The sequence below is a fragment of the Hirsutella rhossiliensis genome (genome assembly GCF_020360975.1).
Source record: "Hirsutella rhossiliensis strain HR02 chromosome Unknown scaffold00008, whole genome shotgun sequence".
Lineage (NCBI taxonomy): Eukaryota > Fungi > Ascomycota > Sordariomycetes > Hypocreales > Ophiocordycipitaceae > Hirsutella > Hirsutella rhossiliensis.
This window is the reverse complement of record NW_025408674.1, coordinates 3213347-3285435: the sequence shown is the minus strand read 5'-3', so window position 1 is coordinate 3285435 and position 72089 is coordinate 3213347. Positions and strand designations below refer to the sequence as shown.

The following is a 72089-nucleotide window of genomic DNA, read 5'->3' as shown; positions in this document are numbered from 1 at the left end:
GGATAATAGAATATAAGGTATAGTAAGTAGCCTTAATTTTAATCCTAAAAGTAATAGAGTAGAAAGTTATTAATATCCTTAAAATTAAACTAGAAATAAGAGTCCTTAAAAAAATAGGCCTTATAAGAACCCCTTTTTCCTAGTAGTAAAGAAAGATAAAGGACTACGCTTAATTAATTCCTATATATATATAAATACCGTTATAATAAGAGATATAAACCTACTACTAAATATAAATAAGTTTAGCGACTACTTCTTAATATATAAGATCCTTTCCCTCCTAGACCTTTTTTTAGGCTATAATTAGATCCCTCTTAATATTAAAAGCTATAACTTAACGATATTCGCGATACTTATTAGCCTCTTATATATATATATACTCCCTTAAGAGGCTATAAACTTAGTTAGCTAATTTATAAGAATAATATAAAGAATCCTATAAGACCTTATACCGAATATCTATAGGAATTTCCTTAATAATATAGGTATTAAGGGGCCTAATATAACGTATAATAATAAAAAGGTAGCGGTTTAGAGAAATAAAGAAGATAGAGAAGAAAAGAGGAAGAAGAGGAATAAAAAGAGTAAAAAGGGGAAGAAAAAGGTAGAGATTAAATAGCTCCTTAATTAATAACCGGTAAAAGAAGCTATTTAAGCGTAACCCCTAAATACGCTTAAGACCTTACTACTATAAAGGCTAGCTAAAGTAACTAATAACCGCGCGCTTTAACGACTATTTATTCCTCTTACGATACCCTCCTTCTTCCTTCCTTCTTCTTCCTTCTATATATATATATATATACTCTATACGCTTCCTTACTTATAATAATCCCTTCTATTAATATAACTCTTATATATATATATATATAACCCTCTTAGCCTCTTAGCTTTATAACTTAAAACTACTTACCTTAACTATTTAATCTTAACTTCTCTTTCTCTTTTACTTACTCTACCCTTTCCTAAGATATAGTAGCGAACCTAAATAGTATCCTAGGCCTAGCTATAGACCTTCTTAAGAATACTACTATTTTCTTTAGTATACTACTATTTAAAAGTAAGAGCTCTATTTTACTTACTTACTATAGTAAAGTTAAAATAGAAGGTAGTAAAGGGCGCTTTTACGCCGACGATAAGGAAACGTTTATAGACTAAGACTAATAAAACGTTTATAAGTAGAAGCAACCTCTTTAGTATATTTATAAAGATCGTTAGTACTTAATACTAAGGGGCCCTATTAAACGGTAGGATATTACCCTTAAAAACGCTCGGATAATATATAAGGGCGTTAAAAAGATAAACGGATTTACTAGGAATAAGGCTTACTATTATAACTATAGTTAGTAGGCTATAGGAGAGCCAGCTATATTTATATAATAAGGCGGCTTAGAATAATAGTTAGGATAAGAAGTTACTTAAGCTTAGCTTACCTAGAGCGTATATAAGCTAAGTAAGCTTTATATAGATAGATTACTACTTAGGAGTATAGCTTATAAGTAAGCTATAGTAAGCTATAAAGGGGATTATAGCTAGGACCGTAATCTAAGGATAGTCTCTATAAGTATATATAGCTACTTACTTTTACTCCTTTAAATAGATAGCTCTCTAGCTTTTAATATAGATCTTTATTACGATTCTATCTTTATTTTTAATTACTTAGTTATAGTCTATAGTCTATAACCTCCGACTTATTACTAATATAATATACTTATTATTACTTAGACTACGCCTTTTTATATCTATTAATATAAACCCCTTAATAGGTTTATCCCTTAGGAATAATATTAGTCGTTATATATTAAAAGCTTTTATTTAGTATAATACCGCGTTACTTTAAGTAATATCGTAACTATTAATATACTTATATAGTAAACTAAATTAACTAACTCTAAAGCTACTATATTGCCCTAGGATATAATACGCGAGATTATTACCTTTTAATATAAGGTATAGTTACTTAAGAATAAAGGAAGTAATAAATAAGTTAAGGACCTTAGAGAAATAGTTAAACTAAAATAGCTAGGACTATTTAATAGTACTTATAGTATACTTTAAGACTTTCTTACTTAACTTAAGGCCTATTATTAGTTTTACCTTACTAAACTCTTAGACTTAGTCGAAAAGGTACTTTATATAAGAAATTATTTATCTAGAATAGTACTTACTTAGTTTAGACTTATTATAAAGGATTTTCTTAATAACTAACTAGCGTTATAAGATAATAAGATAGATAAAGTCTTTACTAGTTTCTAAGGATTTAAAGAAGCTATTATAAAGATATTTAAAAGAACTAATAAAGAATAAAAAGCTAAATAGAAACTTTAAGAACTTTAATAAAGGATCTTAATATTAAATTATACTATAAAGTTCTATTAAGTTACCTTAAAACTTAATTAAGACGATAAACCTCTTATATTATAATTCTATAATAAGCTTAAAGAAGAAGTTAAGGATAAACTTTATAAAGAAAATCGACTTAATAACCTCTTAAACTATATTACTATAGTAGTATAAATTAATAATAGATAGTATATATAATACTAAGAAAAGAAATAAGGAAGAGGAAACTAAAACCCTTCTTATAAGAATAACTTTAACTAATATACTAACTATAAAAAGAAGCGCAAAACTCTTATTACCTATATTTATATAACTAACTTAAGTAAGATAGATTTAGATATAATATAAAAAAGTAAAGGAAAGTATTTTAACTATAAGAAACTTAGATATTACTTTAAGGAATATAGATAACCTTATAAGGAGAAGAAAACCTACTAAGTACTAGCCTTAAAATGTAAGAAATACCTAAACGCTATTAATAAATAGGAACTAAAGTATAAACTCTTTAGTTAGATTATATATTATAATAATAAATATATAGTATACTTAAGCGATAAGAACGGTATTAAATAGTTCTTAAAGCTATTAAAAAAGACCCTTATAATAATATAATAAAGGGATCCTAAAATATAAAAATAAGTTAAATTTATAGAACTAAGATACCTTTATCTTAAAAGAGTCTTTTAAAACTAAATTAAGAAGAACGGTAAATAATTCTAGAAAATATATAAAATAAAAATTAATAATAATAATAAGTAGTCTATAAATAATATAATAAAGAAGATATAGATATAGCCCTTATATTTATAAAACTTAAATAATAACTTAAAAAGGACTAATAAAGTATTAATAATATAAGCTTTAAAAAATAAGAAATACTTAAAGAAATAAAAGATAAGAATAAACTTATATAACTACCCTTACTATTAAGGGAAAATACTATAATTAAAGAATACGCTCTATACTTTAAAGAATTTAAAGAAATACTTAAAATTAAAACCTAATAAATACCTTAAATTCTTATATAAAACTAAGAAGCTATATTAATTTAATATTAACTAGTACTATAAGGAGGAGACTATACTATAGCTATTACTATAGTTAATACCTTTATAGCTCTATAATAAGAATAGTAACTATAAGGAGAATTTAAAGACGATTTATAAATACTACTTACTTATAAGTACTATAAGTATAAATATTATATATTTACTTAGATTATATAATATACTTTTAAATAAAGGTATAGTATAATACCTTCTTAGTTAAGTTTAAGGGATAAGTACTTTTAAAACCCTACCTAAGTATAAAACTAAACTACTAGAAAATTAATTAACGCTACCTAAACGACTAAGTTATATTATTAAAACATAATTATAGTATACTACTTAAATACCGCGATAATTATAGTTTATTAATAAGATATCTTTTAAAGATATATAAAATCTATAAATACGCTAAAATAAAGGTATAGTATAACGCTACTTACTTTAAGGTATCTAAACCCTTAATCTTTTAAAGACTTATATAATAAGTTAAATATAATAAAAAAGATTATAACGAATATATATACTTAAACTATAGAGTTTATAAATATAAAAAAGTATAAGTATAGTATAAATAATATAATAGTATACTAAAATATTATTAGTAATATATATAAACGCTATAAGCTATATTTAACTAAGGAAGAATCGATATAAAAATAATATATATAAAATAAAAAGATATAAAACGAAAACTTAACCTTTAGTATAAGAATAAATAAAATTATAAAGTATAGTATATAATTAATTATAAAGTAGTATAATATAAACGATATAGCGTTAAGAAATAAGAAATCTTTAATTAGCTATAAGAAATTAGTCTCTTAAGCCCTAATATAATACTATACGATAAAAATATAAAGAAATAATATTAATAATAAATTAAAGAAAAATACCTAAATAAAATAAATAAGAACTAAGTAAAAAATAAGGTATGCTATCTATAAAAGGGCTATAAACTAATATAATATAATAAGATCTAAGGACCTTATATATAGTAATAGTAAGCTATAGTAATTAAATAGTATTAGATATTTAAATCGCGGGATATTATATATATATACTTTTAGACTATAGCGCGATAGGGTTTTATATTTTACCTAGAGTTATTAATTATTACTAACTTATATAGAGATATAAGAAAGATCTATATAAACTTATAAATATTAAAGGAGAGGCCTTTAACTATAATAATAGAATTATTAATATAAAGATTAATTACCTTAATATTAATATCTAAGGCTATAATAAATAAGTTAACTTTAATATTATAGATATTAAAGAATATAACCTTATTATTATTATTATTAAGATTATACTAGGGACCTAGCTAGAGGTATCTAGAACTTTAATATTAAATAGGAGGGAAAAACTAAAGTACTTAAGGGAAAACCCTCCCCTCTTTTAGTATAGGTCCGCCTTAAACGAGGTCGTGGTAGTAGTACGTAGGAAATTTATACCGGCTACCGCGGGCTCCTCCCGCGAAATCGCGTCTTAGCGCGGGCCCTCTTAGGCTATAGCCGCTACTATCCTAAGCGGCCACGGCCCGGGCTCGCTAGCCCGGGCCTAGGGTTATAGGCAGTAGTCTCTCTCCGGGGGCCTAACTCGCGGGCGCCTCTATTTACCCTAGCTCCCGCGTCGTAGCTACGTAGCCGCGGTTACGTTAGCTTATCGGTCCGTTAGTTAGTAGGGCAGGTAATGTCCGGTTGCCGGGCTAGGCGCTAGTATAGGTCGCTCTTAGGTAGGGCCGGCTAATCGAAATTTAGTTAGCCGGCTCTATTAATCGTAAATCGGTTCCTATCCGGCTACGCGACTTCCTAATTAGGGGCGCGGCGGCCTATATTTACCCTCTATCTCGTAGTTACTAATTACGCGCGCCTAGCTCGCGCCTATATATACCTGCCCTCCCCCCCCGGTTCCGTACGTGCCTCCTCCTATCCTTCTATTATCTATCTCTTTTATAGGCCTAACTACTACCTCGCCCGCTTTATTTCTATAACTCTAGGTCTCCTTAATACTATATTTAGTTCGCTCGTCGTCGTGTCGTAATATCTAACTAGGAAGCCGACTTAGGTAGTAGCGGCTCGCTTTCTCTAAAACCCCCTCCTTATAAGAAAGTCGCTATAATAGTAGGATCGGAGCGCTCTATCCCGTATTTTATATATATTAGGCGTCTTATTAGTAAGCTTACCTATAAGTCCTTCGCTAGCTATTAGAACTAGTCTTATATATATTAATCTTAGCTTTATCTTAGGTTAGTCCTACCTTTAGTATTTTTACTAACTTTAATAGCTATAAAGGCTAAAGTATATATCGCTTACGCTAACTCTAACTAGTCTTATTACCGAGTAAGTAACCCCTTCCCGCTATAGTACTATCTAAGTTTAGTACTAATCTAAGTTCTAGATTACCTCTAAAGGTAAGGAGGCCGCTAGTACCCTCTACTAAGTATAGTCCGAGGTTAATAGCCCTTCCCTTATTAAGGGTTCGGTATAGGAGCGCTTTTATCGTGCTACTCTAGAAACTTATATTTACGCTAGTTAGAAGGCCCCTACCGCTAAGGGCAAGGGCGCGTTAAGCGAGTCTGCCCTTAGTCTAGCTATAGTCGCTAAGAATATAGAGATACTCGCGTTAGCTTTTACCCGTTTTATAGACAATACCTACTATATATATAAGTCCCTAAAGAAGCACTTAGGTAAGTTTAGCGACGCTATTAAGACCTTAGCCTAGGTCGGGCCTAAGTCGCTCTTAGTCGCCTAGAAGACTCTTATAGCGGTTAACGATCTCGCCGATTACTTCTATCTTATTACTAGCGACGGCCTTAACGTAGAGGATAGCGGCTTTAATCTTACTAGTCTTACTAGGCCTATTCCGACCTTAATCCCTATTAATAAGGGGAAGGGCAAAGGTAAGGGTAAAGCGGTAGCCGCGTCTAAGGCCCTATCTAAGGCTAAGGCTAAGGTATCTATGCCCGCGGCCGTCGCGGAGCTAGCTCGGGAGCTAACCGCGTCTCCCTCTAACGCCGAGCTATAGCCTAGTAGTTCTCTTAGCGCCGAGCCCGCCCTAAAGCGTCCCCGTCTTACGTCGCCTACTAATCCTACTAACGCTCCCGACTTTATCTAGTAATATCTTTATAGCCGTCGCGGTTCGGTCTTAGCCGAGATTATTACTAGTCTTAACCTCGATTAGATCTATAGTTATAGTATAGGCCGTAGCGAACGCCTCTATGCCGCCGCCGGTATAGGTCCTACCTTAGTATAGACCCCGGTCGTTACTCTATCTCGTAAGCTAGCCGTCTAGACTAGCTCTAGTTCGGGTTCGGGGTCGGGTCTATTCGGTTATCGTTAGGGTTCTCGTAGCGGTAGTAGTCCCCGCACTCCTCGTAAGCCTTAGGTTACTCCCTCCTATACTTTACGTGCTACCCTAGGGGGGTCTCGTCGTTCCTACCGCGATAACGAGGCGGACGTTACTACCGACGAGCTAGGCTAGGGTCGTAGTTTAAGGGGGGCTAGTTATCGGCTCCGTCTTAGTTTAGTTCTAGGTCGGGTCTTATTTAGTTATAGTCTTTCGGTAGTAGGTCTTATTCTATAGCTATTAAGGTCGGTTTAGTTAGGTTATATTAATTCTATTCGGTCTATAGTTTAATCGGCGAGGTTTACGCCTAGTCTAGGTCTAGTTTAGTCGAAGCTATAGTCCTATAATCGTAAGTCCTCTCCTTTTCCGGGTCGTCCTAGTAGGGGAGGTAGTTAGCTAAGGTAGTCCTAGTCGGGGCCGCTCCGTCCCTAGCGCGACCCCGGTTCTATTATCCGGTATATCTACGTATAGCCTCTAAGCTAGGTCGAACTAGCGGAGCCTGCCTAAGCGGAGGAACTATTACGCTAGCGGCGCCGTAGTCCTTTTCCCTTAGAGGCCCGCTCTTACGTTACCTATGTCCTAGGCCCGTATTAGGAGGGACTCCCTCGCCTCTACCGTTAGTAGATAGTCGATTATCGTATAGTAGATAGTATCCTATCTTTATCCGTAGGTATATATTAGCGAAACTACGCCGGGAACCCGTCGGTCGAAGAGGAAGTTATTAAGCCCGATCTTTCCCGTGCGTATCTAGGTAATTGCCGTGCTAATATACTTAGGGAGGCCCTCGTAACGGTCTAGCGTTGTCGCTTTATCGAACCGAGGCGGGAAGTCGGCGGGGTAGAGGGTGGTCCGGTATTATCGGATCGCGTCTTCCCTAGCGTTCTATTAGGCGGCTAAATATAACCTTATATTAAGGCTTTTATAACTATAAGAGAGCAACCTACTAATTAACTAAAAAACTAGCTAGCTATATTAAAACGAAGATATAAGTTTCTAGGACTAGTAGATTTAGGAGAAAGTAAAGTTTTATAATAATTTAGCTACTAAATAGGATAAAAGGGATAACTATTTAAGTAAATTATTATAGGCTTTAATAATAAGAACGAAAATAGTAACCGAACTAGCGGATATAATAAAATCGACTAATAAGACCTATATACTAACTAATACGGCTATATAACTTAGTATCTAATATAAATAGAATAAAGGATATAATATAAAGATCTAAAGAGTTATTACTACTTTAAGGAAAGACCTTAAATAAATTAACTAAGAGCTTAAGTTAAAAGAAACTAGCTCTTAAAAGAAAGAATAAAGCCTATAAAATAGAATAAAGAATATCCCTTAGGAATACTAGAAATATAATAAACTCTTTAAAGAAGAACTTAAGATAAGGTTACCTAAATATAGCTAATAGGACTATAAAATTTATCTTAAGGATAAAATAACGCTAACGTTTTATAAGATCTATAACTTAAATAAAAAGTAACTATAAACGCTATACGACTACTTTAACGGGGGCATCTATACCCTAAGGAATATATAGCCCGCGTAGCAGAGTCTTTAGTAGGGTCCTTAGCAGGGTCCTTAGTAGGATCCTTAGTAGGATCCTTAGCAGAGTCTCTAGCTAGCCCTCTTCTTAATTAGATGATCCCTTGGCCCCTGTTTATCTAAGGAAGAAGGAGGGAAAATTTAGTCTATAAAAGAGGTCTCTTTTCCTCCTTAGCTAGCAGACAGTATTAGCATTATTATCTTCTTCTTTTATTATTAGTATCGATATCTTCTTCTATATCCTCTTTTACTAATATACCTTTTTAGCCCTCTTTGCCTTTGCCTTACCCTGCCTAGTGCTTTCTCGTTTCCTTCGTTCCCCTTAGACCCCCTCGTCCTTCGGTATCTAGCTGCTGCTATTGCCGTTAGCGTGGGTATGTCTTTAGGTGTGTGCCGCAGCCACCGTCAAAACTGGTCTCTAGGGCGTGAAGCTTCTGTTTCCCTTTCCCTTTGTCTCTCTCTCTCTATCTCTCGAGAAGAGGAAGAAGATGCGAAAAGGGTAGAGCTAAACGAACTGCGCCGGTGCTGCCGCACCTTTCCCGTCGAGATAAGCGCTAGGCAGGGAAAGATTTCACCGTTTTTTTTCTTTTTCCCTAGCCGTTGGCCCAGCCGTTGGCCCAGCCGTTGGCCCAGCCGTTGGCCCAGACCATGGCCCCTGCCCCTGTCCCCTGCCCTAGCCGGAGTCTCTTGCACTAGACGGAACTTTCTTTTTTCAACGAACCGAACTTTCCTCCCCGGCAAGCTCTATCTACGGCAGCTGCTTTAGTTGCAGACGGGGACGTCTGGTCTTTGTTGTGGAGGGAAGACACCTGCGCAAGCAGCAGCAGCGGACATTTTCTGGTTTTTCTTTCTCTGCTAATACGACAACTTCTTCAGCAGCTTCCACGGGACCAACAGCTCTTCGGGACCAATAGCTCTACGGGACTGGCAGTCTCTATAGTCCGACAGCTTCCTTAGCTACAGTCTCGACAGCACCTTCGGCCACAGCCCGATAGCTTCCTTGGCTACAGTCTCCACAGCCCGCTAGCTTCCTTGGCTACGGTCTCGACAGCCCCTCGGCTACGGTCTTTTGCAAGCTCTTTCTGCAGCAGTCTTCTTTGGCAGTCTTCTTCTTCGGCAGTCTCTTCTTTCGGCAATCTTCGATAATTTCCTCGGCAGCGCCTCTAGCACGGCAGTCTTCGCCTCTAGCACGGCAGAATTCTTCGTCTAGCACGGCAGCTTCCTTTGATTTTATTCCTTCTCGCACGATCAGATGGTCCTAACGGCTCCTTCGGCACCAATAGCCCGGACCAACAGCTCCCTTTAGCACCAACGGCCCGGACCAACGGCTCCCCTTGGCACCTATTCTAACTATCCGATTACGCACCCAGAGACTGCAGGCACCTCTCTTTTGCCTTATTTCCCCCCCCTTTTAGTAGATTTCCCGGCAGACGTGCCGACAGACAACCTTTTCCGTCCCGGTAGACGATTTCTTCCTTGGCAGACGTGCCGACAGACAACCTTTTCCGTCCTGGTAGACGATTTCTTCCTCAGCAGACGTTCCGGCAGACAACCTTTTCTGTCCCGGCAGGCGATTTCCTCTTTGGCAGACGTTCCGGCAGACAACCTTTTCCGTCCCGGCAGGCGATTTCCCCGGTAAACTTCCTTTATAGCAGACGGACCTTTCCCTAAGCAGACAGCTTCTTCCTCGATGGACCTTTTTCCTTAGCAGACGACTTTCGCGATAGACGACCTTTCCGACAGCAATAATAGCACGCAAGAGATCCTTCCTTCCGCCCTTTCCCGGCACGGTCCGCAGCAGCCGACGCGGCAGGCACCTTTAAGCAGTCTTAACGAAAGTGTGAAAAATCCCACCTTTTTAAAATACCTAAAATAAATAAGATAAGAATAGCAATCTCCGGTATTCTCCTCCTAGGCATAGGTATTTGCCTAGGTAAAGCTGGCTAGACGCAAAAGTCGCCGGGGGAAAAGAGGGTATAATTTTTGAATTTTGAATGATTTTTCCGGGTATTTCTCTAGAGACTTTTTCCCCTTTTCCTTTAAGATTTCTTTCCTCTGCCTTCCTCGTTAGCTTCTTCTTTCCTTTGCCTATAAGGATCTCTTTTTCTTCTTCTATTACTATTTCTTACCGTTGGTCTCTGGTTGGCCTATTCCTTGGCCCGCTGCTTGGTCTATTCCTTGGTCTCTTGTTGCTTACCTGCTTGCCTGCTTGCCTGCTTGCCTGCTTGCCTGCTTGTCTGTTTCTTTATTCCTTGGCTGTTGCCTGCTTGCTTACCTAGCAGACGAGGGCGTCTGTTCTTTGTTATGGAGGAGTTTAACGGGGGCATCTATACCCCAAGGAACACATAGCCCGCGCAGCAGAGTCTTTGGCAGGGTCCTTGGCAGAGTCCTTGGCAGGATCCTTGGCAGGGTCCTTAGCAGGGTCTCTGGCTAGCCCTCTTCTTAATTAGATGATCCCTTGGCCCCTATTCGTGTAGGGAAGAAGGAGGGAAAATTTAGTCTATAAAAGAGGTCTCTTTTCCTCCTTAGCTAGCAGACAGTATTAGCATTATTATCTTCTTCTTTTATTATTAGTATCGATATCTTCTTCTATATCCTCTTTTACTAATATACCTTTTTAGCCCTCTTTGCCTTTGCCTTACCCTACCTAGTGCTTTCTCGTTTCCTTCGTTCCCCTTAGACCCCCTCGTCCTTCGGTATCTAGCTGCTGCTATTGCCGTTAGCGTGGGTATGTCTTTAGGTATGTGCCGCAGCTACCGTTAAACTACCTTAACGAGAATCTATAAAAGGGATATATATAAATATTAATATCTAAAGTAAGCTACCTAATTATATTTATTTTAAAGAAAAATAATAAGCTATAACTAGTTATTAACTATAGATACTTAAACGATATTATAATAAAGGACTAAATACTATTACTACTTATATCGGAACTATAAGATTAACTATATAGTAAAAATTAGTTTATAGCCCTCGATCTTAAAGGCGCTTATAACTTAATATATATAAAAAAGGGATATAAATAGATAATAGCTTTTAGAACGAAATTTGAACTATTTAAATATTTAGTAATACTATTTAGACTTATAAATATACTAGCTACCTTTTAATAGATAATTAATAATATCCTATATAAATACTTAGATATCTTTATAGTAGTATACTTAGATAATATCTTAATCTTCTTAGATACCTTAAAAGAATATAAGGAATATATTTATAAGGTACTCCGCGTACTTTAAAATATAAAGTTACTAGTTAAACTAAAGAAAAGTAAGTTCTATATATAGGAAGTAGATTTCCTTAGATATACGATCTTACTAAGAGAGATATAAATATAATAAGATAAGATTAACTTAGTTAAAGAATAGCTAACTTTAAAGAACGTTAAGGATATATAAAGTTTCCTAGGATTTATAAATTACTATTAACGATTTATTAAAGATTTTAAAAAGATTATAGTATAACTATATAACTTAATAAAGAAGGAAAAAGAATTTATATAGGATAATAAAAGAAGACTATAACTAATTATATTTTACTTAAAAAAGCTATATAGTATAGAACTTAATTACCTTATCTATAATAAAGAATTCCTTATAATTATTTAAGCTTTTAAGGAATTTTAATACTACCTTCTTAAAAGTAAGTATAAAGTTAAGGTTTATATAGATTATAAAAATATCTTATACTTTATAATAATATAATAGTTAAATAGATAATAGTTCTAATAAGCTAAATATTTATTAGAATTCGACTATAAAATAATCTATAAAAAAGGAATAGAAAATAGTTAAGCTAATACCTTTAGTTAATAAAGTAACTACGATATAAGAGCACCTATAGTAAAAGGATAGCTCTTAAAAATCAATAAAAATAAGAACTACTAGCAATAATAGCTAAATATAATATTTAAAGTAATATATAGATACTAAGGAATCTAAAGAATAATAAAATAGATTAAACGATAATATAACTTCTTATAGCTTAAAGAAGTAGTATAATAAGTTATTAAAAAATATAAACTTTATATATAAAGTAAAGCTAAACGATATAAACTATATAGAGAATTATAACCGCTACTAATACTAAGGAAACTATAAGATTTAATAGCTTTTAACTATATTATAAAGCTATTACTATTAAAAGAACCTATAACTAATATTAAGTATAATAGTATATTTATTATTACTAATAAATTAATAAAGTATAGATACTTTTTACTATATAAAGAAGTAAGTAATATAAAAGAGCTAGTATATATATTCCTATAAATAATTATTAGTAATTATAGACTACTAAATAAGATTATCTTTAATAAAGGAAGTATATTAATAGCTAAATTTTAGTAAGCTCTTATAGTATAATTAAGAACGAAATATAAGCTTAGTATAGCTTATTACCTATAGATAAATAGATAAATAGAACGACTTAATTAAACGCTTAAATAATATTTATAATACTATATTAGCTATAAATAAAATAATTAAGTTAAATAGCTACTAATAGCGTAACTAGCTTATAATAGCTTAGTTATAGAAATAACTAAGCTCTTACTAGTATACGCTAATTATAAATATAACCTAAAAGTATTTAAGGTTACTTAATAAGGCCTATAAGTAAAACGAGTAATACTATAAGTAGATTAGCTATAAAAATTATATAAAGAAATATAATAAGAACTTTAATTTATTAGAAAACGAATATCTACTTACTATAATCGGAAAAGATTATAGGGACTAATCTTTTAAGAAAAAGATATAGTTTACTTTATATAATAGAATATTAAAATAAAACGACTAAGTAATAAATTAGCTTTTAAGAAACTTAGACTATTTAAGGTTAAGAAAACTATTTTAAAAGTTAACTATAAACTTTCGCCACTAATAATAATATAGATATACCTAATATTTTATATCTTATTATTAAAACTAGTACTATAAAACGCTAAACTATAGGATAAAATCGAAGTTAATAATAATTAAGAATATAAAGCTAAATTAATACTAAATATAAGAAAATAAGGTTAGTAATAAGAATACCTTATTAAGTAAAAGGGATATAAACTAGAAGAAAATACCTAGGAACTACTTAAGTACTTAACCTACTATAGTTCTTTACTTTAATAGTTCTACTAGTAAAATCTACCTTAAGTATTATAAAATCGCTTAATAAACTAATAGTATTTTAATTATATTAAATCTACCTATAGACTAAATATCGACTACCGCTTTAGATTCTTAGCGCTTAGCCTTATTAAGGTTATCTAAGGAATAAAGGCCCTAATAGACTATCTTAGTACCCTTTATCTTTAGCTAGCGCTTTTAATAGTAAAGCCGCGCTAAATAAGCTAAGGCTTTATTTAGGTCGGCTTAAGCTTTTAATATTCGCTCCTTAGTAATTTCTTCTTTTTTATTTAATTAATCGGACTCTAGATTTATTTAGGATACTAGGAAATATATTAGCTATAAATAATAAGTAGGATAATAAAGTTACCTATAGGAGCTAATCGCTACGCCTAATATATTATAGGAACGACCCCGCTATATATATTTAGTATACTTAAAAGATTTCTTTAGTATTTTATAGCGGAAGCCGCGTAATAAAAAGAAAGAATATAGTATAACGTCGAAACTAAGATAATTAATAGACTTAGCTAAATAAATACGCTTAAGGGTCTTATAAGAATAATCCTTCGATATATAACTAAATATACTATTAGTAGTATATCCTAAGGGATAGAAAGGACGAATAAGGAATATATATACGCGCGATAAGGGTATATTTATATATAGAGGTTAAGGTAGTAGTAGGTCTTATAGATAAGATTAAAAAGAGGGGAGATATTATATTATAACTATAGTTAGCGGGCTATAAGAGAGCCGGCTACGTTTATATAATAAGGCGGCTTAAAATAATAGTTAGGATAAGAGGTTACTTAGGCTTAGCTTACCTAAAGCGTATATAAGCTAAGTAAGCCTTATATAGATAGATTACTACTTAGGAGTATAGCTTATAAGTAAGCTATAGTAAGCTATAAAGGGAATTATAGCTAGGACCGTAATCTAAGGATAGTCTCTATAAGTATATATAGCTACCTACTTTTACTCCTTTAGATAGATAGCTTTCTAGCTTTTAATATAGATCTTTATTATAATTCTATCTTTAATTTTAATTACCTAGTTATAGTCTATAGTCCTCTAACTTATTACTAACGTAATATACTTATTATTACTTAGACTACGCCCTATTATATCTATTAATATAAACCCCTTAATAGGTTTATACCTTAGGAATAATACTAGTTATTATACCTACTAAGAAGAGTATATCGTTAATAGATATAACTTTCTCTATAAAGCTATCGATAAACGATAGGCTATAAGCTTTAGCCTTAGCGCGATAATTAAGATCTTAATAAAAGGTATTAAGAACGCGGTATACCCCTTACCTTACCTACTATTAGTTTATATTAACTACTAAGGGGAACCTATTAAAGATATAAAAGATAGATATATAAAGTACTATAAATACTTAAACGATAAGGAGTATTTAATTAAGTTTACTGCTCTTACTTTTAACCTTAGTCGCTTTATATATAAATAAAGGTATATAACTAAAGTTATTAACTTTTTAGTAAGACTAGATAAAGGGGGACTTTACTAAGGAGCGTTCCTTTAAGACTATAGGGAAAGAAACTTAGTCGTTTTTAATACTTAGAAAGAGGGACGGTATACTAAACTCTATATATTCCTATAAGTATAGCGGTAGTTTCTTTATATCCTCTAAGTTCTTTATAACTTTACCTATATACTAGTCCCTTATACTACTTAGTAAGAAGGGTAGGAATATAGCTACTTAGCCTTAATAATAATCTAATACTAGGTTAAAAGTATAGTTAAGCTACGCCTTAAGATAATTAAGTAGCGATACTTAAAGGTTAAAGTAATTCTAAAGTAAAGATATAGAGTAATATAAGAAGCCCTATAAATAGATAAAATCTTATACTAAGACTAGTATTTCTTTAAGCTAGATAAGAGGATAAGTATAAAAGGCTATATTAATAGGCTAATATATAAAATCTAAGCTATCGCAGCGAATAAACTTAATTATATATAAGCGATATTATAGGGTAGCGGAGTTTCCTAGTAGTTTAATAGTAGGGTTAAATAACTATAAAGGATACTATCTAATTAAGGTTTAATAAGTTTTAGTAAAGTCTTTCCTATAAGGATTCCTAGGTATAAATAGATTTACTAATATAACTATATTTTTCTAAGAGATTAAGAAGAATAAGACCCTTAGGAAGTCCTAGAAGTAGTTAACCTTTAAGATAGGCCTAGTAAATAGAAACTATTACTTTTAAAAGATATAGAACTAGCTTATATAGTAAGGAAAGTAAGAATAGAGCTAACTATACTAGCTACCTTTATAAAGTAACCTAACCTAATCGCTTAAGCTATATACGGTTTCTTTATAAAACTCCTCCTTAAAAAGACCCCTAACTATTTAATCGCGCTAATAAGAATCGAGAATAAGCTTATACCTTCGTTACCTTAAGCGTTAACTAAATTAAGCTCCTTATTTAAACTAAGTAGCCTTTCCCTAAGTAACCTTAAGATAGGATCCCTACCCTAGAGTCTATAAAAGAGAAAGCTAAGCGCCCTTACTAGTCCTTTTATCTATATAGAAATAATACCTTTATTTTCCCCCTTAAATATATAGCTAATTAAGCCTACTCCTTACTTACTACTAATAACTCCTTTAAATATATAAAGGAGTAAAAGACTTATAACTATACCCCCGCCGATAACTTAATAAGAAGCTAGTAGGGAAGAAAGGTAGATAGCGCGGCTACTAACTTACCTTAGGACTTTAAAATTACTAGGCGCTCGGTTAATTACCTTAAGGCTAAAGACTCTAGTAATGCTTATAGCACGCCCTATTACTCCTTAGAAATAAAGTATAGTAATAGCCTCTTTAACTATAGTCCCTATAAGGTTTATACTTATCACGAAAAAGATATAGCCGCCTATTAGATATAAGCGATAGCGTTAATTAACGCATATAGAGTACGCGACACACCCCCTTAGGGATATCGGGTTAATTCGTCCCGGGATACCTAGATATCCTAGACTACAGCGGGAATTTTTATATAGGCAGGCCCTATGCTAAAACCGCGCTCAATTGCGCTGGCGGGACTCGAACCACGGGCCTTCGGGTAATGCGCGCTAGGCTAGCCAGAAGAAGTGCGTGCGCAGTCACCGGGAAGTTCCTGGAGGGGTAACCCCTCCGCCCGGGCTCATAACTGTCACGAAAAAGATGTGGCCGCCTGTTAGATATAAGCGACAGCGTTAATTAACGCATATAGAGTACGCGACAATACTAGGCTTTAAACCCTCCTAAGTTAAAGGAGTTAAAAACCTAGGAATATATTAAAACTACCGCTAAGATATTAACGACTATAATTCTATATATTTCTATAGGACTACTAGCAACGCGATAATAATTAGTTTATAAGACTCTATAGCTTATTTAATCTAGCTATACTTAAAGCTATAGACTAGTAAAAACGCTAACTACTTTATTTCCTTAATACCCCTAAGAATAATAAGCGCGAATACTTAGGAGCGTATATAAGGGGTAGTAGATAATTATCTAAAAAAGGAAGTATATAAGTAAAGATAGGAAAGAGCTAAATAAGTAGCTTATAGGTAAAGGGAGGAATAAATAATATAAAGGGAAAGGATTATAATAAAGGAGAAAAGTTCCGTCGATAGTTTATTTACTTACTTATATACTTAAGAAGAGAGCCTTACCTATTATTATCGCGCCCTTTCTATTAGTATCTTAGGTTAGAAAGTCGCTAAGAAAGAGTTTAATAGGTAAGATTATACCCTTATAGATATTAGCTTATTAAAGGGATAAGACCCTTAGTACTCCCTATCTAACTTCCTTCTAAGTATACTTAAAGGCTTTATAAAGACCTTAATTATTTAATAAGGTATCTTCCTTAATTATAGTTAATTTAAATTTTTATTTTTCCCTTTTAAAGTAAAGGTTACTAGTTACGCGACTTTAGTAAAGATAAAGAGGTATATAGTAAAGAAATCTCTAAGACTTATATTAATAACCTAAGACCCTTAGAGCTATATATAGGATAGATAATTAAATAATTACGTAATATAAGGGAATACGTATTACGGTACGATTAGTTAGGTAGTAGAGATAGCTAGAGGTACTACGCTATATATATTATATTCTCCTCGTCGTAAAACTAAAGCTTATAAGAAGAGGGATTTCTCCTCTTCTATCGGAATAGCGAGTAGTCTATAATATACGAGCGGGGTAGACACGATTCCCTGCCGATACCCTACCGATATATTAGTACTACGTACCTAAGTGCTTTATTAGCCTATACCTCCTAGTAGCGCTCTTATAAGAAGAGACCCCTAGGTAGTAGCTTTTAAAGCTCGAGACCTCGATAGCTCCTTTAAGGGGCTATATAACTAACCGTATTAAGAAGACCTATACGGTATACCTAGGAGCCGTTTCTACTAGGAACCTATTAGCTTCTTTATAGCTAGCTAAGTAGGAAGAAATCCTTAAAGAAGCTAACTAATACTTCCTAATAAAAGCTCTTTCCGGCTAGTAGCTATAGGATATATCTCTACTAATAAAGCCTATTAGTAATAGTTACTCGACTATCTTTCGAGAAGCTAGCTAGGAACTAGACGAAGAGGCTACTAAAGTATAATAGTAAGCAGTCTTATTCCTTTATAGCTAGCACTTAACCTAGACGGTTTAACCTGCTGCCCCTATAGCTGCTATAGCCCCTATAGCTGCGGTTACCGCTGCTGCTACTGCGGCTGTTACCCCTCTAGCTCCTCCTCCCTCGAGAGCCTTAACGCCGTTATTAACTATAGCTACGGCCCCGGCCCCGGCTCCGCCTTCTACTCCGGGCCCGGCCCCGACAGTCCGTTCGGCCCGACTAGTCCCCTAATAGACCTTTTAGTCCGTTAGTCGAAAAATCAGGGAACTAGTCAAAATCGAACCTCGTTAAAATTAGCAATAAGGGGTAAAAAGGGGGGGTTTTTAAGCAGACCTTCTAGATCGGGATAAGGATTCCTCGAAGAAATAAAAGACTAGATAATAAAATAGCTACCTAGCCTATAAATCCCTAGGCTATTAATTATTATAATACTAGTAGGTCTTTGAGAAAAACCGACCTAAAGGATTTAACCCTTTAAAGAGGCTATAAGAAACGATATAATAGTCTCTTAAGGAGGACCCCTTATTATAGAAGATAGATAAGATTCGGGTTACTAAGAAATAGTAACTAACGCTGCTGCCCTTATTTAAGCCGTAAATTTAAGAAAAAATCGTTATTATAGTAAATCCGGCCTTTATCTTCCCTACGGATTAATAAGGCTAAGACTAACCGTTAAAGCCCTCCGATTATCCCCTACGAAAATTAGCTATCCTCGACTCCGGTGCTTCCCTTAATATCTATAATATACTCTTACGATTCCGGTCCTTTAAGAAGGCACGGAGGGAATACCTTATTACCGGGGAATTAACTATATAGATAGAGGGATATAGAAGGGTGAATTTTACGATAAAATTACCTAACGGGTCTATATAAATTCTTCGACGAAAAAGGGTAGCTTTTTACCCTCGATTTTTAAGGAGCCTAATTTCCTTCTACCTTCTTCGAGAGGAAGGAATCTTCTAGGATACGACTACTAAGCCTACGAGGCTAGTCTAAAAGAATTAGACGATTAGGGGTAGGTATAAAGAGGGGCGTTAGATAGAGGAAAGAAGGATAATTAAGGTAATATAATAATTACTCCCCTACCGTAATTACTGCCCCCGTAAGAATTAAACATCTCTGCCCTGCCTATCCGACCCCTTACTTCTAATTTTACCTTCGTGTATTTTATATATACTTCTTATATCTCTCTTTGCGAGAGTTATAGCATTATAGCGATAGTAGCTTATCGTTATATAGCCCGAAGGCTGTTCCGTTATATAGCCCGGGGGCCGTTTCTGCCCCGCTATAAGGGGGGACTATTAGAGCTAGCCGGTTAGGGCTAGCGGTAGAGCAGCTAGATCAGCTAGGGGGGGGGGAGCGGGATTTAAACCCACGACCTCGTAAAAGAAGCGGGTCTTCTAGGCGCTTCTACTATTACGCCATCCCCTACTCTTTCCTTTAAATTACACCGAAAAACGCTACTAATTAAGGTAGGGATACTCTTCTAGCCCGAACGCGAGTCCGCCTTAATTTTTTTTAAAGCTCTTATAGATCAGGGCCTAAGACCCATAAAAGTTAGCTAAATAGCGTAACGAGTTAGACGGTTAATCCCCCCCTAACTTAAAAGTTTAATCCTTAGAACTACGCGTCTCTAAGCACAGTGCAAGCAGCTGATCAATGAAGGCTGATTCCCCTTGTTCCCTTATCATAATAGCAGTAGATTCACCTACTGCAATCGTAGAGAAGCAATTTTCAAGTTGGACGGAACTGTCCTTTGCATCGCGATGCAGAGCTTGGTCAATGTCAATTTTAACGTCCTCTCCATGTCGGCTGCCCATAGCAGCAGTGCCATCTGGTATCTAAATGTTTTTAAAACGGTCAGCTAGCAAGTCTTGCGGCAGTTGCTACATAACTCACCTCCTGAACATCAACCATAATCTGTTGGGATACCATAATGCCACCAAAAAGCTGCTTGTCCTGGCCTTGGGGAGTAGCATCCACGGTCTGCGTCGTAGGCGACGTACGAATAGCAGGCGATGAAATGCTTGCGGAATGGCCCTTATGGCATTCATCGAAGCTGATCCTATCACTGAAGTTGCGTGGCGGGCTATGGCTGAAGGCGGCCGTCGACAACTGCTCTTGACTCCTTGCCGACAGCTGCAGACTGACACCCCGGCTATGGCCACGGTCAACTCGAATCTTCTGTATCCAAGCATGGGCACGGCGTGAGGATGGTCTGCCCGGATTCTTGTAGAAATTTGCCGAAGGGATATTGTGCAGGATGGACGACAGCTCACGGTGCACCAGGTGGGAGAATTCGACATGGTGAGGCGAGTCTCCGTAGACCAGCTGCTGCACCCGGAAGAAACTCAGTGGAATAAACTCGCAATGTGGGAGGCACATCATCGTGTGAATGGGAAGAACCATTCGGAATGTTATAAGAGAGCAGGCCGTTGGCCCGGCACTTCCCTCGCGAGAAGAACAAGGGGCCTCGATGACTTGGGACATGAGGGTGGCCTGACTGAACGCCACATCGTCTAGGGACTGTCGAAGAGTCGATATTGCATCTCGTACATGGCAGGCAAACCTGGCTTGACGGGGAGAAAGGCCACCGTCGCTGCTGAGCTTGCCGACGATGGCCGATGGAGTAAGGCCCCGAAGGCGGGTGATGAACTCTACCTGCCACGGCTCGAGCCGTTCCAGGGGTAACGCAGCGGTAGGAAGAAGGTTCTTGGCCTCTTTTTGGACAAGGACATCAAATCCGCAGTGGTCGAGCCTTGCTCGAATTGCAAATATCCCGAGATGAACCCCGGGAATTAGGGTGGCGCCCCTTTTGCGATTTGACGACATGCTGTTCAAACTCGATGCAAAATCAGGATTCATGATTTGCATGCTAGACCGGATGCTGCCAACCACATGGCGCACCTCTGCAAATCGATAACCGGCCGCTTCCAGCTTGTCCAAGTCTCTCCTGGAGCTGATGTGGCGGACAAGGAACATGAGACAGCCACGGCCGTATTGTTGATGCATTGGGGCGAGCCCCTTTTCAGCCAGACCTTCAAGTATTGATTTGTCTCTGAACCCCCTTTGCAGCTGAGGGGAACGCCCGGGTGTTGCGGAGTCAAGCTGGGACGAGGAGGCGTGATTCGTATTGTTGCCTGTGGCGAAAATTTCTTCCCATAATGTGCCAGCATGGACGAGAACATCCTTCATTTTGTAAGCCAAGGCGAGAGCGGCGAGGCTAAAAAGTTCACAAATAAGATGGTCGTAGTGCCGCACCAACGACCCGTCCTCCTCCACGAGCTTGACTCGCATCCTGCTGTTGTACCTGTCTTGCGACAGGTGGCCGATATGATTTGCCATCTTATCGGTCAGGGCCGCGACGCTGGTCCAGTTTCGAGACGCACGGTACATCCAGTGAAAGAGCGGATGAGTAGTATCAAATACTTCGTTATGCGACTGCCACGGCAACGGTTAGTACTGGAGCGGCAGTCTTCGACTCGGGTCGGGCCCATCGCCACTCACTCTTGATACGAAGGTGTCTGTGACCACTTCGCTGGGAAGAAAGCCTTCCTGGTTCACCATTATCCTGCCTTCCTCATCGAAAACGGCTGCAGCCAGCACGACCTGCTGTGACTTGCTGGCATAGTCTCTCCTGATCCAACCGGAATAGATGCCGCTTATGGTCATGACGGCACAGGCGGCAACAGACTGTTACAGGTTAGGTGACGGATACGGGATGCCATTTCAGCTTTCGACGGGGCCAAGTCTTACCAAGCAGATCACCATGATCAACGTCTCACGCCGAGACATGCCTTCCTTGACGGAATGTACCTGAAGCAGCCGGTAGCTGGTGCCGACGGCGGCGCACCAGTGCATTCCAGAGACAGCTCCGGCAAGGACCATGGCGCATCCGACTCTCTTCCACCAGACGACTTTCCACGCCGTCTCAAAGACAAAGAAAAGAGCCAAGGCCGCGGTACTGGCAGACACAGCAATGAGGGCTGCGCCAACAACATAGCCAATTTGGTAGGAGGTTTGATAGTTGCTTATGGACGCATCGGCCAAATAGTGCATGCCGCAGATGGCACCGCCAGATAAGAGGCCCGCGAGGCCTATCCGCCACCAGCGGATTCGACCATTGACGCTGACGGCCAGAAAGGCGAGGAGGAGCACGAAAATGGGAACAAGTAATGACAAGACGGTCATGCCCGTAGAGTAGGCGATTTGGAGATCTTCGCGGCCGTCAAGGATGTAAATCGCTCTATTTCCAATGAAATGCTATGATGGTGGGAAGCCGCAGAGGTCAGTTCAGTTGCGACATATCGATAGCACTATAGGGAGACCACCTCGGACTTCGTCAACTCGGGGTCGCTCACCATGGACCAGATTGCGATGCCTCCCATGGAAATGGCAGCACCGACCAATAGCAACCTAATCCACCCTGATCAGCCGCCACGAACGGATTAATGGACACCCCGTGAGACTTACAGGTTGTGAAGGCCCCTGTGAGAAGTGCGCCGGCGCATCAATTCCAGTGTCGAGCCCGTACCGATGAGACTGATTGCGTAGCTGAGACAAACAAAGCCAGGGCGGAATGAGAGCGGCACCAGTCGGCCGGAATACTTCGCGAACAGTTCCTGAGTTGACGACATGTTTGCGTTAGCCGTGCGAGATGATTGACGTACACGTCGCCACGGGGAGAAACAGCAGTAGAGCTACTCGTCACATTTATCTTGACTTGAAAAACACGACGGTGTGTCCATTGCAGATTGGGATCAATAGTACTAGTCTCCTGGCAGGATTCGACGCACGGTTTATAACAAAGGAGGGCGGACCAAGCGGCTGGAGAGGCAGCGCTACGTGCTTTAGTCCATCCGAATAATCGGTAACTCAAAGCCCGGCCCCATCACACGTGCGGTGAGCGGAATGGAGAAAACGTCCAGGGGAAGCCGTTTGCCAATTATATCAACTCGTGGTTTGGCTGGGACCGAATCGGGAATGCCCGGCAACGCGAGGTATATAGCGAGGAGACATAATACTCCGCGCGGAGGGAACCCGAAGGTTCGGACTTGGGAGTGTCAATGCGGCAAACAGCGTGCTCTCGAGGGCGGCAGCTTCATTACGCTGAAATAAGCACAACCAGTCTTGAAGGGTCCCAGCCCGGTTGGTACTGCTAGGTGTCCTCTCAGCTTGGTCAATAGTGCCAGAGCGGAGCAGTCCATGGCATGCTGGACTGGATGCAAGCCCCTCTTCCCGTTGCTTTTCCCCAAGCTAGCTGTGTGTACGTACACGTATCATCATGGATGATAGACTCGTCTAGCATCTGATACAACGTGAATTCGGCTGATGATGCGGCATAATCGGATTGTCGACCAGCTGTTGGCTCTTCTTCGAAATCGAGGCCGCGATGTAAGCTATATAGACCGTGCGGCGTGAGTGTGCATGTGAGCGTCCGCGCCCGCCACCTGTGAGGTCCGCTCAACGGTGAGAAAACCGGAATCGCTGTGTTGATAGCCAGGGCGACTTTGCTTATCTTATGTCTCACCTAGCTGCTCTGCTGTCAGTAGAGCGGCACAGAGATGAGCAAGCCACGTGGAAGGGGGCCGAGACCTTGAACCCATGCCAATGCGCCGGCCGCTCCCCTGCCAGCTTGCTTAATAAACTGATCAAGGGTCCAAGCGCTCCACCCCCGTTGCGGGATAAACGGGCTCGGGGGAATATTGACGGATCACAAGTGGCTCCCCCAGCGACCTCGGCTTGGATCCTGCCTGCGTTAGCGGATGAGGGAGCTGTGCCATTTCTTCTCGTTTTGCTTTTAACTTGACTCGGTCGTGCCAGCATACCCATGTTGCTTGCGCCTTGATGCATACACCCAGGATGCTACACGGCCGATTAATCAACAGAGTCATGCGGGGGAAGAAAAACACGCCCTGTCGACGCCGGTGATGACCGCTGCCCCCCCCCGCATGAGAGCCAACGGCTATGTTAAAGCCTTTGTTCACATAGTGCCGTTTCGACGAACCACTGACCAGCGACGCCGCTTCTCGCGCACTCACCAGTTGACGATGGGATTTTAGTATCAACACACAGACCGCACGGACGCCACTCCCCTCGTGTTGCCGTCTTTGTTGTTTCTTACCTGTCAAGTATTGGTTCTTCGACCGGGGCCATGTACGTTTCCTACACGTGAGAACCAGCGCGAGATCTCGCCATAGGTAGGTGACCGTCAGATCTACCTAGGCTGAAAAGGATACCATTGGTTCAACACGCTAGGCGGCCCAGAGTTGTCTGCTCGTGTTGCCAATTAGAAGGTTTCGAGGCCTGGCCTGCTCAGGAGTTTACCCTCGGCTGCGGCGTCTTCGTACATAAAGGCGTCAGCGCGACTTGCCTGAACTCAAGCCACCAGGTACAGAAGGTGGCCTCTTGACTCCGTCACCTGCAGTGCTTCGGGCGCAGCATCAACCTTTTGACTGCTTTTCGTTGGCTGTGTTCGTCTTCGAGAAACGTTCTGGGCTTTCACAAAAGGAAAGAAGCTGCCGCCCGCAGAGCACAGGCAAGAGGCGTCAGACCAACACCATCGTCGATGCAAGATGCGCATCTTGTTTCTCTGCACGGCGCACAACTCGCTTTCGCAGCGGCTGTCTCTAGCCCTGTCCCGGGACCACTCGGTGACTGTTGAATATGCACTCTCAGAGGCGATAATGGTAGAGGCAGTTGACCTGGTCAAGCCGCACCTCGTCATCTGCCCCTTTCTCACCACCAGAGTGCCACAGCAGGTCTACAACCACTACCTGACCTTGATCATGCACCCCGGGCCGCCGGGCGACGCGGGCCCTAGCGCGCTGGACTGGCTCCTAATGGGAGACGACGGGAATGAGACGGACAGCGATAGATTGCTCCTCAATGACGCCTTCAATGCGTCTGGACGCAGCTATTGGGGCGTGACTGTTCTCCAAGCAGTCAAGGAGTTTGACGCTGGGCCAGTTTGGGCCTTTGACCAATTCCCAATCAACATCAATGAGCCGGGCTTGACCAAGTCGAGCCTGTATCGAGGGCCGATCACCCAAGCAGCCGTGTCCGCAGTTATTACCGCCATCGGGAGGATTGAGGCTGCTGCGAGACTCAAAGCCACGATTCTTGGCGAACCGCTGTCGCCGCCACACTCGCCCGCATGCGATGGAGGATCCTTGTCACTGCACCACAGCCTCTATACAAACCTCATCGCCAATCAAGCATTCGGCCGGCTTTGCGTGTCCTCGACCCAACCCTTCAAAGGTGGCCAAACCCATCGACGCCCGCTTCTCAAAGCAAGTCAGCGAGAATTCGACCCGCAGCGACACAGTGCCGCCGAGATTTCCCGCAGGTTGCGGAGCAGCGACTCCCAACCCGGATGCCTGAGTACGATATTTGGTCCCAGGCTCTACCTGTATGGCGGAATCGTGGAAGACGTCACGTTTTCACTCGCAGCGAATGGAATCTTGCCTGGGAGTATCGTTGCCTGCCGTGACGAAGCGGTCTGCATTGCATCTTGCGATGGAAAGGGCGTCTGGGTCACACACGTACGGCGTGTCAAGACCAAGTCCGATGCTGCTCTGTGGCCCAAGGTTCCTGCCGTCTCGGGCCTCACGGGGCTTGGCTGTTCTACCGAGCCAGTCATGCATCCAGATTGGCTTCTCTCGCACTCCCCGCCAACATTTGGCACACGTTGGTGTCAAGCACGACACGGCACGCACCAAGAAATTTGGGTCGACTTTGTGTGCGAAAGCATGGGAGTGGTGGCCTACGTTCATTTCGACTTTTACAACGGCGCCATGAGCACCAAGCAGTGCAGGCGGCTGTCCGCGGCTCTCGACCACGTCCTGTCGGGCTCTCAGCGTCCGAGCAGCAGACGGCTGGCTGCTCTAGTACTAATGGGCGGCCGGTCATATTTTAGCAACGGAATCCATCTCAATGTAATCGAGGCGGCGGCCGACCCGGCGCAAGAATCCTGGCATAACATCAATGCCATCAACGACATTGTTGAATGCATACTGTGTCAGTTTCCCGGGCGCGGCATCGCAACCCTGGCTGCGATCCGGGGGAACTGTGCGGCCGGCGGCGTTGCACTCGCAACTGCTTGTGACACCGTCTTGGCTGGTGAGAACGTCGTCCTAAACCCGGCGTACCGCGCCTTGGGCTTGCACGGATCCGAGTTCCACAGTCTCAGCTACCCTGCTCGTTGCGGCGCAGATGGAGCCGCCCATGTTCTGCGATCGATGACCCCGCTTAGCGCTGTCGATGCCTCGCGACTGGGACTCGTCGACCATGTGCTCGCCGGATCAGACACAGTTCTCGACGCTGCGATCCGAGACCGTGTTCAAGCTCTGTTGTCTTCAAGCCGAGAGCTCGCCTCTTGGAAACAGAACGTCGATGTCTCTCCTGCCGCTCTTGTCCAGATTCGCGCAACAGAGCTCGCGCAGATGGCCATGGACTTTTGGAGTGCGCGCTCCCTGCGATACCACCAACGGCGCCACGACTTTGTGTGCAAAACGAGGTCTTGCTCTACACCCCTGCGATTCGCAAGTCATCGGCGGAGCCCAGGAATGCTTGATGAGGAGGAAGACGATCGATTTGACTCGGTCCAATTTTTCGAACAAAAGGCAAGGCAAGGAGTGATTCGAGACTTGTCGGTGCAGATGGCGAGATTGATCAATGACTTCTCGCAAATGGGCTTTGATGAGACGCACCGATGGGCTCACGGCAGCGCTACGCCCGCCACAACTCTAAAAAGCTTGGTGAACAGCCCTCCACTCGATAAATCGGATGAATCCGGGCAAGGCGCCGAGAGATATTCCTCGGAGCCTAGTTTTCCATGCTACTATTCTGTATAATCCATCAGGTTACCAGAAGTGTGTTGAATTTAATCCCGGGAACGAGCCCTCCACGGCAGACATGTCAGTAACGGAAAGACCCTCCGTATCACAAATCCATATGTGGACACTTTTGACATATGACTCTTCGTTGGGCACTGGTACTGGGGATGCCGGGGATGCAAGTTCATCCGCGAGCGGGCGCCAATGTGTCAAATTGCAATAACACTTTCTAAATACCTAGTCCGTCGGGGGCTGGAAAAAGCGCGGCGGCGTCTCGCGGTTAGCGTTGACCCAGGTCAATGTAAGGGGTGTATTATCGCGTATTTAATCTCACTTCAAAATCGACAACTCAACGTTCAAACATAAAACATATACACAAGAAGCCACACTAGACCGGAACGGACTTCGTCATCGCAGTGTGAAAGGTCGACGTCAACTCGCCAATGGTTCTTCCGTCTCTCGGCAAGGTATGTCCCTTGCCGTGGTCGAAGAGTTCGGCCGAATCCTTGTCGCACATGTCATAGAGAGCCATGGCACCGTGAATATACGGGTCCTTGCAACCGACGATATGGCACGTGGGGATGTCGATTATATTCTCGCATTCGTCTGCAAGCAAAGGCTTTACCTTGTCTCCCATGAGGTACACGGGAGGCCAACCGGCGAAGAAGACTCCACACTGTTGCTGCGTAAGTGATCGACCAACAGGTGGTTGTAGGTCGGTTTCGGAAGGCAGACGTACCTTAATTCTCCTGGGAGTCCCGTTTTCCTCCCACCTGCGTCTTTCTTCCAGAATCAAGGTGGCGGCGGCCATTGCCCCTTCCGAGTACCCCAAGATGCCCTGTGTCTCGTCAGCCAAGGTTCGTAATGACGGGCGTTTAGGAAATACCTCAATCTCGGGGTCCGAGTTGATCACTTTCAAGAGTTGATCAATCATGTTCCGGACAGCGTCGCCGGTGTAAATCTCCTCGTCCTTGAACAAGTGGCGAATGGTATCTTCGGGCGCAGAAGCTACGGGAAAGTCGCGAAGCTTCTCGGCGAACCCGTTAAGGGCTTCAGCGCCATCATATCCCACAAACTTGTACAATGGAGATGGCCCAAAGTACTCGGTAAACCCCTTGGGCGGGTCAGCTTGATGGAAACCGTCAATCCAACGGAATCGACCCGGAGTTGACTTTTCCACTTCTTGGACAAATGGCGCGAGCTGAATTTGAAAATTCTGGGTTCAAGTCAGTAGGTGGCCTTAGGGTTTGATTAAGAAGTCCAGCAATTCATACCGCGGCGCTGCCGTAGGAGCCATGCAGACAAAGGAATTTCATTGTTGTTGGTGATTGTACCCTTGGAGTACGCGATTTGGGGAGTTGGAGTTCAAAGAGCAGAAGTAGCAGAGCAGAGTCGTACTGGGCTTACTAGAATCGCTGGCAAAGATGCAGAATGATTGACCAACGTGATCCTTAGAAGTAATTTAAAAAGCTTTAGCTCGCTTGGGCAATGGATTCTACAACGTACCAGGAGAGCAATCTCGAGCTTACTTCAACCGATTTGCCCGAGAGCGGATATCGCTCAGCCCTAAATGTGGTTTGAATAGAGTTTAGCATCGCTGCAAACAGAACAGCAAGACATCCCGCAATCGGCCGTAAACATGTACTATACAGTGCGCGAAACTAATTTCCAAGACGTCTGTTGACAAAACGGTGCGCATTCAGTCAGAGCCCGTGAACGCTCTGGGTCGTAAGCCACTTCTGCGTAGCCATTTCGGCGTCCATTGACATCTCATCTTGTTGTTGTTGTTGTTGTGTATTTTGCGTCCAGCGGCTCAGGCCGCTCAGGTCTCCGCGAGGGAGCACAGGACGTGCTGAGCTAGTTACAGAGAAGTGTCCCGAATGAGTTCCCTCGAAAAAAACCACTGTCCATCTAAATGCACCCAGCGCTCGTAGTTCGCTACCCGTGAACAACCCCTTCTGTCCCTATCCAGCATTTCATCGGCTCGATGGCGCTCGTGTCAAGCCTCGTACCCGTCAGCGGGATGTCAAGGCAAAGTGTCGGTGGTCGCCACCCCCAAAGAATGGGTCAACCCTTGGTTTTGTCCGGTCAGAATTCTCTCGCTCGCAGCCAAAACTGCTGCCGCAGTCCACGCTCCAGTAACCAAGCCGTGGAAATGACTGGGAGCGGCGGCAGGAAAAACTCTTGGAGGATCAGAGGCTGGCTTTGCAGCTTGCCCTCAGGGAGAAAAACCTCCGCAACCGGCCACCGTTGTTTAGAAGGGCGGGCCAATACCCATAGCTCCTTGGTTCCGAAGAGAGCCATGAGGTCCGAGTGGACATGTTGTCGAGACCGGCTTCGCAGAGGAATATGAACTCTCCTAAGGTCTTCCTCTGTGCTGTTAGGGTCACGATGGACCCCGCAGCAAAAGCGCGGTCGGGTGGCCTGTAGATCCTGTCCCGGCTAACGAGCCACTAACAGCTCCGCGGGGTGAAGAATTTTTACAGGGGAGAGTTGTTGACATCTCATCGAGACCTCACCGGACCGTCTTCAGGGTAAGCTCGGAGAGAGTGGCTTACAACACGAAAAGGCAATCTCCGGGTGGGTCGAGAAGTACGGAATATTCGTCCGAAATGCTCAGCTATCGTACAGTGTTGAACTTGAAATCCCCACCTCGGCCGCCAAGGTGAAAAAAAGGTTGCATGATGATGATTGCAATTTTACCGACGGATGGGGCCGGACCAACGGGCACCTTTCCTTCTACGTGGATAGGTACGCCGCGTAGATCGCCGCCTTCACGTGCCAATGCCGCTGTCCTGAGCGTATGGGGGCTTTCTATGGTTGTCTTTATTGGTGCCACCTGGCCATCGAAGGCGTTGGGAGACGCAAAGTGGCCAGACATCCAGCTCCCGATCCAATCGTGTCGATGACGGGCGCGGATTAGTGTCTCTAGTTGTAATGTACCTTGTAGGTCAGCTTGTCCAGAGGAATCGGCGGGCAAGGGGCCGGCGTAGAGTGGATATGACCCTGACCTGGACATGCCTCCACAGCTAGAGCGCGTGGCAAACATCCGTACCTAGATGCCGGCCCCAGGCTTGGACATTTTCAGGACTCGTTCCAGGGTAGGATAATGGATGCAAACGGCACCACACGATCGGTCCCACGCGACATGCCTCTCAAAAGAGAACGGGAGGGAAGGGGGGGCGGAGTAGGGGCTGCCGGCATAGAGAAACATAGGGCCATCGAGATACTCAGGCTCTGGTTGGGGCGGCTTGCTGTGGGACGCTCTGGCGAATGCTTGGTTCTCCAAAGCTAAACTAGCAGAAGATCCAGCGTCGCATCCAGCGGCAGAGATCTGTATACCGGCGCCAAAATTCTTCATTCACTTCGGGCCGATTGTGTGCGTTTTAGCGCCACAATAGGCAGAGTCGGTGGAATCAACTTCAACTCAAGACGGTGTCGCGGACGAGTAGGCGCTAGAGATGCATGCAGAAGTTTTGCAACATTTATACAATAAAAATGCGTTTCCATTGTATGCGTAGTGGTTGGTTGGCAGGTGAGGCGTTGCGGCGTGGCCACACGATGTATGCAAAATGTGAGACGAGAGATAAATTTCGAGAAAAAAACGTGCAGAGACACGACTGCTTTGACGAAGACAGTCGGTTGATGTGTCATGTGGATCTACCAAGTCAGCCGATAAAATTAGACGGTTGAGCATCAGCGGCGGATGCGCCAGCCGCCTTCGACGATCGTGAATGGCAACTTCCGGAGTGATGTTGACGACTCCGAAGGACTGGTGCAAGGCCAGTGTTGTGCATTCCAAGCAGGCTGGCCGGTCCAGGCCTCCCGGGTACTGTCGATGGATGCTAACGTGCTTGCTGGGGCACTTTCAGGGCAGTCAGAAAGTTTTACAGAAGCGATTGATAGAAAATCTATGATTTTGAAAACCATTCAGGTCGAAGCATCGCGGTAGGGTTGATGGGGAGCGGCAACAAGGTACCTGATCAAGTCAACCATCTTACTGGTCAGCCGGATCCCTGGACCATGATTCGTCCCCCGATAGGAGCCACCTCCAGCCCAGCGTTCCGGCAATCTATCAATCTACCCGAGAGGCGGCCCCCACCTCTCCCTCCACTTGGCAACCTGCGAGCTTCCATGGCCTCCATGTGAGGAACGCCGGTTGCTTGGCCAGGTCAGAGGAGCAGCCAGGAGTTGAGCAGCCATCATTCGCAAAGGTCTCAAACAAGGGCACAAAGAAACAAGATGGTGTGCAGCTCCACTGTTTTCAGTCTGCCGCCCTGGACGATCCCAAGGTTGTACACGCTGCGACTAGCCGCACTGGGTATTGATCTTAGACACCTGCATTCCAGAGCGACGGCGCACTCTCCCAGCGCTGATGCAGCTGCCGCTCGACGGATGCGAATGCATGGGAGTGCAAACGAGACAAGGGACGACGGCCTTCGTTCCGAAGCCACTAACGTCTCGACGTGTTCCTGTCGAACTCCCGGCAACGGTAATCGGTCCTTCTTCAGCTCGACCTGTTCGGAACTCGGCGGACGTTCGCGGCAGAGTTCGCCAGGTATTAGGCGCCCCAGATAAAGAGTAAAAAAGGCGTCTCGGACGGCTCGTGGAAATCTAGTCCAAGATATGACGGCTCCTTTGGCCCACGGGGAATAACGTTTGATCGTAGCAACACCTCACTGCCTCCATACACAACAACGCCAGCTTCTCCTTTACCATTTGCATTGCCCTTTCCTCTTGACGGCGTCGCCACCATCGCCGACGGCCACCATGGTCTCCGACAATGGGCGAAAGCCGGCCCCTCTGGCCATAGTCGGCATGTCATGCCGGCTGCCAGGCGGTATCTCAACGTTGGATGAATTTTGGACCATGTTGTCCCGGGCTCGCTCGGGTTGGGGAGAGATCCCCAAAGACAGGTTCACGGCGGACGCCTACTATCATCCCAATCCACAGAAGAAAGGCTGCTTCAACACCCTAGGAGGATATTTTCTGGAACAAGACCCCGCCAAATTCGATGCCCCATTCTTCAACATCACTCGCCAAGAGGCCACGTCCATGGGTGCGTTGAGCTCCCGTCACTTGGGAGACTGTTTCTAACAGCCATCCTAGATCCTCAGCAACGCATGCTCCTCGAGTGCTCATACGAGGCACTTGAAAACGCCGGTATTCCCAAGGATGCTATTGCAGGCAGCAACATGGGCGTCTTTGTCGGCGGCGTGCCGTCCGATTATCAGTTTGGCGCCTTCCGTGATTTGCATACGGTCCCCATGTTCGACGTCACGGGCAACCATCAATCTATACTATCAGGCCGCATCTCACATTACTTTGACCTGCGCGGCCCCTGCTTCTCTCTAGACACAGCGTGTTCGTCAGGCCTTTTCGCCCTGCACCAAGCGGTCCAGAGCATCCGCGCCGGCGAGTGTGACTCCGCCATTGTTGGTGCTTGCCATTTGCATCTACAACCGGACAGGTGGATTACCATGTCTATGTCGGGGTACGTCTAGTCCACACACGTCGACTCGACGCCTTCTGACGCTCTCGCAGCCTTTTCTCGGAACAAGGTAAGACATACGCCTTCGACCACCGAGGCAAGTCCGGATTTGCCCGTGGTGAAGGCGTAGGATGTCTTATCATCAAGCCCCTCGACAAGGCCATCAGAGACAACGACAACATCAAATCGATTATTGTCCACACGGGTGTCAATCAAGACGGAAAGACAGTTGGTGAGCTGTACACTCGGTTCCCAACCCAGGTTGTTACTTACATGCACCGCTAGGTCTTTCGACGCCAAGCGGCGAGGCGCAAGAGCAGCTGATCCGCGATGTGTACGCCAAGGCCGACATCAACCTGGAGGATGTCGGTTTCGTCGAGGCCCACGGAACAGGTACGAAGATTGGCGACCCGATCGAAGCTAGGGCCATCTATAATGTATTTGGTGAGGGCTGCACCGAAGGACAGCCACTTAACATCGGGTCAGTCAAGACCAATGTTGGGCATCTCGAGAATGCAAGTGGTATCATCTCTGTCATCAAGGCGGCCATGATGCTCGAAAGGGGCTTCATCCTGCCCAATGTAAACTTTGAAAAGGCCAACGAGAATATCCCGCTAGATGAGTGGAACTTGAAGGTTAGTGGCTCGGCAGCAGAAACTTCTTCTACACAACGGCGACGCTTACCTTAACTCAAGGTTCCCACCTCTCTGAGGTCCTGGCCTGGACATAAGAAGTATATCAGCATCAACAATTTCGGCTTTGGTGGCTCCAATGCCCACTGCGTGTTGCAGCGGCCGGCTCTCGACTTCGACTCCGTCGTGCAAGAAAGGTCCGACGGGGTGCACAAACTCTTCGTTCTTTCAGGCCACAGCGAGGAGTCGGCTAAAGCCAGAGCGAAGCAATTGGGTATCTATGCCGAGCAGCATCCCGAAGTCTTTCAGAAACGTCTGGTTAGGGATCTCGCATATACGCTTGGTGAGCGCCGGGCGCATATGCCCTGGCGGATTGCCTTGACCGCCTCGTGCTGTAACGAGGTGGTCCAAGCCTTGAATGACGTCGACACGAAGCCTATCCGTTGCTCTAGGCCGCCTAAAATAGCGTTTGTCTTCACGGGACAGGGAGCTCAGTGGTATGCCATGGGTCGAGAACTCATGGATTCACATCCAGTGTTCGCCGACACCATGCGCGCCGCCGACGACTGTCTCCGGCGGCTCGGTGCCGACTTCTCGCTCCTCGAGGAGCTCGGCAAGGAGAAAGAACATACACAAGTCAACAAGGCCCATCTGAGCCAGCCAGCCTGTACCGCCATCCAACTGGGTCTTGTACGACTGTTCTCTTCATGGGGCATCGAGCCTGAGGCAGTCGTTGGCCATTCAAGCGGAGAGATTGGCGCCGCTTTCGCCGCCGGTGTAATCTCCCTCGACGCCGCCATGACCACCGCCTACCAAAGAGGCCAGGTCACTCTCAAGATGAAAGCCGAGCACCCCGAGCTCTGCGGATCCATGCTTGCCGTGGGTGCAAGCCCGGCAGAGGTGCGAAAGATGATTAAGACGATATCTCTGCAGGGTGCTGCTGTCGCGTGCGAGAACTCTCCTGGCTCCACCACGGTGTCGGGCAACGTCGATGCGATCGAACAGCTGGCGGCCGAGCTAGAAAGCCGTAAGATCTTTAGCCGCAAGCTGCTTGTCGATGTTGCGTACCACTCCTCCCATATGGAGATGGTCGCCAAAGATTATCACCGAGCCATTGAGGGAGTTACGGCGAGCGACGGCAGCAAAGTTGCTTTCTTCTCCTCGCTCCATGGAAAAGCTCTCGAGAGGTCATCCATGCTTTGCGCAGAGTACTGGACCGACAATCTGGTCAAGCCCGTCCTGTTTTCACCGGCACTGGAGGCTCTCTGCGCTGAAGCGAAGCCATCTGTCTTGGTTGAGATAGGTCCTCACGCGGCTCTCGAGGGCCCAATCAAGCAGATTCTCAGGGAGATGGGCCAGCAGGCAACCAGCATCAAGTATTGCCCAAGCCTGGTGCGGAATCAGAACGCCACTACAGCTGCCCTTAAGACGGCCGGTAGCCTCTTCGTTATGGGTCAATCGCTGGATTTTGACAAGATCAACAACGCAGCAGGCGAACATGACTTGCCCAAGCTCGTTGACGACTTTGCCCCCTACCCTTGGACGCACGAGCGATACTGGATCGAGCCGCGCCAGAGTCTGGAAACGCGCATCAAGCCCTTTGGTAGACACGATATTCTTGGGCTGCTTACTACTGGCTCGACTGACCATGAACACACCTGGCGAAATGTGATTACTACGGACGATATCCCCTGGCTAAGGGAGCACAAGATGCAAACCCTTACAACGTTTCCTCTTGCCGGCTACCTGTCTATGGCCGTCGAAGCTGCGGCCCAGCGTGCATCGCTTCGTCGCATCCCGTTTGAGCGGTTCTGCATGAGAGAAGTCCAGGCGACTGCGGCCCTGATTATGAACGATGGCGACGAATATGAGATGACAGTGACCCTGCGCCGGTACGCCGAAGGCACTCGCTCGTATTCCAACGAATGGGATGAGTTCCAAATCTCGTCCTGGGCACCGGGAAGGGGCTGGATCGAACATTGCCGCGGCCTAATTGCCGTGCGAAAGCCGTCTTTCAACCCCATCAGCTCTCTTGCGCAGGCCGAGAGCGGCAAACGCCGGCGTCGGGCCACGGAGCGTTGCAACGACGCCGTGACCCTGGGTTCGTTTTATGCCGAACTCGACAGCAAGGGGGCGAGCTATGGTCCCTTATTCCAGATCAAGGATAAGACGGGTATACAGTGCTGCGATGAGTACTCGCATTCCGATGTCGCAGTTCCGAACACCGCCACGACCATGCCCTACGACCACGAGACGCCTTACGTCTTACCACCTGCCCTGTTGGACTTGTTTTTCCAGCATTCCTTTGCCATTCTCGGAGCTGGTCGCCATGGCATGCCCAGCCTCTACATGCCCAACGCAATCAAGCACCTTGAATTCAGTAAAGAGCTACCTAACAAGGTTGGCGACGTATTACACGTCGTTTGCGAGGGCCACCCGAACACAAGGCACGTGATGCCGGTCGACTTCTCCATTGACGCCTGGCAGTCGCAGAGCTCGGCTCAGCCGATTCTCAGCATACGCGGCTTCACCATGACGCCGGTTCGTGATGAGAGCGTTGAGGAGGCGGTGCCGCCATCGGTTTGCTACAAGCTCCAGTGGGAGGATCTCGGCAGAGTCCAGAAGGCTCAGGCGAACAGTAGCAGCCAGAATGGCCATAACCACGAAATAAATAGTGTCGATGGACATGCTAACGGCTCTAATGGCGTCAAGGGACATGTCAACGGTGTTAACGGCGCAAACGGGCATGCCAACGGCGTCAACGGTCACGCGAATGGCAGCAGCGCTTTGGAGGCAGACTTCACGGCACCCGTTGTCATCGTCTCGGATAAGACCGAGAATGATCCCATGGTCCGATCACTCATGGACCTTCTCCTCTTGAAAACAGGAGCGTCTCCTACCGTTTGTGCCCTTGACAAGCTCGTGGCTTCGGACAAGATTTGCATCGCCCTCTACGAGCTCGACAGTCCATTCATTGCCGGCATCAACGCCAAGGATTTCGACAGGCTGCAACGCCTTATCCTGACGGCTTCTGCAGTGCTTTGGGTCGGAAGTGGCACCTCAAAAAATGCCTTGCACCCAGACAAGGCTCTGTCGCAAGGCCTGCTTCGCACTGTTCGATCAGAGACAGGCAAGCTGGCAGCGACTCTTGACCTTGATCCTGCTTCTCAGCTGGACAACAGCGCTCGCTGCGAGCTCATTATCCAGGCTCTCAAGAAGGTTATAGAGTCGGAGCACGAGGACGGGCCCAGCGACTTCGAGTTTGCCGAGGAACAGGGCAAGCTGGCCGTCCCTCGCGTAGTCGAGGACCCTGACATGAACCAGCTCATCCACCGTCAGACACAGCCTTCAGGGCCATATCTCCAGCCGTTTGAGCAAGAGAACCGCCGCCTGGAGATTGCCATTGGGACCTATGGTGCACTTGATTCGCTTTACTTCCGTGACGAGGTTGAACAACCGTTAGGCGATGATGACATCGAAATTAAGATCGCAGCCACCGGCATGAACTTCAAGGATGTTGTCATCACCATGGGACAGGTTGGCAGTCCCTATCTGGGTGTCGAGTGCAGCGGCACCGTCGCTAGGGTTGGCGCCAAGGTGACGTCCCTCTCTGTCGGTGCCCGAGTCTGCGCCATGTCGCGTGGCGCCTACGGGACCTACACGAGATGCAAAGCTACTAGCGCTGCCGAAATGCCGCAGCACATGACTATGGAGGAAGGCGCCTCGATTCCCGTCGTCTATAGCACAGCCTACTACGGCCTCGTTGACATTGCTCACCTAGAATCTGGCGAAAAGATTCTCATCCATGCCGCCTCTGGTGGCGTCGGTCAAGCAGCTATCCAGCTAGCGCAGATGATCGGGGCTGAGATTTTTGCAACAGTTGGAAGCCCTAACAAGAAGCAACTCATTATGGAGAAGTATGGGGTCCCGGAAGACCACATCTTCTACAGCCGCGACTCAACGTTTGGGGCCGCCATCCGCGAAGCAACTGGTGGGGAGGGTGTTAATGTGGTTATCAACTCCTTGGCCGGCGAGCTCCTAAGGGAGTCATGGGAATCCTTGGCACACTTTGGTCGCTTTATTGAAATCGGCAAGCGAGACATCACCTCTAACACCAGATTGGACATGGGCCAATTTGAGCACAACGTCACCTTTAGCTCGGTCGATCTGACGCTTGTTGCTGCCGAACGACCCCAGGTAATGGGCCGCGTTCTCAACGCCGTCATGAAACTACTCGGTAGCAAGCAAATATCCGCCATTGAACCAATCACCGTCTTGGGCATCTCGGGGATTGAGTCCGCCATGCGCACCCTGCAGAGTGGCAAGTCCACCGGAAAGATAATTATTGCCCCTCGTGTTGGAGAACAGGTCAAGGTAAGACATCTCTCCGGCCGCCAGGTCTCACTCGCCATGTTAACCGGAAGTTATAGGTTACTCATCGCCGGGCTTCCGGGTTCTTAAAGCAGAATGCGACGTACATCATCATTGGCGGCACCGGTGGTCTGGGCCGGTCCATGACCAAGTGGATGGTCCACCATGGTGCGAGACACATCGTACTCCTGTCCCGAAATGGTCGTATGACTGCGGAACTGGATTGCCTGTCCCAAAAATGCAGTCAATTAGGGGCCACCATCCACGTCAAGTCATGCGACGTTGTCAAGGAAGCCAGCGTGAAGGCGGTCGTCGAGTGGGCCAAGGCATTGCCTCCTATTCAGGGCGTTGTTCACGCCGCCATGGTACTCCGAGACGTCTTGTTTGAGAAGATGACCTTTGATGACTACAACCAAGTTGTCGAAGCGAAATTGTCAGGCACCTGGAATTTCCATCGCGCTCTGACTGGTCAAAAACTCGACTTCTTCATTGTCCTGTCCTCGGTGGCCGGCATTGTCGGCAACAGGGGCCAGGCCGCCTATGCCGCTGCAAACACTTTTCTGGATGCATTTGTTCAGCACAGGACAAAGCAGGGCCTTCCGGCGACGACGATCGACCTAACAGCAGTCGAAGGAGTCGGGTATTTAGCGGAGAACTCGGCGCGTCAGAGCCAGATTCTTCAGACACTGGCTGGAAGCACCTTTGGAGAGACACAAGTCCTCGCCTTAGTGGAGGCCGGCATCTGCGGACAAATCTCTCAGTTCTCTAACAACCAAGTCATTACGGGCTTGAACTTCAATGGCACCTCGTTGCCCTTCTACGCCGATGATGCTAAGTTTGCTCATCTCCGTGACGCCCTGCTCGCGGAGAACCAAAGTTCCGAAGGGGACGAGGGCTCGCAATCCGCGTCCGCCCAGGAGGAGATGACCCGGGCGGCTACGTACGAGCAGGCAGTTGAAGGTGCTACGAACAGAATCCGGGATAAGCTCTGCGCCATCCTGATGCTCCAACCGGGCGATATAGACTCGGGCAGCTCCGTCAAGTCTTACGGCTTGGACTCGTTAAACGCTATTGAGCTTCGCAACTGGATAGGAAAAGAGTACTTGGCACATTTACAGGTCCTTGAGCTACTTACTGCGGGGACGATTGGGGACCTTGCTGCGCTGGTCTTAAAGAAGACGAAGATTAAGCACGCAGAGAAGGCGGCCTAGCCTTTCTAGACTAAGGCGAGAAGCGTTCTTAAAGTTCTTACTAAGGTCGGGCTAAAGCACCTATATAAGACAAAGAAACTAGCGGTGAATTTTCTAATGTTTAATAATATAAAGCGTCTCGCTAAATATTAAGGGCTTAATATATATTTCTATAAAACTTTATTATATATAAAGCTAGATAGTAAAAGGGTAGGATAAATCTAGTAGATTAACTATTTTAAGAGTTAAATAAAACTTATAATTAAGTATTGAATTTAATCTTTATATAAATAACTATAAGAAGAAAAAGAAAAGAAAATATAAGCTTTATACCTACTAATATAATAGATATTTAAATATATACTAGACTTAATATTTTATTTAAAGAACTATAAGCTACTAACTATATCTTAATTAATATAGTTTTTTTAATAGTACCTTTCTTAATACTATTAAGTATTTCTTTATAAAGAGAAATATAATATAAAGTAGGGTATACTTTTCTTATATATCTTCTTTTTATTTATAAAGCTATTTAGTAAGATTTTAGTTAATACTATTATATAATAACTTTTACTAATTTTATTATAGTACTTATAAAGAGTATAAATATATAATTTAGCTCTTATTATATTCCCTAGGCTTTAAAACCTATTATATAGTATATAACTTTATTTAATAGTTCCTTTATAATAATAATACTATTATTATTAAGCGGTTAGCTTATATAAGTAAGATATTAATAGGATCTCCCTTATAACCTAAGTTCTTTTTATATATAATTATAGCTTATAATAAGCTTTTACTAGTATAAGGCTATATTATAAGGGCTTTTACCTTATATAAGTCTAGACTAAAGTCTAGGCTAAGCCTATATATAAGTAGCTTCTATACTTATATAGGGTAAGCCTATACTTTTCTTCCTTTTCTCCCTTATAGATTATTAACCTTCTTTTAATAAACCGTACTTAAGCCTATACCTTTACTTACTTTATAATAGTATAATCTAACCCTCGTAGTATAGTAGTTATATACCTAGGAAGCCTACTAGCTATAACGCTAGAGTTAGTTCGAATCTAGCCGGGGGCACGATTAAGTTTTAGTAGGACTAATAGACTACGCTAACCTACTTATTAATTAGCTAATTAGCGCTTCTAAAAGCGCCTATAAATATACTAGTAGTCTAGCCCCGCTATAAGTAGGCCGGCCTAGACCTTGCCTACCCGGACCTAGCGATAAATTTATTAGGACCTCCCCTTAACCCCGGTCCGGGCCCCCCGACCGGGAAAATAAAAACCTAGGGCCGATACTAGTAACTTAATAGGTACGGCGCGAAGCCGGTGCGATAACCTAACCACCGGCCCGGCTAAAGGCTAGTATTAATAAAAAATAGCCCGCTAAGCCTTATAGCGGAAAAATAAGGTAGAGCCTAGGAAGATATCGTTATAGGATAAGGTTAAAGATAATTATATAATTAACTATTAACTATTAACTAAAAACGCTTATATTACTAATTAACGCTATATACCCTACGTATATAAAGGAGTTACTTTCTAAGGTTACTTTATAGCGGGGCTAATATAATTCTAACTAACTATAACGATACCTAAGATAGCTAGCGTAAGATTCCTATATATTATAACCGCGACCTAGTATAAGGGCGGACTAGCTATAAAAGAGGGGAGGGTTTTCTTTTAAGTACTTTAGTTTTTCCCTCTTATTTAACGCCGAAGTTCTAGATACCTTTAGATAGGTTACTAGTTTAATCTTAATAATAATAATATCTTAAGTATAGCTAGAAGTATCTTAGTTCCGCTAGTATTTATATTAAAAGGAGGTTAGTTATACTAGTATTCTTAAGATATCTTAGCTAGTATTTTAAGCTAGCTTTATTCCTTTAATTTTAGATTATATAATAACCGGTAACTTATTTAATATATAATAGTATAAAAAATAATAAGTAATATTAGTTTATAAGATATAATTTTATCTATAATTAATATACTACTTATTAGCTTATATAATCGGGAGAGTATATATAGCTACTTTATTTATAGTAGGAAAATACTATTCTTTATAGCCTCCCTTAAAAAGTAGATTTATATACTCTTTACTAATTTATTTATAGTAGTATATATATAGGGTAAAACCTTTAATAGGAAAACTACTCTTATACCTAAATAGGATATATAAAAACCTATTCTTTCTTAGGAAAAGAAAATCCTTAGGTATATACTAGTAGAAAAACCTATAGTAGGAAAAATCTATAGTTATAGTAATTATTTATAGGATAACCTTATATAAGGTAAAACCTATTATTACTAGGAAAATCCTTATAGATAAAAACCTAGTAAATATTTCTCTAGGAAACTTAATAAAAGGAAAAACCTAGTAAGGGAAAGATATAGAAAGTATAAGAAATATTTAAAACCCCCTTTTAATTACTTAGGGACTTATTTTAAAGATAGACCGTCTTTAAATATATAAAGTAATTTAGGTCCTAAAATCTTAGTAAAAATACTAGCTATAGTATCTTTTAATTTAATATAAAAAACTCTAATTTCCCCTTCTCTTATACTAATTTTAATATAATAATAAGCTAATCTTATATACTTAGACCTTTTATAAAATTCCGGATTTTCTACTAATTTAATAGTAGTAGTATTATCTATTAAAATTCTTATAAAGAGAGATATAAGAAGTATATAAAAATATATAAAGGTGAAATTAAAAGTAAGGGGTCGGATAGGTAGGGCAGAGATATATAATTCTTATAGGGGTAGTAATTAAGGTAGGGGAGTAATTATTATATTACCTTAATTATCCTTCTTTCCTTTATCTAACGCCCCTCTTTATACCTATCTACTATCTTAATTAATAAAGAAGATCCTACTTAAAGAAGCTATTAATATCCTCTTAACTACTAAGCTTTTTACTAGGGTTTCCCCTCCTTTCTAGCTATTACCGGTATATCCGTCTTATTTTTCGCTACCTCTATAAGAAGCTATTGCTACTATCTACTTCCCCTCTTACCCCTACCCTCCTCTCTATACCTCCTTTTAGCTCCTTCCTTAAAACCTATTTTTTAGCTTCCTAGGTCCCTTTTACTAAGGGAGATCTCTAAGAACTACGAAATTAAGCTACGCTTCGCGATATACCCCCTTAGCTATAGCCTGCCCTTATAGAAAGGGTAAAGCTAAATACCTAGGCTAGTAAGCGTATAAAGGAGGTCTTAGTCTATACTTATCCCTTACTTAAGAAATCTAGGTTTTAGCCCTAGGCTCTTTTAGACCTACTTTAGGAAAAAGGGGCCTTAAGGAGGATATTAAGTCCTATAAGAAAGGGGGGCTTCTCTAAGGATAAGTCCCTAAAAAGGGAGCCTTTTAAGAAGAATAAGTCTTAATTAAGCTAGGGGCCCTCTTTTAAGATAAGTCCTAATTCCTCTCTTTAGCTATAGACGTCTCCTTCCTCTTACGTACTATTAGCTCCTCTTATAGCCTCTTAAGGCGGGCCTCTAAGGATAGCTTTTCTCGAACGTCTTCTAGCCTAATTTACTATAAAAAGACAGCTAGCTTTTACTTTAGTAGGGGCTTTATAAGACCGTTAGCTTTTATTAATACTATTAAAACCTAACGGACGGAAATAAGTCCCCTTTAGACTTCTTAGCGTAACTAATATTAGTAGATATCGATATACTATAGCTAGGTTAATAGCTTACTATTTTCCTCTATAAGAATTTATATAGTCTATATATTATCGTATTTTATAGCTAATAGTAACGGAATTTATAGTTATAGAGATATTAGTAGCTAGCTAAGGAAAATCGCTTCTTTTAATACTTTTAAAAGAGCTAATAGCTCTACTTCTATACTTAAAGTTATAATAGTAGCTTATTTTAAAGCTCTCTAAGTAATAGTTCCTCTAAAAAGGGATATAATATACCCTTATAAGCTCTTTCTATTTAAGGAATTATTAATAAAGGACGAATCGCTTAAATAAAGGAAGATTTCGGTAGCTAATTTCCTTTCTTGCCCTCCTAGGTATAGACTATATAATCTCGTTAAATAGAGATAAAGGATTGCTTAGTCTACTACTTCTTAGTGCCTAGGGCTAGGATTCTAGTTATACCTAGCTAGCTAGGAGACCGTAAAAGAGATATCCGGTCTAGTAGAAATAGCTAAAAAAAAAGCAAGGAGCCTACCTTTTATTAATATTAGTATTTCTCTTACTCCCTAGCTTAAAAGGATAGATTAGGTAAAAGCTATTCGTTTAATATTAGTATAGAGGGAAGCTTCTTATCGAGGGATTTAAGGAGGAATTTATAAGCGACCTTATCGATATAGGCGTCTTAGGTAAGCTAGATAGTCTATTAGGACCTATTCCTAAGGATTCGTATCCCTAGGAACTACTTTAGCTCCCTTAGCCTAGTTATCTTATACCTTTATTATAGGCCTTTTATAGCCTCCCTTATATTTACTTCTTCCTCTTTTAGGTAAGCCTAGATAATATTATTAACGTAAAAGAAGACCGTGATTTTTCCCTTCTATATTATATAAGGTTCCTAAGGGACTTTCTTAAAGCCTAGGGCTTTAAGGGAACCTATTAAATACTATTACTAAAGAAGGGGTAATCTTTATAATCCGTATAGAGCTTTCCTAAGCTATAGAACCTTTCTTAGCTATTAGAAACTAAGAGGAAGTTATATATAGATAACTTTTTCTTCCTTAAGTAAGTAGTTAATAAAGGCGTTAACTATATCTATCTAATTAAGTTCGAGGTCGAATTCTACTACTATAGCTATAAGGGTCCGAAAAGATATTCCTACTAAGGTAGTTACCTTAGTAGGTAGATTGTTACGACCACGGTCCAGCAAACCGCGGGACCAGCACATGTCACGAGGACACGTAACGTGGGGAGCAAGGAATATTAGACGGACCGACGGGCCAATTAAGTTTAGAGCGACGGGTCACTCTAGCGCTCTAACGCTCTACGGCTAGGATCGTAGGATCGCCCTAGCGCCCTAGCGCTCCTAGGCGACGGGATCACCTAATGCTCTCGGCGATCTAGGGAAGCTCTCGAGATATATAAGGAAGGAACGGAACACTCCTTTAGATAGATAGCTCGATAGCTTTTAATATAATTATTACGATCTCTATTACGATCTTATCTTTAATTCCGATCACTTAATTACCTAGTTATAGTCTACGGTCTACGACCTCTAACTTATTACTAACGTAATATATATATTATTGCTTAGACTACGCCCTATTATATCTACTAATATAAACCCCTCGATAGGTTTATCCCTTAGGAATAACACCGGTCGTTATACGTTAAAAGCTCTTATTTAGTGCAATACTGCGTTACTCTAAGCAATATCGTAACTATTAATATGCCTATATAGTAAGCTAGATTAACTAACTCTAGAGCTACTATATCGCCTTAGGATATAATACGCGAAATCATCGCCCTTCGATATAAGGTATAGTTACTTAGGAACGGAGGAGGCAACGGATAAGTTAGGGACCTCGGAGAAGTAGTTAAACTAAAATAGCTAGGACTATTCGACGGTACTTACGGCACGCTTCGAGACTTTCTTACCTAACTTAAAGCCTACCACCGGTTTTACCTTACTAAACTCTCGGACCTAGTCGAAAAGGTACTCTACATAGGAAATTATTTATCTAGAACGGCACTCGCTTAGTTTAGACCTATTATAAGGGACTTTCTCGATAACTAACTAGCGCGACGAGATAACGAGATAGACGAAGTCTTTGCTAGTTTCTAAGGATTTAAAGAAGCTATTACGAAAGTATTTAGAATAACCGACGAGGAACAAGAAGCCGAATAGAAACTTCGAGAACTCCGATAAAGAATCTTAGCATCGGATTATGCTACGAAGTTCCGTTAAGTTACCTTAAAGCTTAATTAGGACGACGAACCTCTTATATTATGATTCTACGACGGGCTTAAAGAAGAAGTTAAGGACGAGCTCTATAAGGAAAATCGACCTAATAACCTCTTAGACTATATTGCTATAGTAGTACGAATCGACGATAGATAGTATACGCGACGCTAAGAAAAGAAGTAAGGAAGAGGAAACTAGAACCCTTCCTATAGGAATAACTTTAACCGACGCGCTAACTATAAAAAGAAGCGCGAAACTCCTATTGCCTACGCCTATATAACTAACCTAGGTAGGATAGATCTAGATGCAATATAGAAAAGCAAAGGAAAGTGTTTTAACTACGGGAAACTTAGACATTACTCTAAAGAATATAGATAACCTCGTAAGGAGAAGAAAACCTACTAGGCACTAGCCCTAGAAGGTAAGAAACACCTAAACGCTACTAATAGATAGGAACTAAAGCATAAACTCCTTAGTTAGACTATATACTACGACGACGAATGCACGGTATACTTAAGCGATAAAAACGGTACCGGATAGTTCCTAAAGCAACTAAAGAAAACCCTTGCAATAATATAACGAAGGGATCCTAAAATATAGAAATAAGTTAAATTCGCAGAACCGGAATACCCCTATCCTAAAGGAGTCTCCTAAGACTAGATTAGGAAGAACGGCAAACGATTCTAGGAAGATATACGAAATAAAAATCGATAACAACGATAGGCAGTCTATAAACAATATAATAAAGAAGATATAGATATAGCCCTTATACTTACGAAACTTAGATAATAACCTAAGGAAGAATAACGAAGTGTTAACGATATAAGCTCTAAAGAATAAGAAATACCTAGAGAAACGGAAGATAAGAACGAACTTATACTACTACCCTCGCTACTAAGGGAAAATACTACGATTAGAGAATACGCTCTATACTTCGAAGAATTCGAAGAAATGCTTAAAATTAGAACCTAATAAACACCTTAAATTCTTACGGAAAACTAATAAGCTATATTAATTCCATATTAACCGGCACTACGCGGAGGAGACTACGCTATAGCTATCGCTATAGTCGACACCTTTATAGCTCTATAACGAGAATAGTAACTACGAGGAGAATTTAGAGACGATCTATAAACACTACTTACTTATAAGCACTATAAGTATATTTTATAGATATTATATGTCTACCTAGATTGCATAATATACTTCTAGATAAAGGCACGATACGACGCCTTCCCGGTTAGGTTCGAGGGATAAGTACTTTCGAAACCCTACCTAAGCATAGAACTAGAATACTAGAAAATCGATTAACGCTACCCGAACGACTAAGTTATATTATTAGAACCCGATTACGGCACGCTACTTAAATGCCGCGATAATTACGGTTTATTAACGAGATGTCTTTCGGAGATATATAAAATCTATAAACACGCTAAAATAGAGGAATAGCATAGCGCTACTCGCTCTAAGGTATCTAAACTATTAATCTTCTAAAGACTTACGTAACGAATTAAATGCGATAAAGAAGATTATAACGAATGCGTATACCTAAACTATAGAGTTTATAAACACGAAAAAGCACGAGCATAGTATAAACGATATAACGGTGCACTAAAAGATTATTAGCAATACGTACGAAGGCTATAAGCCGCATTCGACTAAGAGAGAATCGATATAAAAACACTACGTGCGAAATAGAAAGACGTAGAACGAAAACTCGACCTTTAGTACGAAAACGAATAGAATTACGAAGCATAGTACGTAATTAACTACGAAGTAGTATAATGTAAACGATATAGCGTTAAGAAATAAGAAATCTTCGATTAGCTATAAGAAATCAGTCTCTTAAGCCCCGATACGATACTATGCGACGAAAATATAAAGAAACGATATTAATAATAAATCGAAGAAGAATACCCAAATAAAACGAATAAGGACTAGGCAAAAAACGAGGTACGCTATCTATAAAAGGGCTATAGACTAGCACGACACGATAAGATCTAAGGACCTTATGCATAGCAACGGCAAGCTATAGCGACTAAATAGTATTAGATATCTAAATCGCGGGATATTACGTATATATACTTTTAAACTACGGCGCGATAGGCAATTACGTTTTACCTAGAGTCGTTAATCGTTACCGACTTATATAGAGATATAAGATAGATCTATATAAACTTACGAATATCGAAGGAGAGGCCTTTAACTATAATAACGGAATTATTAATATAGAGATTAATTACCTCGATATTAATATCTAGGGCTACGACGAATAAGTTGACTTCGATATTATAGATATTAAAGAACACGACCTTATATTAGGGCTTCTATAGCTATAGGAGAGCAACCTATTAATTAACTAGAAAACTAGCTAGCTGCGTTAGAACGAAGACGTAAGTTTCTAGGACTAGCAGATTTAGGAGAAAGTAAAATTTTGCGATAATTTAGCTAATAAATAGGATAAAAGGGATAACCGTTTAAGTAAATTATTACGGGCTTTAGCGATATAAACGAAAATAGTAACCGAACCGGCGGACACGATAAAATCGACTAATAAGACCCACGTACTAACTAACACGGCTATATAACCTAGCATCCGATATAAATAGAATAAAGGATATAATATAAAGATCCGAAGAGTTATTACTACTCTAAGGAAAGACCTTAAATAAATTAATAAAGAGCTTAAGTTAAGAGAAACTAGCTCTTAAAAGAAAGAATAAAGCCTATAAGATAGAATAAAGAATATCCCCTAGGAATACCGGAAATACGATAAACTCTTTAAAGAAGAACTCGAGATAGGGTTACCCGAATATAGCTAATAGGACCACGAAATTTATCTTAAGGATAGAATAACGCCGACGTTCTATAAAATCTATAACCTAAACGAAAAGCAACTATAAACGCTACGCGACTACCTCGACGAGAATCTACGAAAAGGATATATACGAACATTAATATCTAAAGTAGGCTATCTAGTTATATTTATTCTAAAGAAAAACGGCAAGCTACGACTAGTTATCGACTATAGACGCTTAAACGATATTATAATAAAGGACCGAACACTATTACCGCTTATATCGGAACTACGAGATCGACTATACGGCAAAAAATGGTTTATAGCCCTCGACCTTAAAGGCGCCTATAACTTAATACGCATAAAAAAGGGACACGAATAGATAATAGCCTTTAGAACGAAATTCAGACTATTCGAATATCTAGTAATGCTATTTAGACTTATAAATGCACTAGCTACCTTCTAACGGATAATTAATAATGTCCTACGCGAATACTTAGATATCTTTATAGTAGTATACCTAGATAATATCCTAATCTTCTCGGATACCCTAGAAGAATATAAGGAACACGTCTATAAGGTACTCCGCGTACTTTAGAATGCGAAGTTATTAGTTAAACTAGAGAAAAGTAAGTTCTATATATAGGAAGTAGACTTCCTCGGATATACGATCTTACTAGGAGAGATACGAATATAATAAGATAAGATTAACTTAGTTAAAGAATAGCTAACGCTAAAGAACGTTAAGGACGTATAAAGTTTCCTAGGATTTGCAAATTACTACCGACGATTTATTAAAGATTTCGGAAAGATTATAGCACTACTATACGACTTAACGAAGAAGGAAAAAGAATTTATATAGGACGATAAAGCTAACGAAGCTTTTAAATGTATTAAGACTACGAATATATAAGAACTAGTCTTAACTACCTTCGATCTAGAACGATAAATCGAACTTAAAACCGATGTATTAGACTTTGCTCTAGGAGCATAAATCGGATAAAAAGACGATAAAGGAAGACTACGACTAATTATATTCTACTTAAAGAAGCTATATAGCGTAGAACTTAATTACCCTATCTACGATAAAGAATTCCTCGTAATTATTTAAGCTTTTAAGGAATTTTAATACTACCTTCTTAGAAGTAAATATAAAGTTAAGGTCTATATAGATTATAAGAATATCTTATATTTTGCAATAACGCAATAGTTAAACGAACGATAGATCTAATAGGCCGAATATTTATCGGAATTCGACTACGAAATAATCTATAGAAAAGGAATAGAAAACGGTCGAGCTAATGCCCTTAGTCGATAAAGTAACTACGATATAGGGGCACCTATAGCGAAAGGACAGCTCCTAGAAATCAACGAAAACGGGAACTACTAGCAACGATAGCTAAATATAATATTTAAAGTATAACCCGATAACTCGATATACTAGAAGATCCTAAAATAGATAAAAGAATATAAAGCACTAAACGGATATAATATAGGATATTTAGAAGTTCTAATATATAAAAATAAAATCTAGATACTACTAGAATTATAAGATAAAGTTATATAAGATATATATAAACATTTAATATATAGATACTAGGGAATCCGAAGAATAATAGAACGGATTAGACGATAATATAACTTCCTATAGCTTAAAGAAGTAGTACGATAAGTTATTAAAGAATGTGAACTTTGCGCACGAAGCAAAGCCAAACGATATAAACTATACGGAGAATTGCAACCGCTACTAGTACTAGAGAAACTATAGGATTTAATAGCTTTTAACTATATTATAAAGCTACTACCGTTAAAAGAACCTATAACTAACGTTAAGTATAATAGTATATTCGTTATTACCGATAGATTAACGAAGTACGGATACTTTTTACCGTATAAAGAAGCAAGCAATACGGAAGAGCTAGCATATATATTCCTACGAACTATTATTAGCAATCACGGACTACCGAACGAGATTGTCTCTAATAGAGGAAGCACGTTTATAGCTAAGTTTTAGTAAGCTCTTATAGTATAATTAGGGACGAAATATAAGCTTAGTATAGCTTATTACCTATAAATAGATAGATAAATAGAACGACTTAACTAAACGCTTAAATAATATTTACGATGCTATATTAGCTATAAATAAAACGATTAGGTTAAATAGCTACTAATAGCGTAACTAGCTTATAATAGCTTAGTTACGGAAATAACTAAGCTCTTACTAGTATACGCTAATTACGGATATAACCTAGAAGTATTTAAGGTTACTCGATAAGGACTATAAGCGGAACGAGCGATACTATAAGCAGATTAGCTACGAAAATTGTATAAAGAAATGCAATAAGAACTTTAATTTGTTAGAGAACGAATGTCTACTTACTATAATCGGAAAAGATTATAGGGACTAATCTTTCGAGAGGGAGATATAGTCTACCTCGTACGACGAAACATTAAAATAAAACGACCAAGCAATAAATTAGATTTTAAGAAACTTAGACCGTTTAAGGTTAAGAAAACTATTTTAAAAGTCAACTACGAACTTTCGCTACTAATAATAATATAGATATACCCGATATTTTATATCTTATTATTAGAACTAGCGCTACAAAACGCTAAACTATAGGAAAAAATCGAAGTTAACGACGATTAAGAATATAAAGCAGAATAAATACTAGATATAAGAAAACAAGGTTAGTAATAAGAATACCTTATTAAGTAGAAGGGATACGGACTAGAGGAAAATACCTAGGAACTACTTAAGCACTTAACCTACTACGGTTCTCTACTCCGATAGTTCTACTAAGCGAACCCTTACTCGGAAATATAGGGTTACTAAGAATAGCATCCTAGTCTAATACGTCTAAGGCACTAAACGATTAAACCTCGCTAATAGTAATAGTTTCCTTATTTAATAAACGAACCGATTTATCTCGAGAAGAACGCGTTATACTATCTTCTTTATTAATAGCTTATATACCCCGCTAAAATAACTTACTACCTCGGTCCTTTAGGAAACGCTTCTATTTCTTAATCCGAGCTAGGCGAGCTATCGCTTCCTCTAACGCTTCTTTTGCTTTCCGTTCGTCCGAATTAATCTTTTGCTATTAATTTATAATGCGACGAACTAGAAAAAGAAGGAATATTAGCAAAAAGGAATAATAGGGAAGGAAAGAGATAAAACGAACGGGCGGACGCTATATTGCACCTATTATAAGAACGGCCTATAGAGGTATATTCGGAACACCGATTAGAACGCTCGCCGACCTTATAAGTTAAGCCTAACCGAAAACAACGGGAGCAAGGCATAATTTTAATACCGTAGATCTCGGTCTAGGATACTAGCTCCGATCGTTAACGCGATTTATCGGAATTACGAGAACGGGATTTTTAAACACGACTAGATATACTATTAGCAGCATATCCCGAAAGGATAAAGGAACAAGGAACGGCATACTTACGCACGACGCGACAAGGGTATATTTATATACGGCGGCTAAGGCAGTAGGTCTTAAGGGCAAGACTAAAAGGAGGGGAGGCATCCTATTACGACTACGGTCTAGCGAACCGCGGGACTAGCATATATTACGAGGATACGTAACGTAGGGAGCAAGGAATATTAAACGGACCGACGGGCCAATTAAGTTTAGAGCGACGGGTCACTCTAGCGCTCTAACGCTCTACGGCTAGGATCGTAGGATCGCCCTAGCGCCCTAGCGCTCCTAGGCGACGGGATCACCTAGTGCTCTCGGCGATCTAGGGAAGCTCTCGAGATATATAAGGAAGGAACGGAATACTCCTTTAGATAGATAGCTCGATAGCTTTTAATATAATTATTACGATCTCTATTACGATCTTATCTCTAATTCCGATTACTTAATTACCTAGTTATAGTCTACGGTCTACGACCTCCGACTTATTACTAACGTAATATATATATTATTGCTTAGACCACGCCCTATTATATCTGCTAATATAAACCCCTCGATAGGTTTATCCCTTAGGAATAATACCGGTCGTTATATAGATCCCCTTTTTCCTATTAATTCCTATAGATAACTAGCTAGGCTTTATACTTTTAAAGGAAGCCGTGTTTATTAGTCTTATAGATAAAGACCTACTTATAGCTAAGGACCTATTTTCCTCTTAAACTTTCCTTAAGGACCTCGTTTAAAGACCCTATCTCTTTATATAAAGCTAGGTAGTCTTTCTAGGCCTAGAAAAACTAGTCTTTAAAGGGGTGTTTTTCGAGCTGCTTTTAGTTTACTAGTAGGTCCGGGAGGTCTCTTTTATATACCTTCCTTACTAATAGTAGCTTAAAAAGCTAGCCTACTATAAACGTTCTATAGGAACCGTCTTCTATAGGCGTTAGATCGAAGTCGGAAAAACAATCGAAATAAGGGAGAGGTTAGTCTTCTTTAGTAACCGTATCGTGCCCTATACCTTCCTTTACTTCTTAAAGTAGGGATAAAAAGGCAGCTAGGTAATCCTTTAAGAGAGGTGCCTTTCTTACCCCCTTAGGGGTTAAGACGGGAAGACTAATAAAGAAAGCTACTTCTAGATCTTCTTCTTATATAGGAGGAGGCGTAGGGAGGTAAGCGTATTCTAGCTCTACCGCTTTCCTATAGTCTCCTTCTTTATCTAGATTATCTAATTTAGTAGCTTCCTCTTTTTCTTTAAAATTAGTATTATCCTCGACTACTTCGACGTTAGTTTCTTCTTTTATTTCCTTATCTAGGACCTCTTCTTAAGACTATTAAGAAGGGGGGATTTAAATCTTTTAAATTAGCTAATATTATAAGAGTAAGAGGGGCTATTAATCCCTCTTTCTATCGAAGAAGCTAGATTCGTCGAAAATTATATCCCTAGTAGAAATAACCTTCTATAAAAGAGGAATCTAGATCCAGAAGATATTTATAGAATTATAACTAACGAGGTAACTAATAAAGGCTCTAGGATTAAGCTTTCTTTTCTTTATTCTTTTTAGCTATATATCGGTAGATATTATATATACCTTATAGCTATAGGTATAAAGGTAGGCTAGCGAGGCCCTCTTCTTTATAAAGAGCTCGAGGGGTAATTTCTAGTTTATTCCTTAGTTTAGTTCCCTAGGGTCCTTAGGGTCCCTAAGGGTCCGGTTCTAAAGGTAATCGGCGGTCTCTATAACTTCCCTCTAAAGGTTATAGGGAAGCCTTATAATAAGTCTTATTATATAGGCCCTTTTTATTATAGCACCCCTTAATCTTTCTACCCCTCCGTTCTAGGCCTAGGTATTTAGTGCTAATAGGAGGGGTAAAATGCCCCTTTTTCGAAGCTAATTTAAGATATCCTTTATAAATAGCTCTCTATTAAACTATATCTTCTTTACCTCGTAGCTAAAGTAGGATTTTATCTAGTTAATAAAGTCCTAGAGGGCAGACTAGTTATACTTAGGTAGGTCTATAGGAAATAAGGGAAAAGCATCCCTAAAAAAGCGTCTATAAAAACATTACCCTAATAAAGCTTTCCTAATCCTTAGAGACGTCGGTCTAGTCGACCTAAATTTCCTTATATAGCTAGTCCGGCCGTAAAAGGGTTCGTCTAGAAATTCGTCTCTTAGTCTTTCCTTAGCTATAGTATTTATATTTAACGGTCTTTAGGCCCTTTATTTATACGCCCTATTATTAGCCTAGCTTATATAAAGCTAGGGGGCCTAGGTAACTAAGTCTTACGTGCTAAAGAATACCGTCTCCTTAGGCTACTAAAAGAGGGTCCTTTATAGTAGACCTATTCCTCTTAGTAGGGAAAGCTAACTTCTTAAGTAGTTCCTTCTTATAAATAGGTCGGAATTTAAGAATAAATAAACCGAATTTCTCTTTAATAAGCCTAATCGTTTAATTCTCCTAGACTAGCCTTATAGGCTCTAACGTTATATCCTAGAAGATTCCTTCCTCTTAAAGAAAGCGGAAGGAAATTAAGCTCGTTAAAAATTAAGGGTAAAAAGCTACCCTTTTTTATTAAAGAATTCGTATAAACCCGTTAGGTAATTTTATCGTAAAATTTACCCTTCTATATCCCTCTATCTATATAGTTAACTCCCTAGTAATAAGGTATTCCCTCTATACCTTCTTAAAGGACCGGAATCGTAATAATATATTATAGATATTAAGGGAAGTACCGGAGTTAAGGATAGCTGATTTTCATAGGGGATAATCGGAGGGTCTTAATAGGTAGTCTTACTAATCTATAAGGAAGATAAATACTAGATTTACTATACTAACGATTTTTCCTCGAATTTATAGCTCGAATAGAGGTAGTAGCGTTACTAGTTACTATTTCTTAGTAACCTAAATCTCGTCTATCTTCCTTCTTCTATAATAAGGGGTCCTCCTTAAGAGACTATTATATCGTTTCTTATAGCCTCTTTAAAGGGTTAAATCCTTTAGGTCGGTTTTCCTTAAAGACCTACTAGTATTATAATAACTAATAGCCTAGGGATTTATAGGCTAGGTAGCTATTTCGTCGTTTAGTCTTTTATTTCTTTAAGGAATCCTCGTCCCGATCTATAAGGTCTACTTAAAAACCTCCCCTTTTTATCCCTTATTACTAATTTTAACGAAGAGGTTTAATTTCGACTAGTTCCTTAATTTTTTAACTAACGGACTAAAAGGTCTATTAGGGGACTAGTCGGGCCGGTCTAACTAACGGGATAGGGGCCGGGCCTAGAGTAAGAGGCGGAGCTAGGGCCGGGCCTAGGGCAGCCGTTAAAGACGGTATTAATACTCTTAAGGGAGGAGGAGCTAGAGGGGCAATAGCTATAGTAGCAGTAGCGGGAACCATAGTAATAGGGGCTGCAGCAGCTATAGGGGCAGTAGGTCGAGCTATCTAAGTCGAGTGCTAGCTATAAAGGAATAAGACTACTTACTATTATACTTTAGTAGCCTCTTTATTTAGTTCCTAGCTAGCCTCTCGAAAGATAGTCGAGTAACCGTTACTAATAGGCTTTATTAGTAGAGATATATCCTATAGCTATTAGCCGGAAAGAGCTTTTATAAGGAAGTATTAGTTAGCTTCCTTAAGGATTTCTTCTTACTTAACTAGCTATAAAGAAGCTAGTAAGTTCTTAGTAGAAAAGGCTCCTAAGTATACTATATAGGTCTTCTTAATATAGTTAGTTATATAGCCCCTTAAGGGAGCTATTAAGGTCTCGAGCTTTAAAAGCTACTACTTTAACGGGGACGAGGGCATATACCTAAAGCACGCGTAGCACGTAGCAAAGGATTAGCAGAGCAATTAACTACGCAATTATCTAATTACTTAGTCTATATATAGCTCTATAGGCTTTAGGTTATAAATGCGAGTCTTAGAGATTTCTTTACTCTATGCCTCTTCGTTTCTACTAGAGTCGCGTAACTAGCGGCATTTACTTTAAAGAGGAAAAACAAAAATTTAAATTAACTATAATTAGGGATAATGCCTAATTAGATAATCGAGGTCTTTATAACGCCTTTAAGTATACTTAGAAGAAAGTTAGAGGGGTGCTAGGGGTCTTATCCCTCTAACGGGCTAATGTCTATAGGGGTATAATCTTGCCCATTAAACTCCTCCCTAGCGACTTTCTGACCTAAGATACTAACGGAAAGAGCGCGATAATAACGGGCAAGGCTCTCTTCCTAAGCACGTAAGTAAGTAAATAAACCGTCGATAGAACTTTTCTCCTTTACTATAATCCTTTCCCTTCGCGTCCTTTATTCCTCCCTTTGCCTACGAGCTACTCGTTTAGCTCTTTCCTATCTTTGCTCGCGTACTTCCTTCTTTAGATAATTATCTACTGCCCCCTATATACGCTCCTAAGTATTCGCGCTTATTATTCCCGGGGGCGTTAGGGAAATAAAGTAGTTAGCGTCTTTACTAGTCCGTAGCTTTAGGTATAGCTAGATTAAATAAGCTATAGAGTCTTATAGGCTAATCGTTATCGCGTTACTAGTAGTCCTACGTAAGTATATAGAATTATAGTCGTTAATATCCTAGCGGTAGTTCTAATATATTCCCGGGTTTTTAACTCCTTTAACCTAGGAGGGTTTAAAGCCCGGTATAAACCTTATAGGGACTATAGCCAGAGAAGCTATTACTATACTTCGTTTCTAGGGAGTGATAGGGCGTGCTATAGGCGTTACTAGAGTCTTCGGCCTTAGGGTAATTAACCGAGCGCCTAGTGATTTCGGGGTCCTAGGGCGAGTAGGCAGCTAGGCTATCTGCCTTTCTTCCCTACTAGCTCCTTATTAGGTTGTCGGCGGGGGAGCGGTTATAAGTCTTTCGCTCCTTCGTATATTTAGAGGAGCCGTTAGCAGCGGGCGAGGAGTAGGCCTAATTAGCTATATATTAGAGGGGGAGAATAAAGGCGTCGTTTCTACGTAGATAAAGGGACTAGTAGGGGCGCTTAGCTCTCTCCTTTATAGGCTCTAGGGCGGGGATCCTATCTCGAGGTTACTTAGGGAAAGGCTGCTTAGTTTAGATAAGGAGCTCGATTCGGTTAACGCTTAAGGTAATAAAGGACTAGGTTTATTCTCGATTCCCGTTAGCGTAATTAGATAGTTAGGGGTCTTTTTAGGGAGAAGTTTTATAAAGAAACCGCGCGTAGCTTAAGCAATCGGGTTAGGTTGCTCTATAAGGGCAGCTAGCGTAGATAGCTCCTTTCTCGCTTTCCTCGCTATATAAGCTAGTTCTACGTCTCTTTAGAGCGGTAGTTTCTATTTAGTAGGCCTATCTAAGAGGTTAACTACCTCCGGGACTTCCTAGAGGTCTTATTCTTCCTAGTCTCCTAAGATAATACGGTTATATCGGTAAATCCGCTCGCTCCTAGGAATCCTCGTAGGAAAGACTCCGCCGAAAGTTATTAGACCTTAATTAAATAGTATCCTTTATAGTCGTCTAACCCCGCTATTAAACTACTAGGAAACTCTACCGCCTTATAATATCGCTTACGTATAATTAAGCTCGTTTACCGCGACGGCTTAGATTCCGTATATTAGCCTATCGACGTAGCCTTTTATACTTATCCTCTCGTCTAGCTTAAAGAAATACTAGTCTCGGTATAAGATCTCGTCTATCTACGGGGCTTCTTACGTTACTCCGTACCTTTACTCTAGAATCACTTTAACTTTTAAGCATCGCTATTTAATTATCTTAAGGCGTAGCCCGACTATGCCTTTAACTTAGTATTAGATTATTATTAAGGCTAAGTAGCCGCATTCCTACCCTTCTTACTAGGCGGTGTAAGGGACTAGCGTATAGGTAAAGTTATAAGGAACTTAGAGGATATAAAGAAACTGCCGCTATACTTATAGGAACGTATAGAGTCTAGCGTATCGTCCCTCTTTCTAAGCATTAAAAACGACTAGGTTTCCTTCTCTATAGTCCTAGAGGAACGCCCCTTAGTAGAGTCCCCCTTTATTCGTGCCTACCGAAAAGTTAATAACTCTAGTCGTATACCTTCGTTTATATACGAAGTAACTAAGGTCGAAGGTAGGAGCGGTAAACTTAATTAGATGCTCCCTATTATTTAGGCATTCGTAGTACTTCTTATATCTATCTTTTATATCTTCGATAGGTTCCCCCTAGTAGTTAGTGTAAACCGATAGCGGGTAAGGTAAGGGGCATACTACGTTCTTAATGCCTCTTATTAAGATTTTAATTATCGCGCTAAGGCCGAAGCTCGTAGCCTATCGTTTATCGATAGCTCTACGAAGAAAGTTATATACGTCGACGATATACTCTTCCTAGCGGGCCTTATTCCTAGCGAATCCGTTTATCTTTTTAACGCCCTTATATATTATCCGAGCGTCTTTAAGGGTAATATCCCGCCGCCTAATAGGGCCCGTTAGCATCGGGTGCTAACGATCTCTATAGATATACTAAGGAGGTTACTTCTACCTATAAACGTCTCGTCGGTCTTAGTCTACGAACCTTTCCTTATCTTTAGCGTAGAAGCGCCCTTCGCCGCCTTTTACTTTAACTTCGCTATAGTAAGTAGGCAAAATAGAGCTCCTACTCCTAAATAGTAGTGCGCTAAAGAAGACAGCGGTATCCTTAAGGAGGTCTATAGCCGGGCCTAGGATGCTATTTAGGTTCGCCGCTATATCTTAGGAAAGGGTAGAGTAAGCGAAAGAGAGGAAAAAGCTAAGATTAGATAGTTAGGGTAAGTAGTTTTAAGTTATAACGCTAAGAGGCTAAGAGGGTATTATATATATATATAGGAGTTATATTAGTAGAGGGGATCGTTATAAGTAGGGAAGCGTACGGAGTATATATATATATATATATATATAGAAGGAAGAAGAAGGAAGGAAGAAGGAGGGTATAGCGAGAGGAATAAATAGTTATTAGAGCGCGCGGTTATTAGTTGCTTTAGCCGGTCTCTATAGCGGTAAAGTCTCGGGCGTGTTTAGCGGTTACGCCTAAATAGCTTCTTCTACCGGTTATTAATTAAGGAGCTATCTAATCCCTGCCTTTTTCTTTTCCTCTTTACTCTCTCTATTCCTCTTCTCCCTCTTCTCTCTTCTATCTTTTTTATTTCTCTAGACCGCTACCTTTTATCTTCTCCTTTTACGATTGCCTCTTCTTCCTTATTATATCTCGTAAGACCGCTAAACTCGAAACTAAAGAGCTGCTAGATATCGTTAACCTCTCTTTAACTACTCTTCTACGACCTTCCCTCGTTACTACTACTCTTCTTACTTAGAATTATCGCACTAAGGTCTTTCCTCTTTATATAGAGTACTTTTAAGTAACGACTATCTAACTTATCTAATCTCGCTTAGCTCGTTCTAACCGTCTTTTTTTATAGATCTATAATTACTTCGAGACCTAGGTCTATAGTAGAAACAATATCGGTTACTAAGGGTTTCTAATTTATATAGAAATCGCCTTTCGGTTATAGGTTCCGTTAAAAGCTCCCGATATCGTTAGGGTTAAAGCGCGCGGTCGCTCCCCTCTCTCCTACTTTCTCGAGAGCACGCTAGGTCGGTATAATTAAATCGTCTTCTATGCCTTTTATTATAGACGTCGGCTAGTAACCTATATCCCTATAGAAATCGCTTATCCGCGCGGATACTTCTTTTCTTAGCTTAGTTTAGGGCGGTAAGAATACTCTTAAGTAGTCCTAATTACTTTATATAGAACTTATAATCCTCGCCTTTATTAAGGGTATATTTAAACTTATTAGATAACTATAACTTCCGCTTACGAGCACGTTATATTTCCTTTTTATAAGTATATCTCTCTTCTAAGCACTGCCGGCGGTTCTTACGCTAACTACGTCTAAGATTCGACTAAGGCGCCCGTTTACGAATAGCGGCACTTCCCTAGATACTATAGGGCTACTTACGACCTTAATAGATTCGCTAACCGTATATACGGTTATAATTTCTATACCGACCTCGAGACTAATAAGTTTTACGATAAGTATATTAGCAACGAGACCGCCCCTCGTCTTCTTCGCAATATCCCTAATCCCTTTAGTCCTATTAAGGATTTAGAGGAAGGGGAGGAAATTAACCTTACGCCCGTCTTACCCGGAAAGAGATTATATAGGTTTAACGAGCTCTCTCTTAAGTAATAATTAGATAGTCTTTAAGTTCGCTTTATAGTAGTCTATAGTAGGTTTACCGGGAGTAGGTAGCCTCGTTTAGTCGCTATCTTTAGCGGCAAAAGTTTTTCTCTTAAGGTAATACGCGTTTAATTTAGTAAGTCGAAAATGCATTAAAATTTATCTCGTAAGCGCGTTTATTTTCGCTACGGCGGGTCTCCCCCTCTATAATAAAGAATAGACGTCCCTATCTATAAAGTAAAAACTCCTATTCTTAAGGGAGGTAGGTAGTAAGAATATTCGTTTTCTTATTTTATTATTTAATTATATCATTATTCGCCTTCTTTAAGGCAGTAGAGGGTAGGCTATTATTAGGGAAGGGTAGGAAGTATTATCTTTATCTACTTAGGGAGCCTTAGGTAGAAAATTTAAAATGATAAGGTAGTAGGTAGGGCACTCGTAAATGTCTCGGCTACTATAGTCGTCCTTTAATTAGATAGTTAGACGGTGTCCTAGTTACTAGTTAGGTTCTAGTATACTTCTTACGATAGTCGTAGATTTTTATCTTTACTGCCTTTTCCTCCCTAGCTCCTTTTTGCCTCCTCCTTTTCTTATTAGATTAGCGTCTTTAGGGCTCTAGTATAGAGATCCTTTTTTACTTTACTAAGTTATAGTAGCTAAACCTCGATCGTATGCCTTAGGCCTTTCTTAGGTATCTATAGTCGCTCTTCTTCCTCTTCCTAGCTTTAATCCTTCTAAGGTTCGTTAGGGAGTCGTTGCGACTATAGTACTATCTAATCTAAGGCTTCTCTGCTTAGTAGGAGTAGTAAATTATCTACTTTATCTATTATTTCTTCCTTCTTCCTCTTATTAAGAGTGATCTTATCCTAGAGTAACTAGTTATCCCTAGTAGAGCACTACTAACCTTCCTTATCCTTTTTAAACTTCTTTAGATACTTTCCTAGGATTATCTTATCGAGCACGATTCTATCTAGAGTCTTAATCCTATACGCCCTAGACTACTCCGAGCGCGATACTACTCGAAAGGGACCGTTCTACCTTATCTAATACTTAGCTTACCTCCCTAGATTATTTAATTATCTTACGTCGAATAGTAAGACGAGGTCTCTAGGTTATAGGCTTTCTTTCCTTATTATATACTTATTAGCTTTGTCTGTCCTTTCTACTAATCGATTCTAATATCTTATTACTCTTTTCTTAGCTTCTTTTACGTCTTTCTCTTTCCTTTCTAAAACTCGCACTTATACTTTAAATAATTCTTCTTTTATCTTTACTTCGTCTTAGTCGATTAGTCGCTAAGTCGGGTATTCTACCTTAAGAGGTAGTACCGGTTCCTATCTATATAGTAGGTAGAAAGCTAATATTCTGTGAGACTCTTTAACTACTATTCGGTCTATAAGGATTGCCTAGTTAAGGTATCTAATCTACTTACCTTTTTTCTCCGCTATTTTTATAAGCGCTATTATTAACCTCTAGTGCCTTTATTCTACTACCGCGTTCGCCTTTAAATTATATGCCGAAGTTTAGATAACTTTAACGCCTATATCCTCTAGGATATACTTAAAGTCTTTTTTTATTTTAGGCCTACTATTAATTATAGCGTGTAGTATTACGCTATACCTATAAATAATAAAGAGTATAAATTTAGTTATAGCTCCCGCGGTAATTTCTTTAACTAGGGTTACTTCTACCTATCTAGTAAGGTCGTCTCGTGCTTTTATAAGGTACGAATACCTATAATTAGATAGTATATACTAGCTATCGAAGTAAATCTTACTTATAGGGTAGCTAGGCGCGGTCGCGGTTATAACTTCCTAGGGTCTCTTAGTCGCAAAGTATTAGTATTCTTTATAGGAAGAGATTACGCCGTAAATATCGTTCTAAAGGCTAGCCTACTAATACCTATCTTTTATAAACGTATATATAACTTATTGTCCTTTATGCCCTATTTACGCGTAGTACTTTACGATAATCTTTTTCTGTTCTTTTAGGTCGTCTACGACTAGTATAGGTCCCCTTTCTTCCTTCCTAGGGAGTCGCTAAAGCTTCTAATCTTTAACGTAGAAACTTAGACTCTTTAGACATAGCTTCCTATAGTCTTATTTAAAAAGGCCCTCCGGCCGTTTTAACGTTTAAAGAAAGTTCGTAATTATCCTCGATTCCTTTAAGTAGTCCCCTTATAGCTTAGTCCCTTATACTACGTTTAAGTAGAAGTCTATAAATTCTTTAATATCGCCTTCTATTTCCCTATTTAATACGTTAGAAGGTCCTTTAGGCTTTCTTAAGAGTCCGTCGGCCACGCTATTCTTCTTGCCTTCGACGTATCGTATAGTAAAGTTAAAGAGGAAAATATAGCTTATCTAGCGAGTTACTATAGCTCTAGGGACGTCTTTAAGGGCACCTTTTAGTTAATTAACTAGGACCTATACGTTAGTTTCTAGGATAAAATATACGCCGTATAGGTATATTCTTAGTCTCCTAAGCGCACTTAATATAGCCCTATACTCCCTCTTTATCGTATCGTATTTAGTTTCTACTAGTAACTACGTTTTACTTTCGAACCTTATAGGGCGCCTCTTTCCGTCGACGATTTATATTAGGACTGCCCCCTAGCCGAGTAGACTAGCATTATATATTAGAATAATATCTCCTCTTCCTAGGCCGACGTCGAGGGATACTAGAAAGACTAGATTAGTAATAGCTTCCTTAAGGGCAGCTATTACTTTTACTTATTCGTCTCCTTATTCCTAATAGACTTCTTTCTTTAGTAGGTCTATAAGGGGTTTTACTAAGATAGCGAACTATCTAATCTAGATTTAATAGTATCCTACGATACTAAGGAAAGCTCTAATATACGTTATATTAAGGTATCTTATCTATTCCTTAATTTTAATAACTTTAGCTTTTACGGGGCACCTTCTATTTATTCTATAGATATAACCGATAACTTCGGTCGCTTGCTAGTAGAATTTCGATTTAGCCCCCGTAATCGTATAACCGGAGAGTTCGACGTTAACTAGGACTTTATCGAGGTTAATAAGGTATTCGAAGATAAATCTCCTTACTCCTAGCGCTACCTCTTTATTATTATACGTCGTATTAGGCCCCTTAATACCTATATTATCGAGGAAATTCCTATAGATATTTAGTATAAGGTCTTATAGGATTCTTTATATTATCCTTATAAATTAGCCGACTAAGTTTATAGCCCTTTAAGGGAGTATATATATACGTAAGAGGCTAATAGGTATCGCGAATATCGTTAAGTCACGGCTTTTAATATTATAAGGGATCTAATTATAGCCTAAAAAAAGGTCTAGGAGGGAAAGGATCTTATATATCGAGAAGTAGTCGCTAAACTTATCTATATTCGGCGGTAGGTTTATATCTCTTATTATAACGGCATTTATACGCGTAGCGGAATTAATTAGGCGTAGTCCTCTATCTTTCTTTATTACTAGGAAAAAGGGGTTCCTATAGGGCCCGTGCCCTTCTTTAAGGACTCCTATTTCTAGTCTAATTTTAAGGATATCGATAACTTTCTACTCTATCGCTTTTAAGATCGGGATTAAGGCTACTTACTATACCTTATATTCTATTATCTTAATAACCTATAGTAGGGCTATAGCTAGGTCGACTCTGCCTCTTTCTATAAAGTCCTAGGATAACGCTACTTCCCTATTAAATAGAATACTATCGAAGATCTAGATTTCTACCTCTATAGGAAAGCCCTTAAATTGTTCGTAGATTGCTTTAAGTCTTTCTTACGTTAGCCGCTTTCCTTTCCGTATACTTAAGAATTTTCCTATTAAGTGTTCTAGGTAAGGTCTAGGCTATATCTTATCTTTAACGGTATTCTATTTAGTCTTCTTCTAGTTAGGGTCCCCTTCCGGCGTCGAGCCGTCTAATAGAGTATCGTTAATAGGGTTAATCTTATCTGCTTTTCTTTTAAAGAGAGTATTAACTCTTAGATTATATAATCTAATAGGTCGTTTCCTCCCTATCTTAACTTTAACTTTCTAGATCTTTTAAAACTTCTTTCTAGCTTTAATAATGTTTTTCTTAAATTCTCCTATAGCCTCTATAACTATAACTTTAATAATCTCTTTTACTATCTTAGATCCGATAGCTAGAATCGCCTTATCTCCTTCGTCTATAATTAATTGCTATCGTACTAGTGCTATTAAGGGCTCGTTTGCGCTAGCGTAGGCTAGGTTAGGGACTTAGTTAGCACCCCCTCTATAACTAAGGATCTTGCCTCCCGGTAAGAGAATCTCGGCCGTCTAGGTATCCGCAAGGGTTTCTCTCCGTAATTATTAGGTAGCTCCTAGGTTATCTTCTTCGACTTCTATTACCGAAGCCTAAAAAAAATTTCTTAGGAGCTAGGTAGCTATTTCCTATATAGCCTCCTTAAGCTTTAGTCTTTCGCATACGTTTTTATTAACTATTAAGGTCGTAGTCTAAAAGGATTTTACTATATCGACCTCGTCTAGAAGCTCCTATCTAATAGCTCCTACCGCTAGCGTAACTACCCGGATAGTGCCGATCTAATATTTAACCTATATATCCCCGTTCCTTAGGGAATAATTAAATAATATACGCGCGGCTCTAATAAATAGCATGCCTAGGATAAAGGGGACTAAGACTCCGTTTAGCGCAATATAAAGACGGATTAGTATCTAGGCCGTTCCTAGATAGAGATTAGTCTCTACCTCCCTAACTATATCTATAGGGGACCCGGTATACGCCGTTATTAATGCTCTTATCGGTAGGATTTTAAGCTTATATACGTTTACGTATCTTTTAGCAATAAGGTTTCCTTTAGACCTAGTATCGAGTAGGGCGCTTAGAACTTTAGCTTTCTAGCTACCGAGCCGTACTTAAATGCCGGGTAGGTCTTATATATACTTAAGCGAGCGGAAAGGCATAAGGACTATATTTATACGTATTATAGGAATCGCTATAAGGTCCTCTAGAGTTATCTCTTAGTGTCTTATCGAGAGTGCTGCTTCCTATATAATAAATTTGTCTTTTTCTAGTCTTATTGCCTCTAGAGTTTATTAATTAGATAGTCCTTAGGCTAGTTACGTTGCGCTAATCGTATTAGTTATAAACCTAACTTCCTTTAGTGCTTATTAGACTTCGAGGCACTTATAATCCGATTCTTTATAAGTAGGGTAAGTAAGCTTAATTAGTTCGACCTAGCATTCTTCGTCCTATTCTTCGACTTATATTAAAGCTACCGCGAGTTTTCCTTATAGATATTCGAGGAGGAGTAAACTACTCTCTATATTATTTTCGGCTACTTTTATAACCGTTATCGTAGCTCTATAGGGTCTTATATTGCTCTCTACTTTCTCTAAGGTCTAGAATTTAGTGTTTTCTATACCTTAGGCTATATCTACGTATCTTATACTAAGTCTCTTGCTTAGTTAGGGAATAAAGTCGATTAGGTAATTTAAAGGGATCGGGATTCTTTTATATATAATTTCTCCGACGATTTTATCCGTAAGTTTATCGAACTTCTTATCTAGATCTACTCTATATCTATAGTATATAGGGATAATCTTTAGGCTAGTTTTTACTATTCTCGTTATCTCGATTTCCTCTACGTCCTCTATAACTCTTTATCTTTTCCCCTTATAGGCATTAATCCCTATCGTAGTCGTATAGATTATCTAATTATATATATCGCTTTATTATATATTATCTGTGATTATAATAACCGATGTCCTTCTTACTTCTTTTCTTATATCGCTTACTTTTAGATTCCTTAGCTTCTACTTATACGGGCTTCCGTATCTCTAGAACTAGTCTAGGAAACCGGATTCTCTTTTACTAGTAGCCTAATTCGGGTAAGATAGTATAACCGTAGCTTTAACCTATTTTATAAGTAGTAATATAAAGGAGTCTAGCTATATATCTACCTAGTATATAATAAGCCTTCGAATATATATACCTATTTAAGAAAACCTATTAGTAAGTACCGGGGGAATTACGCTTCCGTTGTCTTTTCTTCTAAGGTAAAGAGTCCCGTTTACTACTTTATATATTATAAATCCGATCTCGTAGTCCTAAGAGTATACCTCGTACTTATTAGGGTAGTATCTTTCTTTACCGTAATAGAAGTATCTCCTAGGCCGGTTAAAAGTATTAACCTAAAGCTACGTATATTAATTAGATAGGTAGTAAAATCCGATAGTATTTACGCTACCTCCTCGTCTACGACTTAAAGAGTAGCCTTTACTACTAATGCGTCTCTATTCCTTATTAAGCTAGTTAAACATCTACTCTTACTAGCGAGTAAGGTTAATCTTTATATCTTTAAAGGCTTTTATTAGGTCTAAGATCTCCTTTATAGGCTATCTAGGTTTCTTATCTATTTTCTTTAGCTCTTTAGGAAGTTTTTCTTCGCCCTTATCGGATTCGGCTTCCTTTATTACTTCGTTAATTTCCCTAAAGAGCTAGTCTTTCTTTAGGTTCTTAAGCTTCTAATTATAGACTTTAGATACTATGTCTTATCGCTTAACGTCCTAGCGAGGTGCTAAATAATTATTGATTATATAGACAAGGCTTTTATATAGGAGTTTCGAGATAACTTTAGATGTCTTCCCGTTTCTCTCTATAACGTTAATAATAAGCTCCTTCGGCATTGCACGGTAGATAAAGTATAACTAGACTATAGATTCTTCCTAGCCGTCGGGTTATACCTTACGCTATAGGTACGAGTAGAGACTAAGCTATTCCGTGACTTCCGTAATAGTCTTAGGCTTTTTAGTATTATAATAGTCTAAGCGGTCGTTAGTAGTTTCTAGTTATTTAATATTATATACGTAGTAGTATTAGAGGAGTCTCTTCTTCGCTTCTTCCTAGGTAAGTCCGTCTATAAGAATTTTAATAGTAGGGGCTTATATAGAGGAGATATAGACTTTAAGCTAGTCTATTTTATCCTTATCGTAGATACGGTTAACGCGTATCTCCCGTTCGAACTTCTTAAGGAATTTAGTTACGTTTTTACCGTTGAATTTTCCGATAGGTAGGAGTCATGGTTAGCGGAGTCTTCCCAAGAGGTTATCTTAGCTTCTAGCGAGTATATCCTTAAGTTTATTAGCAATCTTATTAATATCTACCTTAATTTTCTTTATATTACTAGTAGTAGGATTAGATAATCCTTCTTAACGGCTAGTGTTTCTAGATATAGTATGCCCGTAGATTGCGAGGTTACGAAATTTAGAGTTAGAGTTTTTAGAGTTAGAGGATATCTTATTATAACTATCTTATTACTTACTTTCTTATCTATTAGTAGGAGGTAGACGTTCTCTATAAGCTACCGCGTAGAGGAGAGCTAAGGTTAAGGTTATTAGGGTGTCCCTCGTTAGTACTTATATTAGTATTATTAGTGCGTGTATAAGTAAGAGGTCTTAGTAGGGTTCTAGAACGGTCTAGATTATACTATCGTCGTTATTTGTATCTTTTAAAGCATTATATAAGGATCGTAGTTTCTTAACTAAGTCGCTAGTATTAGGGGTCGTAGGGCTAATAATAGGAGCTCGGGGTTTTTTAGTATTAGCTTATTGCTTTTCCTTTACTACTAGCAAAGGCATTATCTAATTATTTATTTCCCGGTAAGTCTATCGCCTTATTAGGTCCCTAACTCTAGCTATTAAGGTAGTTGCTGCTTTAATTGTTAAATCCCTAGATTTTATTTTTTCTAAATAGTACTATCGTCCTTTAGGTGTTCTCGGCTTCGTAAAGCTACTCGTCGCCGTGTAAATAGAACGGAACAACGAGTTTACGCCCTAGAGACTAGTTTTAACGGGGACGAGGGCATATACCTAAAGCACGCGCAGCACGTAGTAAAGGATTAGTAGAGTAATTAACTACGTAATTATCTAATTACTTAGTCTATATATAGCTCTATAGGCTTTAGGTTATAAATACGAGTCTTAGAGATTTCTTTACTCTATGCCTCTTCGTTTCTACTAGAGTCGCGCAACTAGCGGCATCTACTTTAAAGGGGAAAAATAAAAATTTAAATTAACTATAATTAGGGATAATACCTAATTAGATAATCGAGGTCTTTATAACGCCTTTAAGTATACTTAGAAGAAAGTTAGAGGGGTGCTAGGGGTCTTATCCCTCTAACGGGCTAATGTCTATAGGGGTATGATCTTACCCGTTAAACTACTTAGGAGTCTCTTCCTCTTAAAGAGAGATTAGCTTTATAGTACTAACGGATTCCGTTATTACCGTACGAGTAGTAGTTAGTAGCTTTATCTCGTAAAGGTATTCCTTATAGTAACTCTTATAGTTACCTAAGGTAGTAGAAGAAGCTCTCTATTATATAGAGGTTAGCTTAGAGAAGAGGGAAGCTATAATAACCGGTATTATTCCTAAGGGATAAACCTATTAAGGGGTTTATATTAGTAGATATAATAGGGCGTGGTCTAAGTAATAATAAGTATATTATATTAGTAATAAGTTAGAGGTTATAGACCGTAGACTATAACTAAGTAATTAAGTAATCGGAATTAAAGATAAGATTATAATAAAGATCGTAATAATTATAATATTAAAAGCTATCGAGCTATCTATCTAAAGGAGTATTCCGTTCCTTCCTTATATATCTTAAGAGCTTTCCTAGATCGCCGAGAGCGCTAGGTGATCCTATTATCTAGGAGGGCTAGAGTGCTAGAGCGATCCTACGATCCTAGCTATAGAGCGTTAAAGCGCTAGAGTAACCTATCGCTCTAAACTTAATTAGCCCGTTAGTCCGTTTAATATTCCTTGCTCCTTACGTTATATAACCTCGTAATATATATTAGTCCCCGCGGTTTGCTAGACCGTAGTCGTAATAAGATACCTCCCCTCCTTTTAGTCTTATCCCTAAGACGTATTACTTTAGCCGCTATATATAAATATACCCTTATCGCATTATACGTAAGTATATCGTTCTTTATTCTTTTATCTTTTTAGGATATACTACTAATAGTATATCTAGTTATATTTAAAAATCCCGTTCTTATAATTCCGATAAATCGCGTTAACGATAGGAGCTAGTATCCTAGACCGAGATCTATAGTATTAAAATTATACCTTATTCCTATTATTTTCGGTTAGGCCTAACTTATAAAGTTAGCGAGCGTTTTAATTAGTGTTTTAAATATACCTTTATAGGCCGTTCTTATAATAGTTATAATATAGCGTCCGCTTATTTATTTTATCCCTTTCCTTCTTTATTATTCTTTTTACTAATATTCCTTCTTTTCTAGTTCGTTATATTATAAATTAATAGTAAAAGATTAATTTAGACGAACGGAAAGTAAAAGAAGCGTTAGAGGAAGTAATAGCTCGCCTAGCTCGGATTAGGAAATAAAAGCGTTTCCTAAAAGACTAAGGTAGTAAGTTATTTTAGCGGGGTATATAAGCTATTAATAAAGAAGATAGTATAACGCGTTCTTCTTAAGACGAATCGGTTTATTTATTAAATAAGGAAACTATTACTATTAGCGAGGTTTAATTATTTAGTGCCTTAGGCGTGTTAGACTAGGATGCTATTCTTAGTAACCCTATATTTCCGATTAAGGGTTCGCTTAGTAGAACTATCGGAGTAGAGAGCTATAGTAGGTTAAGTGCTTAAGTAGTTCCTAGGTATTTTCCTCTAGCCTATATCCCTTTTACTTAATAAGGTATTCTTATTACTAACCTTATTTTCTTATATCTAGTATTTATTTAGCTTTATATTCTTAATTATTATCGACTTTAATTTTATCCTATAGTTTAGCGTTTTATAATACTAGTTCTAATAATAAGATATAAAATACTAGGTATATTTATATTATTATTAGTAGCGAAAGTTTATAGTTAACTTTTAAAATAGCTTTCTTAACCTTAAACGGTCTAAGTTTCTTAAAATCTAATTTATTACTTAGTTATTTTATTTTAATATTTCGTCGTATAAGGTAGACTATATCTCCCTCTTAAAAGATTAGTCCCTATAATCTTTTCCGATTATAATAAGTAGATATTCGTTCTCTAATAAATTAAAGTTCTTATTATATTTCTTTATATAATTTTTTATAGCTAATCTACTTATAGTATCGCTCGTTTTACTTATAGTCCTTATTAAGTAACCTTAAATACTTCTAGGTTATATCTATAATTAGCGTATACTAGTAAGAGCTTAGTTATTTCTATAACTAAGCTATTATAAGCTAGTTATACTATTAGTAGCTATTTAACTTAATCGTTTTATTTATAGTTAATATAGCATCGTAAATATTATTTAAGCGTTTAGTTAAGTCGTTCTATTTATCTATCTATTTATAGGTAATAAGATATACTAAGCTTATATTTCGTCCTTAATTATACTATAAGAGCTTACTAAAATTTAGCTATAAATATACTTCCTTTATTAAAGATAATCTTATTTAGTAGTCTATAATTACTAATAATAGTTTATAGGAATATATATACTAGCTCTTTTATATTACTTACTTCTTTATATAGTAAGAAGTACCTATACTTTATTAGTCTATCGGTAATAACGAATATACTATTATACTTAACGTTAGTTATAGGTTCTTTTAATAGTAGTAGCTTTATAATATAGTTAAAAGCTATTAAATCCTATAGTTTTTCTAGTACTAGTAGCGGTTATAATTCTCTATATAGTTTATATTGTTTAGCTTTACTTTATACGTAAAGTTTATATTCTTTAATAACTTATCGTACTACTTCTTTAAGCTATAAGAAGTTATATTATCGTTTAATCCGTTTTATTATTCTTTAGATTCCTTAGTATCTATATATTAGATATTTATATATATCTTATATAACTTTATCTTATAATTTTAGTAGTATCTAGATTTTATTTTTATATATTAGAACTTCTAAATATTCTATATTATATTTATTTAGTACTTTATATTCTTTTATCTATTTTAGGATCTTTTAGTATATTAAGTCGTTAGGCTATACTTTAAATATTATATTTAGCTATCGTTACTAGTAGTTCCCGTTTTCGTTAATTTCTAGGAGCTATCCTTTTGCTATAGGTGCTCCTATATTATAGTTACTTTATTAATTAAGGGTATTAGCTCGACCGTTTTCTATTCCTTTTCTATAGATTATTTTATAGTCGAATTCCGATAAATATTCGGCCTATTAAATCTATCGTCCGTTTAACTATTACGTTATTATAAAATATAAGATATTCTTATAATCTATATAGACCTTAACTTTATATTTACTTCTAAGAAGGTAGTATCGAAATTCCTTAAAAGCTTAAATAATTATAAGGAATTCTTTATTATAGATAAGGTAATTAAGTTCTACGCTATATAGCTTTTTTAAGTAAAATATAATTAGTTATAGTCTTTTTTTATTATCTTTTTATCCGATTTATACTCTTAAAGTAAAGTCTAATATATCGGTTTTAAGTTTAATTTATTGTTTTAGATTAAAGGTAGTTAGGACTAGTTCTTATATAATTATAGTCTTAATATAATCGAAAGCTTCGTTAGCTTTATCGTCCTATATAAATTCTTTTTCCTTTTTTATTAAGTCGTATAGTAGTACTATAATCTTTTTAAAATCTTTAATAAATCGTTAGTGGTAATTTATAAATCCTAGGAAACTTTATATATCCTTAACGTTCTTTAGCGTTAGCTATTCTTTAACTAAGTTAATCTTATCTTATTATATTTATATCTCTCTTAGTAAGATCGTATATCTAAGGAAGTCTACTTCCTATATATAGAACTTACTTTTTTCTAGTTTAACTAGTAGTTTTATATTTTAAAGTATATAGAGTACCTTATAAACGTATTCCTTATATTCTTCTAGGGTATCTAAGAAGATTAGGATATTATCTAAGTATACTACTATAAAGATATCTAAGTATTTATATAGGATATTATTAATTATCCGTTAAAAGGTAGCTAGTATATTTATAAGTCTAAATAGTATTACTAGATATTTAAATAGTCTAAATTTCGTTCTAAAGGCTATTATCTATTTATATCCCTTTTTTATACGTATTAAGTTATAGGCGCCTTTAAGGTCGAGGGCTATAAACTATTTTTTACTATATAGTCGATCTTATAGTTCCGATATAAGCGGTAATAGTATTTAGTCCTTTATTATAATATCGTTTAAGCGTCTATAGTTAATAACTAGTCGTAGCTTACTATTTTTCTTTAAAATAAATATAACTAGGTAGCCTACTTTAGATATTAACGTTTATATATATCCCTTTTATAGATTCTCGTTAAGGTAGTCGTATAGCGTTTATAGTTGCTTTTCGTTTAAGTTATAGATCTTATAAAACGTCGGCGTTATTCTATCCTTAAGATAAATTTCGTAGTCCTATTAGCTATATTTAGGTAACCCTATCTTAAGTTCTTCCTTAAAGAGTTTATTATATTTCCGGTATTCCTAGGGGATATTCTTTATTTTATCTTATAGGCTTTATTCTTTCTTTTAAGAGCTAGTTTCTCTTAACTTAAGCTCTTTATTAATTTATTTAAGGTCTTTCCTTAAAGTAGTAAGAACTCTTCGGATCTTTATATTATATCCTTTATTCTATTTATATTAGATACTAGGTTATATAGCTATATTAATTAGTACGTAGGTCTTATTAATCGATTTTATATCCGCTAGTTCGGTTACTATTTTTATTTATATCGCTAAAGCCTATAATAATTTACTTAAACGGTTATCCCTTTTATCTTATTTAGTAGCTAAATTATCGTAAAATTTTACTTTCTTCTAAATCTACTAGTCCTAGAAACTTATATCTTTATCTAAATATAGCTAGCTAGTTTTCTAGTTAATTAGTAGGTTGCTCTCTTATAGCTATAGAAGTCTTAATATAAGGTTATATTCTTTAATATCTATAATATTAAAGTTAACTTATTTATTATAGCCCTAGATATTGATATTAAGGTAATTAATCTCTATATTAATAATTCCGTTATTATAGTTAAAGGCCTCTCTTTTAATATTTATAAGTTTATATAGATCTATCTTATATCTTTATATAAGTTAGTAACGATTAATAACTCTAGGTAAAACGTAATTACCTGTCGCGCTATAGTCTAAAAGTATATATACGTAATATCCCGCGATTTAGATATCTAATACTATTTAATCGCTATAGCTTACTATTGCTATATATAGTATCCTTAGATCTTATTATATTATACTAGTC

The 72089-nt window shown here is 39.6% G+C and overlaps 4 protein-coding genes across 4 annotated transcripts; 2 read left to right on the top strand and 2 right to left on the bottom strand.

Moving 5' to 3' along the window:
* Nucleotides 1–19926: 19926 nt before the first annotated feature.
* HRG_07769 (MHYT domain signaling protein) lies at nucleotides 19927–22577 on the bottom strand (the record flags this gene model as incomplete). Its single annotated transcript, XM_044866240.1, has 7 exons — nucleotides 19927–20400; nucleotides 20623–21507; nucleotides 21574–21759; nucleotides 21823–21938; nucleotides 22032–22329; nucleotides 22428–22482; nucleotides 22540–22577. The coding sequence occupies 7 exons, from the start codon at nucleotides 22575–22577 to the stop codon at nucleotides 19927–19929; spliced, it is 2052 nt and encodes a 683-aa protein (XP_044719204.1).
* A 2064-nt stretch (nucleotides 22578–24641) lies between these two features.
* HRG_07768 (enoyl-CoA hydratase/isomerase domain-containing protein) lies at nucleotides 24642–26921 on the top strand (the record flags this gene model as incomplete). Its single annotated transcript, XM_044866239.1, has 1 exon — nucleotides 24642–26921. The coding sequence occupies one exon, from the start codon at nucleotides 24642–24644 to the stop codon at nucleotides 26919–26921; it is 2280 nt and encodes a 759-aa protein (XP_044719203.1).
* Nucleotides 26922–27291: 370 nt separating this feature from the next.
* HRG_07767 (serine hydrolase (FSH1) domain-containing protein) lies at nucleotides 27292–28219 on the bottom strand (the record flags this gene model as incomplete). The annotated part of the gene is made up of 4 exons (XM_044866238.1): nucleotides 27292–27585; nucleotides 27643–27741; nucleotides 27790–28119; nucleotides 28178–28219. 4 exons carry the CDS (start codon nucleotides 28217–28219, stop codon nucleotides 27292–27294), a joined length of 765 nt encoding a protein of 254 aa, XP_044719202.1.
* A 3454-nt stretch (nucleotides 28220–31673) lies between these two features.
* Nucleotides 31674–38608, top strand: HRG_07766 (acyl transferase domain-containing protein; the record flags this gene model as incomplete). The annotated part of the gene is made up of 12 exons (XM_044866237.1): nucleotides 31674–31962; nucleotides 32013–32186; nucleotides 32259–32397; nucleotides 32448–32626; nucleotides 32680–32787; nucleotides 32881–33029; nucleotides 33090–34461; nucleotides 34519–35024; nucleotides 35067–36465; nucleotides 36520–37400; nucleotides 37457–37565; nucleotides 37650–38608. The coding sequence occupies 12 exons, from the start codon at nucleotides 31674–31676 to the stop codon at nucleotides 38606–38608; spliced, it is 6264 nt and encodes a 2087-aa protein (XP_044719201.1).
* Nucleotides 38609–72089: the final 33481 nt, after the last annotated feature.